The 72089-nt window shown below is 38.9% G+C and overlaps 2 protein-coding genes across 2 annotated transcripts in view; both read left to right on the top strand.

The window, feature by feature from the left end:
* si:dkey-246g23.2 (solute carrier family 66 member 2) overlaps positions 1 to 23454 on the top strand; it is a 53536-nt gene extending 30082 nt beyond the window's left edge. The window contains exons 4-5 of the mRNA XM_059506712.1: positions 9842 to 10058; positions 23184 to 23454. Coding sequence (XP_059362695.1) covers positions 9842 to 10058; positions 23184 to 23358 — 392 coding nt within the window. The 3' untranslated portion in view covers positions 23359 to 23454. The remainder of the gene's footprint in view (positions 1 to 9841; positions 10059 to 23183) is intronic.
* A 20863-nt stretch (positions 23455 to 44317) lies between these two features.
* On the top strand, positions 44318 to 71867 carry LOC132101628 (potassium voltage-gated channel subfamily G member 4-like). Its single transcript, XM_059506710.1, has 3 exons — positions 44318 to 44755; positions 46242 to 47161; positions 70698 to 71867. Exons 2-3 carry the CDS (start codon positions 46412 to 46414, stop codon positions 71562 to 71564), a joined length of 1617 nt encoding a protein of 538 aa, XP_059362693.1. The 5' UTR covers positions 44318 to 44755; positions 46242 to 46411; the 3' UTR covers positions 71565 to 71867.
* The last annotated feature ends 222 nt before the right edge of the window (positions 71868 to 72089 follow it).

Raw genomic sequence — 72089 nt, 5'->3', positions numbered from 1 at the left:
TGCCGGTCAAAAAAGCCCACTCCCTAGAATCTATGATCTTCTTGTCCCATAGTTTGGATGACTCGTTCAATGTCAATCAGCTATATTTATTTTCTGCCTGTTTTATCAGCTGTCAGTTCATTTAACAGCAACCCATATGATTTGAGGTATCATTTACAGTGTGGAATGAGCTTGGTGCATTTTTATTATGGTTGCAAAGGGGCAGAAAATTTCCATGGGAGCTTTGTCTGGGAAATTGTGAAAATATTCCAAGTTTGAAATTTACCAGTAATGTATAGAAATTAGGGCTGTGCGATTAATCGAATCGTAATCGCGATTTGAGACGTTGCGATTTGCTAATCGCAAAAGCCTGCGATGTGGACTCGATATCAGTCTTAATAACCAATAGAGTGAGAGCACCTCCGTTCTCCCCAATCAGCTCTGCTCTAGGCAGCTGTGTAAACGCCCACCATAAAAAAAACGGAAAGCAGGAGAGAGACGGAGTGGGATTAAGGCGTCTACAGGGTCAGGTCAATAGTTAGGCAAATTAAAACTAAATAAAAACGTTCGTTAACTTAAGCTTTGAAAAGACAGACAACGAACAAAAAATATAATTTACAAGAGCTGCGTCACAATGCATATCAAGAGCATCCCTTATTGCATGTTCACTATTCCCAATTCAGAAGACCTCACACACAGTCTGTGTCTCTGAATGCTTCTCATACTCGCCCCTCTCTTACCTACGCAGCGCGAATCCCATGTCACGGATGAGCCATTCACACTCGCCGCACTCACGCAGTCAGTTTTGTAACGCTCGGTTATATTCTCGCACGGCCCTGCACCGCAAATCTCCACGAGTGTATCTGGCAGTATGAATGAGGCTCGACGCAGGTTTGCGCCTGGCTCTCGTTTAAAACGAATGTAAATTCAGTCTAACTGCTTGCTAATTTATCTTGAATGAAATGAAACATTCAGCACATTATTGACAATATTAAGCTGAAGCTTGACTTTGCAAATTTTAAAATTGCAAATCAAATCGCAATATCTGTCAAAAAAAAATCGCAATTAGATATTTTCCCCATAGCGCACAGCCCTAATAGGAATTTACTATAGGAATTTATGGGAATTATTTTATTCTTTTTTTTTACTCTTTATTCATTAAATAATCCTGAAAAAAGAATCATGGTTAATAATAATAAATAAAAACGGTTTCCAAAATTTATTATAAATAAGACCTGAAGTCTAGTTATGTTACATATAAACATAACTAGTCTTCAGGTCTTATTTATAATAAATCACGGAAAAACAAGTTTAAAGTATATTAAAAAGAAAATCATTATTTTAAATTGTAATACCAGTAATACTGTGCAATATTACCAGTTATGTTCTGTATTTTTGATCAAATAAATGAAGGCTTGATTAGCAAAATATATGCAATGTTTAAAAAATTAAAATGGTAATGTTTCCAAACTTTTAACCAGTACTGTACAGTGCTGAATGATCACAGAAAACTGGCTAGCAGAAAGAGCATCACAGCTTGAGCTAGTTTATACCTCGTAAATTGTCAATGAAATAGTGGTAACTTGTTAATTTTTATATCTTGATTTTACTTGCTAGCTAGCTACTGTAAAAACACTTTTTGGTATTTACTAGTTAAACTTGAATCCCATAGATTAATTAAATTTAGAATATCAAAACTTAGATGTAGTCTTCGGGCTCAAATGCAGCAAGTATGGCTCAACAGAAGACGGAGGGACACCCCCTTAGGTGACTAGAGGGGAGTGTGTGTGGGGGAGGGTCATTTTTTTTATACTTCTGTTTTATTGTCTCATCTAAATGTTTGTTCCAGTCTATGGTTTGATCAGTTAGTGTATTTGTTTTTTTACAGTTTTATAGCCTTATACTGTGCAACTAAATATTACACACATTACAAGGAAGTTTTAAACATTTGTTTGTAATATTCATGTAATTTACATAAATACCAAGATGGAAATTTTTATATTTTGTGTGCATGATTTAAAAAATGATCTGTTCATGTTATGGAGGAAAGTACAGTGCATGTAGGGGTGTGGCCTCAACAGCCCTGCAGTAAGCTGTGTGCATGTGATTGAGCAGTGTGTAGGGAAAAAATTTTATGAAAAAATGTTATCATGCATGGGTGGAGCAAGAGAGAGACTCTTTGTTCTCGTCATAGCAGAACTATTTGGTGTATTAAACCGCGCATGTGTGCGAAAGAGAGAGAGCCTAAACTCACCAATAATCGAAAAAATATACTTTCAAACATACTGATAAACTAATGTTAAATATAAAATATTGTATTTAAAACAGCTAACTGTCATATCGCGCGTCCTGTGACAAATTTGCCGAATCTGCGCATAGAAGTATAAATGTTCTGCGAAATCAGTCAACGGTGAAAAATCAATAGTAAATTTAATTTAAAGTCCAACAGTTTAACACTAATATTGGACATAAACGAACACGTTAAATATAAAGTATTCAAAACAGGTAAGTTCATATATTTGGAGTAAAGTTCAAATGAACTGATGCATCAGTCATAGGCTACGTTCACACTGAAAGGCTTAATGCTCAATTCCGATTTTTTTTTTAAATTTGATTTTTTTGCAAGGCCGTTCACATTTCCAATTAAATGCGACCTTTTGTGATCTCCTGTGTGAACGTGAAATGACCCAGAAGTGACCCGCATGCGCAGAAGAGTACTCAACTCTCAACGACATCACTCCTTGTTTGCGGAAGTAGCTAACGTTAAACATGGATGTCAACAACAGTGTAGTCAACAGCGGAGCTCATTTTGCAATATTAAAGTTATTTTCCCAATGGAGCCAGCACAATTATAATCTTCTCGTTTTAAGAAGAAAATTAAAAAGGAGGAGGAGAGCAAGGTTTTTGGCCATGGCGTTTTGTGGAGCAGTGTTAGCAACGTCAGTACAGAGAAACGTGTGGGTGCGGAGTCGCAGCCAGGAGTGGTGGGATACTGATGTGAGTGGCTTCACTAATACAGAATTCATCAGTTTATCTTCTCGTTCCCGCCTACTTCAACGCAGAAGTATGACGTTTGTAGCGTATCAGTGACATACAGGTCGGATACATGTGGCCTGGCCGTTCAGACGGCGGTCGCATTTCAAAAGATCGGATACGTATCGGATTCAGGACCACATACCCAAGTGGCCTGGGTCACATTTGAAAAGATCGGATCTGTGTCGTTCAGACTGTCATGAAAAGATCAGATACAGGTCGCATAGGGGCAAAAAAATCGGAATTGGGTCATTTCAGCCTGCAGTGTGAACATAGCCATACAGTGCTCATTACGAGCCCGACGCACTGCCATAGAAAAAAGAATGAGATGCATTCTTACATAACTGTGGCAATAAACTCAGTTAGTGAGGGCTCGTTTAAAATATTACACATATATAGGCCGTTTGGATTGTTAAAGTACAATGAAATGCCTTATATCTGCAGACGATGTACGTCTGTTTGTGAATGGAAACTCCTTCACCAGCTACAGGCTCTAATCCTCATTTGCGCGCGTGTTTGTGTGTGTGAAATGCGGTGCTGAAGTGAAATAGCTGGGCAGTTTGATAGCTGAATTATAATAGGCCGCCTAATACTAAATAATAATTATTATTATTATAATTTAATAAATTAAAAGGAGAATGATCCTAATATCGTCTTGACTATCGACAGAGACATCTGCTATCGTCGATATCTCGGACTATCGTCGATTCACGATACTATCGTCTATCTGCACAACCCTACTGTAAGATTACATTTAAGTGTCCAGTTCCTGCAGTTTTGCAAATTTCCAGTTTATTCCCATTAAAGGGGTTATATAATGCGATTTCAATTTTTCCTTACTCTTTGGAGTGTTACAAGCTCTTGGTGCGTAAAGAAGATCTGTAAAGTTGCAAAGACTAGTCTCAAATCCAAAGAGATATTCTTTATAAAAGTTAAGACTTGTCCACACCCTCCTAAAAAGCCTTGTTTAAACACACCCCCACAAGATTTGCATAATGCAGCCCAAATGTTCACGTAAAGGAAGTAGGCGTAACTTTTATTCTCGCTGTTGCCCCTGTCACCATGTTGTGGATAAGCTGTGTTTCATTGTGAAAGCAAAACTAATTTTTGCTTTCAACCCAAATATTCAGATGTGTGCAGTGAATTTTATGGAGGACGAGGACTGTTTCCTGTGAGAGTAGCCTACAATGCCGGTATCTGTTTCTATAAAGTAGGGCAGTTACAACTTTGCAAGGACAGTCTGGTGCTTCTGACACACAGTCTGTAAGTACAAAGTACTTTTACATATTTAAAGAATTTACCACTGGCTATTCAAAACACAAGTTTTAGGCAGTGTAGAGTAGCGCTTGTTGTTTGTCGTTTCTCCGATCACAAATGCAGACATGGTTTTATGTTTACACAGTGGGATACACAACGCAACATGTAAAAACACAGTATAAGTCATTATAATCAGTAAATAAGTCCCCACTGGATGCAACAAATGCCTCGTTGTTTTTGTCTTGTCACGCTGGGACACCACAGTATGGTAAGACGGCGTTTCCCAAATCCCAGTCCTTATATTACGTACAAATTTTTATTTTCTATTCGAACGTAAGTGCCCTGCGAAGTGGACATCACTGGATATTCTACCATGATTCCAGGTCTAAACTAGAGCGGAAACAACTAATCGATTTAATCGATTAAAATCGATTATTAAAATAGTTGTCAACTAATTTAGTCATCGATTAGTTGCTAAACAAGTTTTATTTGCCGTAAGCGGCTCATTTTGTGAATATTTTAAATCTGCGATGACCAAAGTGTGGCAGTAGTGAGCCACCGCAGGTTTTATTCAGACAGTACAGCAGGAGAAGTAGCGAATAGCCAGTAGTTGGCCTCATTTTATGTCACGTGCTTCCTGAACTGCATCTGCAGCATTCAGCGAGATGGTGGAGACAGACGGCATTGAAGTAAACTTGAGAAAGAAAAAGAAAAAAGCGGAAGATAAAACTAATCGAACAAAGTCATCCAAAGTGTGGGAGAACTTTACTTTGAGCCTTCTAAAAAGAAGAGTAACCTGTAAACTCTGCACTACTGAACTGTTTAAGACTTTTATTTGTGCAGATTCTCCAGTACAATGTTGTTTGCAAATGTTTAGTCGTAAAAGCTAATAACATTGCTTTTTAACAGTTAACATTTAAAGATTTACAAACATGTTCTGTGATCAGTTTGTCGTTAACCAGTTCATAATTCAGTCTTGCAGCCTAATTATGAGGGAATTAGAGCGAGGTAAATGTTTAAATGTATTTGAAATGCACTTTTTTTCTAAGTATTCAATGCTCTTTTTCACACAGCAGTTTTTTTGTGTGTCAATTTTTTTTGTTTTTCTGGACAACCTTCTGATGGATTTTACTTTAAAATGTGAGTTCCATTCAGGTTTCATGCCACTGGCACTTTATTCGAAGGATTGTTTACAATTTCACAGCATAAGCTATAAAGCTGTTTCCCAGGTATAAGTTGTGTGTTTACAGGAAAAAAATAATAAAATGCAATGTACTGCAAATTTATTCTGTTTTATTCTTATTCTTCGTGAAAATATTTTATGAAAGATTCCTTATTGTTCGGGATGTTAAACTACTTTAGGAGCCCTAAGGACTGCCATGGTGAAAACATTACTTGAAATCTCCTTGTGAAATTTGCTAGAGTATGGGTCAGTGTTTTGATTGCAGAAGAGTTTGACAAAGGATTACTAACACATAATAAAACAAAACTCTAGGTATATTTTTGATGAGGATATGACCATGCAAAATGGTTAAAATCTTTAAAAGTCTATGTTGAATCAAAAAGGGCAAAACTAAAATATAAGTACATATTAATCGATTAATCGTAAAAATAATCGACAGATTAATCGATTATCAAAATAATCGTTAGTTGCAGCCCTAGTCTAAACAAATGTAAATCGTTCCATTCAAAGAGTATTAAAGTGTGTGAGACTGTGTGAATTTAAATTGTATTTATTTACTGAGGTATATGATGTCACACTTGTCTGTGTGTGAAGACGTTGCACAGCGCAAATCTGTTGATGAATGTGAAGTAAAACTGTAAAGTAAATTTAAATAGATTTCCCCTGCTCAGGGAGTAGGTAGCAATGAACACGGTGCAGGAATCAATCGGAATGCATTTATGCACGTAGCTCTCTTCTAACGAGCTGGTTATATGAATTAGGTGTGTTAACTAAGAGAGACATGCAAAATATGCAGAACAAGGGTGGGCGCAGGGCTGGTATTGGGAACCGTTAAGGGGTGTAACATTTCCGTCACATGTTTGAGTCATTCAGCCAATCACAAAGCACTGGATAGCCAATCAGCGTACACCTTTCTTTTCAGAACAATAAGCTTTGTAAAAATCGACATGTTTCAGAAAGAGAAATAATAATAAACATTATGTGGAATGTTTTTTTTTTTTTTCACCTTAAACCACAAACACATTGCATTACTCCAAATACACAAAATAATGTTCTTTTCAGCAACGTCATATGACCCCTTTATTTCCCATGAATTCCCATATATTCCCGTTAATTCCCATGGAAAGTTTTCAGTCTTGAAAATTCCCAGAATTTTGCTCATCTAATTTTAATACTTAGCAATTTTGTTCTGAAGGTGTGGATATTATAAACTTTGAATGGAATTTTTCTGCATTCTGCACTAGGGCTGTGCGATATGGGGAAAATATCTAATTGCGATTTTCTTTTGACAGATATTGCGATTTGATTTGCGATTTTTTTTTTTTAAATTTGCAAAGTCAAGCTTCAGCTTAATATTGTCAATAATGTGCTGAATGTTTCATTTAATTTAAGAGAAATTAGCAAGCAGTTAGACTGAATTTACATTCGTTTTAAACGAGAGCCAGGCGCAAACCTGCGTCGAGCCTCATTCATACTGCCAGATACGCTCGTGGAGATTTGCGGTGCAGGGCCGCGCGAGAATATAACCGAGCGTTACAAAACTGACTGCGTGAGTGCGGCGAGTGTGAACGGCTCATCCGTGACACGGGATTCATGCCGCGTAGGGAAGAGAGGGGCGAGTATGAGAAGCATTCAGAGACCCAGACTGTGTGTGCGGTCTTCTGAATTGGGAATAGCGAACATGCAATAAGGGATGCTCTTGATATGCATTGTGACGCAGCTCTTGTAAATTATATTTTTTGTTCGTTGTCTGTCTTTTCAAAGCTTAAGTTAACGAACGTTTTTATTATTTAGTTTTAATTTGCCTAACTATTGACCTGACCCTGACACCCTTAATCCCACTCCCTCTCTCTTGCTTTCGTTTTTTTTTTTTTTTTTTAATGGCTTTTTAATCGCAGGCTTTTCCGATTGGCAAATCGCAACATCTCAAATCGCGATTTTGATTCGATTTCGATTAATCGCACAGCCCTATTCTGCACCCGGATGAATAATTCAATTGTTAGAGCGTTTTATTTAATGCTGTTTATTACAAATAAAGGTTCAGTGTTTGTTTTGTGCGCCAAATGACTGTGCATTTGTGTTTTATTCATAGATAGCTGAATTTGCATAGTGTTTAGTGTCTTATTTTCAAAAATGGTTACCAGAAAGCAAATGGTTTGATCACTGTAAGGAGCTTTCAGTGATCACCGATGTGCCTTAGAGAGAGACATTTAACCTCAGGTTGTTCTAGGATATGAAATGCAGGGTCCCAAATTAATTAGTCAACAGTTAAGCGTGTCACTTTCAGAATGGTCTAATACATATTTACACTACCATTACAATTTTAAGAGTTTGAAAGAAGTTTCTTTTGTTCACTGAGGCAGCATTAATTTGGATTCTGAGTGATACAATGATCTGCTGTTTATCAAAAATTAAAAATGTTAAATAATATTATGTGAATGTTCCAAAATCTATTATTACCCCATATAGTGGTACCACAGCTGATATCACACAAATTCATGGAAATAATACTTTCATATTGTCAGGAAGAGGCCGTTAATATTTTTTTCTTGTCCTTCCTATCTTAGCACTTAACGTTTATATGATTTCTGAGGCTTTTTCATTCCTGATCCTATCTGTTCTCCAAATTCAAGCCGTGAGTTTTCTGATAATATGGTGCATTAATCACACAAACACACATCCAGACGTCTCGCCCCTTGCTGTACCACACAGTCATGCAAACATTTCCCGACAGCGGATGGCACAGCGGCCACACTATAGTGCCGATGCCTGTCAGGTAGATGCATGCAAGAAATCAGAACATAAAACCTACTAAATGACAGCGTGTGGTCTGCGGGTTCTCTGACACTCCACTCACAGCTGTAACAAATAGGGCTATTATTTAGCTATCAATTCTCTGGAGCTGACGTCAGCTCATTTCAGGATCCTGTGCCATCAGTTTGGGTGAGAGACAGGTACTCGTGGATCATGTCAGCAAGTTTTACATGGTTCGTGATCACTAATGTAGAGATGACCAATGTGACAAAAAAGCTGTCTTCACTATCCTGTGTCTTATTTGTCTGTCTCTTTACTGATTCTTAAGAGACCAGTCAAAACATGTATCAAAATTTTATATTAATTTCCATTTTGACATGAATAGTTCTTTATATAAATGTACTAATTTATCTTATTAACAGTTTATTTGATAAAAATTATAGTTATCACTTGGCAATTCATTCAGAAAAATGTAGGTTACACTTTACTTGATGCCCTTTTATATAAAACATTTTTAATGCATTAATTATGCTTTGTAATGCACCTTCGTTGTATGATTTCATTAATAATTAGAAGATATAATACAATATAGTACTTGCCTTATTCATTGTTTCACATTTAGAAAGTAAAAACACATTGCAAACTAATTTCAGATGTAACAAGGAATCTGCTGATATTACATTGCTTTTTAACTTTAGTTACAAATATTTATGAAAAGACAATGCGTTACAGTTTACTTTATGAATACCTTTATAATGCATTATACATAAAGGCTTCATAAAGTGTTACCAAAATATTTTAATGATTTCCATTTTATTTACTAATTTATTTTCTGCTGAAAACTCACATATTATATATACATATAAAAAATATATATACATATTTTATATGAAGTTTTTAAGTAGAAATTGTAGTTTTTAGTTTTTAAAAAGAATAGTCTTATGCTCACCAAGGCTGAATTTATTTGAGCAAAAATACATTTAAAAAATCACTTGTGCATCAAAATGTTTTCTGTGGTAGATCACATGCTTGTGTAGCAGATCACATGGTAGATCACATGTTTGTAACAGTTTAAAGAACTGTTTTCTAATTTAATATATTTCATTTGTTATTTTAATGTTATGGCAAATCTGCATTTTCAGCAGTCTTAAATGTTTCTTTTCCCAAAAAATGTACTGAACCTAAACTTTTTATATATATCAAATGTTTTATGGCTTCTTTTCTGCTGACTGGAGTACAGTCGTGGGTCTGTGTCTTTATTTTATGCAAGTGCTTAATCCTCACTGCTGAATGTTTGGCTGTGTTCCTCTGGAGAGCTTGATCATTTATTTCACGGCTCTCAGGAAAATTGTAAATGAAATGTTGAGTTGTCGTAAATGGGTTTCTTTATGAAATGGAGATTTGCAGAAACAGGCACACAGGTTTCAAAGCTCATTTAACATTTCAAATAGCGTGAGAGAGTTTATGTCAGGTGTTGAGCTCTGTGATATGCATACGAATGATAAAGTGCTTTAAAGTTTTCCTTTCTTATTTTCTTGGGTAGTATTATAGAGAGATGCCTGGAGATATTGCATTGTCTGTATTTTAAATATTTTTACGATCCTTTTTATCTTTCTTTCTTTGTTTCTCCTACAGATTTAGACCTTCGGTATTTTTGGAGCTGGAGTTCTTTTGAGGACTATCTGATGTTCTGCTTTGCCTTCACGCTGCTGTGTGCTTTCGTAACGTTCCTCTTTCTGGACTGGGTTCTATTTGTGGAGGCCCTAGGCTCTTTGGCTGTAATGTTTGAAGCCATGTTGGGACTGCCTCAGCTGCTGCAGAACTACAACAACCGCTCCACCCGAGGAATGAGGTAAACAAGACCCAAACTGTTTTCGATCTTTTAATATGTTTAATTGGGGCCTTACATTACATTAAAATGTTACATTCAAAATTTACCAAGCAGAAAATACAATCCCAGAATTCATTGTAACTGGTTTAGTGTAAAAATTTAGTGTAATGTTGACTCTAAAGATGCACAATATATCCGTACCAGGTAATTTATCAATATTGTTCATGCTCATTTCCCCTCTTTTTACATTTGCATTTAGAGTAAGTGAGCATTAGATTAGTAGCAAAGGTGAATTTGTTCTTTGAAAATACTTCATCTAAAAACAGCTCTGTCCCAAATGAATCTGAAAATCATTTAAATTATAAAAAATTTTCAATACTTGCATTATAAAGTTATGATGCTGAAAGAAATATTTCACCCAAAAATGAACATCAGGCCATCAAAGATGTAGATTAGTTTGTTTCTTCATCAGAACAGATTTGAAAAACAAATTTATCATTACATCACAATCTCACCACTGGATCCTCTGCAGTGAATGGGTGCCATCAGAATGAGAGTCCAAAATGGCTAAAAACATCACAATAATCCATAAGGAAGCTTGTGTAAACAATTTATTTAGCAATTTTTCATTTTTGGGTGAACTATTCCTTTAACTGTAATGGTTACATTTAAAACGAATGATTTTAGTTCAGGGTTTTATATTTAGTTTAATTAGACAAAAAAAAAACAGTATGTCCATGTCTATTAATTTCCATGTAGCATTCAAAATATACAGCCTGTGCCTCAGTTTTTCGCAGTTTTTGCTCATTGTTGCCATAATAAGTGTCGCCTGTGCCGTGACCGGTAGATGGTGAGAAGGTTCAATTCTTGCACAGTAATTGTTTTCAAGACATGCTTCACCCAAGACTTAACTCATTAAAGGCACGTAATGATGATAATTAATTTTAGACAGCTAATGAGCTTGTTAATTGATGATTTAGCCCACTCTGCTCAAATCCAAAGACTCCTTGGTGAAATAAAGTTGACCTTACTGGTACTTAAAAAATATATATAGCCCAGAATGAGCACCAGAGAGAATTTAGAGTAAAGCTAATATCTTTAGCCTCAGGCTTCAGTCAGCAAAATAATCACAGCTCAAGATCAGCTCCACTTCAGCTGAAGCCAGCTCCTTTTCCCTCTTTTAATTTTTTTCAGTAGCCCTTCATCTCATGGTCTGCTCCAGAGAACTTGATGTGACGCACTCTCCAGGCTCCCCTTTATGGGTCAAATTAAACACTGTGAGCACCGTTTAGGCCGAGAGAGGGAAAATGGAAGCTAATGTAAATGGCATTTCTCTGGGAATCCATCTTTTTATGAACACAATGAATGTGTCACTGCCATAGCATGTAGTGTGTAATGCCTTTGGCCCTGATGTGATTTCAGAGTGTCTGCAGGCGTTTACGGCCCTCAACCGATCACTGCACTGACATCTGCGTTTCTTTGCGTATGCGAGTGAATTTATTATTATTGCGAAGTCTTTGAAAACGTGGTTCAGAGTGTATATTTAAAGCCATCCTTCAACATCTGTGAGTGAAAAATATCTGTCACCAAGACAGCACTGCAGTGTTTGTGTGTGTATATAGTACATTGTCAGGTTTAAAGGTTTACTAACTATTTATAAACAGATATATGAACACAAAGTTCCACACTAACGTGTTGGGATTTTGTCTAAAATGATTAAATGTGGAGAAACTAGTTCATAGTTCACTCAATTAATTCAGATTTGACATTGTATTTGTGATTTGTCTATAAATAAGTTTTAGTATACAAACTATGTGAATGAGATTTGAGTTTCTGCAGATAATTCATAATTGAGAAATTTTGATTTGTTCCTTATACAAAGTTATTGTTTGAATAGAGAAGACTCAGAAAATAATAAACAGGTTTTATTAACTATTTTATGGCACTTTAGGGAGCTTGACAGCCCCTGGTCACTTTTGGCTCTATTCCAAAACCTAGTATGTTGGTTATATGTGAATATAATTCATTTAGTAACATTTTGTTTTAATTGTTCAGTACCAAAAAGTATTAATTATTAAACATTTAAATTTGGTAAATTTATTTCACAGATTAACTGTTTTATCCAACATTTATGTGTGCTAGGTAATTGTATGCTTATTGAAGCTTAGAATTAGCAGCATGCTAACAACAAACTGTGTTTGCCAAAAAAAAAAAAAAAAAAAAAAGTTGACATGAGAAATGCTATTTCAATGTAGTAGCTAATTGCAATGTAGAGCGTTTCAATTTGATCTCTTCAAGATTCAAGATTTTTGAAGACATGAAGATGTTAAGAGGCTGGTTTTGAGTTTAGGAGCCTGATGACCTGGGAGGAAAAACTCCTAAGTCTCTCGGTTTTAGCCATCAGGCTGCATTACTGTTTTTAATTTATGTTAAAATTTTAACAATATTGTCTTGAAATTCCAACCCAGCCTTATTAGTAAAATGTGCCTGTAGCAACATTTCTGCAATATTATATACGTTTCTTGCAAGTTAATAGTCCAGTAGTGTTCCAGTGTTTCCAAAAGAGATAAATATGAAACTAGCAATGTTTTATTACATTGACTTCTGGATTCTATCAAATTTTAAAATAATGTACCATGCACACTAAACCTAACTGATATCAAAACACATTTGTTGGAATAACCATACCATTTTAGCTTGCTTCTGCAAGTCTTTTGTCTTGATTCTTGTTTCACAGTACCGTTATCCAAGTGTAGTGCTCTACCGGGTGTGCTACCAAGCAAGTTTGCTGTCAGAAAAGCCATATATATGGATCTGGTTATGTTATATAAATGTCATTTTCAAACCATGCACTATGGTAAAAGTGATTAAGGTCATAACATATTGAGCAAGGAACCATACTTAATTATTTGGGGTATTTTTTGCATTTTATATATAAACATTTTACTCTATAAACTTATATTTTGCAAAAATGTCAGTCTAGGCACTTTTTGTAAAATGCTCTCTAGCTTTGCAGCTCACTAGGTTTTGGAGCAGAGCTTGTGTTTGTGTTGCTGTGCCCTTGTAGAGAGAGTTTTACAAGGTATTGTGATAGACTCCACATCAGTACCTCTTCCAATGACACATGCAGTACTGTCTTTAACAAGACCAACCATCCGTACCCTCCTACTGTCTTTAATACGGGCCAGTGAAGCCGGGAGGGTCCAACGCTGTGCCCTTGAGCCAGACATTTATTGAATCTGAAGGATTTAAATGGCCCATCTCCCCTTGCTATTCTCTGAGAGCTCCCATCTCTTGTTGACCTTCTTTCTCTTCATTTGAACTTCTCGTTGATTCTGTGTCCACTTCTGCTGCTGTTTAAATTCATGTTGCTCTAGTGGAAACAAAGATGTAAGAACAGGATGAAGTGAGGAATACCAGGGCAATGTGTGTCTTAGACTGTGACTGACATTAATGGACCGGGTATCCAGCAACATGCTGACTCCCTTCTCCCATGAGGCTTTACCCCATTTTTCAAGTTTTGAAAGGCCCTCAGAATTCTTGACAGGGGCTTTTTTAGTGTGATCACATTTGTATTTTTACAGAAATTGTTTCCTGATCTTTTTCATTTCAGATTTTGTACCCTGGGGGCTCTGTTGACACATGTGAGCAAAAGGAGCTCAATCTATTTTATCTAAGTTTTTCTTCTTTTTATTTTTTTCTCAAGCTATCGTGTGTGCATATCTGACAACCACATTCAGTGTTAATTTTATTCCAAATGGCTATCGTCTTTAGCCTTGGTGTGGACTCTTTGATGATGGTTCTAATTAAAGAGATTTAACGAACCAGCATACATGGACTCTCACCCCGTGAAACCCTTTTTCTCCTACAGCATAGTCTCCAACACACTCACACTCATTATCCTCATTTTAAAACATCTCGTCTGATGCAAGGAAAGACCTTGAGATGCAGGTTGTTGGAGTAAAGGGCCATTCACACCACGACTGATACTGATAACTATAACTTTAAAGTTACAATCTAATTCAGTGACAATAGGTAGTCCTCACCACAATTATAAACTTTAGGGTTAGGTGATTTTCCAATGCTCGCTTAACTGCTCCAGTAATGTTAAAGACATGGTTTTAGACGTTGACTCTTCATGTGCTGTTTTAGCAAAATTTAGTATGCAGATAAAGGTAAAACAGAAGAGCGTCCATAATTCAGTATGTAATTTTTTTCAATAATGGCATCAGTGTTGGTTCAAGTCAATGGCAATATGAGTCTAAGGTAGATTATCAACACAACGGTGTTGAAGTTTTAGGTAAACTGAGATTTTAGATTTTTATTTTGCTTATTAAATGTTGCATCACAGCTCCACTTGTTTTACAAACTGTGTCATTGCAATTCTGAATCCAACAAATAACCTGCGGCATCTTTGCATTGTAAGATTGAAAAAGAAACAGAAATTAGGAGGCATTTCCATGCAGTTCTTTAATTCAAAATCACTTCATATATTTTGTCTACACTCAGATTGTACAGCAAGCATCACTGCATCGTTGCTGTCTTTTCACCCACTCTCTCTCACTTCTCCCAGTTCAGGTGCCTCCACAGGAGCTCTAAAAAGTTAACAAAAAAGTTTGAGCCACTCCGCTCTAATGTCAGCTGAAACCAGTTTCTGGGGTTTAGGCTGCATGCTAAGTCGAGGGCGTAGTTAGCATCAGGACCCTGCTGTGTTGATGAAGCCGAGTGCACTGTAATCGGTCTCCCTAACAAGCAGAGACACACAGCCGGATTCTCCCATGAGACAGAGCTTCGCCATGGGCCTCGCTGCTCACACAGAGCCCTGATCGGCCTTGATTACCCCTGGGAGATTCACGCTCATAGGACACGTTTCCTATATTTATAAAAATAAGGAAGCAGTGGATATAACTTAGCTATACAGGGTATCTGGGGAAAGCAAATTTTCCTTGCTAGCGTAGATGCGGTTCTGATTTGTTGTGGCTGCTGTTATGACAACTGGTGGGAACTATTTGTCTTTCTGTGGTCTGTTTGTGCATGTGATCTACCTTATATTCGCTTCAAATGGTGCTCAGTTATACACCCAGGTGGCAAAAACTCATTTATCATAGCTAGCGAAGCAAAATCCATGAAAATGGACACAAGCAGAGTAAAAGAAATGCTTTATTAACCTAAAACAAGTCAACAAAACTGAGGGATGCCATTTTTTTTTCTTACTTGCCAACAAGCTACTATATATTTAGAATGGAATTCTAGAAAGTATACATTGTATTCTACTTACTGTTGTTACCATTATGCAATAAAAATCTTTTAAAAAATGTAAAAGAATGTTGTCTTAGACTTGTCATTGAATATTAAATTTGCCAGTTACTCAGCATTTTAAATTTCAATATGGTATGTTTAATCCTGTTTTGTGCAAAGTGTTAACTTAGTCCAATAAAATAATTGGACATGTTTAAAAATCATTGTACTGTATTGGTTGTATATTGTAGGTTTAGTCAAATGTAGTACACTAATACTTGTTTTCTTGTGTATATATATTGTAAATATTGTATACATTTTAAATTAAATTATTACATTTCTTACTATTGGGATACTTTTCTCACCCCCCTTTTTTCTTATTTTAAGCATTCAATATATATCTAAAGACAAGTCGTCTTATCTTTGCCTTTGTCCATCATGGCTGATAACCGTTATGTTGTGAATATACTTTGCATCCCTAATATGGCATTGAGAGTTCATGATTCACACTCCAGAAATAGAAGTATTCTGTTCTGAACATAGCCATTGAATTTCTGATACCACCTCAGCACATATTAGCAAGGTATGTCTGGACACATTTCGATGTTTGAGTTGCTATCGCTTAGAGGCACACAAACATACAGGACTTTATCAGTAGAGTTGTTCCCCTCACAGTTGTTGGCTGTCATGTCTGGGTTAATTAGAGAAGAAAAAAACATTGGTGTGGATCCCCACATGACCCAGGGTGAGCTGAGGTATGCTAGCATCCTGCACAGTCCCCGTTGATCAGACTGAGTTGGTGATTGAATTAGAGGAGCCGCTAGCAGCCACGGCTTGCCAGGACCAGTACCACAACAGAATTATTCATATTCCCTCCGGGGCAAGCACAGTGGAGGGGGTGAGGAGCAAGAAAAATACAAAAGAGCAGCGTGCTAGCGTTCTGGAGGGAACGAAAGAGAAAGTCATCATTTTTTCTGGTTGTCATGCCAATTTGTATGACATTAGCATCGCTCTTAATGGGTTTGTGTATACAGAAGTAGAAATATATCAAGGGGGATGTTATAATGTCCAACTCTACTGATTTAAAATGCTGCTTGAACATTCTACTTCCATCTAAAGCATGTCGCAGCTGTGCTGAATGTATTATCAGACTATTTTGATTGGCTAAGCTTTGTTTGTAAGACAGTGATCTGTGTGAGCTTGTTTGGTTGCCATATGGTGGATAAACATAATTTGATTTTAAGGACTTTAATGTCTCCACTTTTTCCTCATAGGTTTTTCTTTGTGTGTGTGTGTGGTGGAGACTGATCTGTTTTAGGAAGTGTGCAAACTCTCTTGTGTTTGAGCTGGATGGATCGATCTACATACATATTTCATATTCTTTCTGTTGAGGATGGCCTGTCTTTTCTCTCACCGACCGTTTGAATTCACCTGTCATCAAATGTGCAAAAGTTTTGAAGAGCTTACTTTACCTTCAGTCCTTCATACAGTTGATTTCCCTGACGGATTGTCAAGGTTTTGTTTTCGCTTGTCTTTGTCTTTCCATAGGTGAAGAGCGACTAGAAGCATGACGAGTTTCTGTTTCTATTCAGTCCCTTAGAGGACATTTGTAGTGAGTGAGGGAGTTCTGCTGCCTCTTTCAGATGCTACTCGCTGGTCACGGTGAAACTAGAGAAACAAAGGTAGATGCCGGTGTGTCGATACATCTGTCTGGAGCAGATCTTGAGAATGTTGCCCCTTCTTAGATGTCTCTGCCAGATTTGTCAAAACTGAAATCTCTTCAAAGGCACTGTAGACTTGTCTTTGTGTCATATATGTCTGGTGTCTCTAGCCTTTTAACTATCGACATGAAGTCTGCTTCACCAGACCAACAGACTCTGTTATACAAGAATCAGTTGTATCATTCTATCTATTGTTATAACTACCATTATGTTTGTCTGCTGGTCTATCGTTCTTTCTATCATTTTATATGTCATTGCAGCTATTATGTCAGCTATCTGTCTGTCAGTCGGTCTGTCTGTCGTTGCATCTGTAAATAACCATTTTAAAGTTCTTAAAAGTTTAATGTTTTGTGTTTGTCTATTTCTCTATTTTTCTGTCATTGTTTTTCCACAATTTTTCTGTTGTTCCATCATTCCATTATTCTATCTATTGTTCTATCACTCTATCATGCTATATATTTGTGTCTCTATCATTCTATATATCATTCTATAAATTCTATATAATCTTTCATTCTAGCTGTTCTTTTATCTGGCATTATATAATTCCACTTATAGTTCTTTCTAGAGATTTATCATTCTGCTGTCATTAATATCATTCTATCATTCTTCCTATATCATTCTATCATTCTTCCTATTGTTCTATTATTGTCTATCACTTTTTGTTCTATCAGTAGTTATAATATTCTTTTAATAATTTTCATTTTATAATAATAATAATTAATTTTGTCTATGGTTCTATTGGTCATACAGTTTATCACCCAATCCTTCTTCTAACACTCTCTCTTTTCCCTTATTCTGTCTGTTCTTAACTTTTTATCCGTCTGTTTATGTTAACTCTGTCTACCACTCTATCATTCCTTCTGTTTATTGATCTGTATTTTTTTTTTTCATTTTGGCTACTATAATCAATCTTTCTTTCTTTCTTTCTTTCTTTCTTTTTCTTTCTTTCTTTCTGTCTTTCTTTCCCTGTCTTTCTTTCTTTCTTGTGTCAGGTTAAAGAGGATCAATTGAAGGCTTGTCAGGGTTGAGTGCAGGGCTGTTCAGTGTGGACTGGGAGTGCTGTAACCGTGGACTCAGTTCTCCTAATCAATGCAATAATCACTTCTAGCTCTCTCGCAGGCCCTGAAGCACTGCTCGCTGTTTGCTGAGCATTTCTTTCATCTGCTGTCAATCGGCATAGGGCTCGAAGGGGAGGAGGGAAAAAGATAGTGGTTTGTTTTAGTGAGCGAGAAAGGGCGTGTTTGTTTGAATGAATGTTTGGGAACAATTGAAAGAGTTTGTGTTCTCTGGGCGGAAGATGGAGAACCATTAAGTGGTTTTTAGTGTGGAGTCACTGTTATCATTGCTCTTGTACAGATGACCCACCCCCCTGTAATTACCTCATTAATGTTTCATGCCCATTAATGATGTTTGAAGATGGTCTCTAGAGTAGACTAATGGCACATTTCCTCTCAAAGCACGAGAAAAAATATGTTTTAATGGAGATTTCTGGCTCTGAAACATTTCCATTTTATAAAAAGTTTTTCAAATGGAAAGTATAACTTTCAGGATCCCTATTGGCCCTTTTTCAGTTCATTGTTATACCTCATTCACCTTTCATTTTTTTAGGTTGCTTGGAGTACCACTATCAGCATTTTGTGGACAAAGTGCTCCAGGACTATGAAGATCTAATCTATTTGATTTAGTAGGGCAGTGTCCATAACAGGACATTTTAGCACTGTAAAGTATCTGAGAGCCAGATAAATTATATTTCACGCTGCTGTTAGCGAATATCGCATCTCCTGCCAGCAGATGTTCCTACATCCTCATTCGCAATCTTCCTGTGACACCAAAAAAGTGCACAGGCATTGATAAGGAAGAATATAATGCACAATAATCGATGTCATGTTGAGATGGGTGGGTTTGCAACATCAAGTAGACAGCTAGCAAGAATGGACCATTTCATTACTGTAGATGTCTGCTTCTGCTGCACCACATTGTGTGAAAGACTAATTTCTCTTGTCTGGCAATTGCCATGAGCACAAAAAGTCCAATGCTCATTCCTCTCTGTCTGTGACAGCTGATGTATAGTCTGTAACTCATCTTTAGACCACCATTTCCCCTTTTTACAATTGAAAGAAATGAATGAACTCATTCAGCATAAATACTGCTGAGAATGCAGTGTTCTAAGAGACAGCACTCCAGGAGGATAGCTCATCAATTCAGCGACAGCAGAGACACTAGGAACCTGGCAGGGGATACAGACCATTACGGACTACGAGCCCCCACCACGGACCTGTGACAGCAACACATATCTACTGAACGAGCTGAACACCTTCTTCGCTCGCTTTGAGCAACAAAACAGCACCACTGCACAGAAGACTCCACCTCCTCCTGGCAACCAGGTGATGACGCTGACCTCAGACAGCGTGAGGAGATCCTTCAGCAGGATCAATGCACGCAAAGCTCCGGGTCCTGACAACATCCCTGGGCGTGTACTGAAAGACTGTGCAGCAGAACTCACTGATGTCTTCACAGACATTTTCAACATCTCACTAAGGCTGTTGTTCCCACATGCTTCAAAACTACAACCATCATTCCAGTTCCGAAGAAGTCATCTCCATCCTGCTTCAATGACTACCGTCCTGTTGCACTTACCCCCATCCTCATGAAATGCTTTGAACAGCTAGTCATGCACAACATCAAGTCTGCCCCCCCCCCCCCCCTGGACCCCTTCCAGTTTGCATATCAGTCCAACCGGTCGACCAATGATGCCATCGCCACTACTCTCCACTCAGCACTCACACATCTTGACAAAAAGGACTCATATGTCAGAATGCTGTTCATAGACTTCAGTTCAGCATTCAACACAATCATCCCTCAACAGCTCATTTACAAACTGATTCAGCTGGGGCTCAACACTTCGCTGTGCAACTGGCTGTTGGACTTTCTGACTGGAAGACCTCAGGCAGTACCGGTCAGCAGCAACACATCCAGCACCATCACACTGAACACTGGGGCCCCCCAAGGATGTGTGCTGAGCCCCCTCCTCTTCACTCTGCTGACCTATGACTGCACACCTTCACACAACTCCAAACTCTTTATTAAGTTTGAGACAACAAAGATGAGACAAACTACAGGAGTGATGTGAGCCGCCTGGCCAAGTGGTGCAGTGACAACAATCTCTCTCTGAACGTGGAGAAGACAAAGGAGATTGCTGTAGACTTCAGGAGAGCACACACTCAGCATGTTCCTCTGACCATCAACGGTGTGACTGTGGAGAGAGTGAGCAGCAACAAGTTCCTGGGTGTGCACATCACAGAGGACCTCTCCTGGACCGAAAACACCGCAGCACTGGCCAAGAAATCACAACAGCGTCTCTACTTCCTCCGCAAACTGAGGAGAGCCAGAGCCCCGGCCCCCATCATGTACACCTTCTACAGAGGCACCATCGAGAGCATCCTGACGAGCTGCATCACTGTGTGGTATGGTGCCTGCAACGCGTCCTGCCGAAAGACTCTGCAACGCATAGTGAGAGCAGCTGAGAAGATCATTGGTGTCTCTCTCCCCTCCCTCCAGGACATTTATGGAACCCGTCTCACCCGCAAAGCCCTCTGCATCACAAGTGATCCCACTCACCCATCACACAGCTTCTTCAGTCTGCTGCCATCAGGGAGGAGACTGCTGAGTCTCCAGGCCAGGACCAGCAGACTGAAGGACAGCCTCATCCACCAGGCTGTCAGGAAGCTAAACACCCTTCCGAACTTGCCCCCCCTCCCCTCTTTTGCCCCAGGCACCACTGAACTATGAACCCCCGACCCCCCCCCCCCCCACACACACACTAATTATATGATGGCATGCACTAGTCACTTTGTGCAGCATTGGTCTGCTCACTACCTCATTCAGCATGGAACTGACGTCATTCCACTACCTCATCGGTCAGTTAAATTAAATAACTGCTCTTGAGCCTTTTGTCACTTTAATCAGACTTAATAAGGAATTTTTAATAAGGGATTTTTTTGCACTAAAAATCTTTTATCTGCACTGTTGTTCACTTCATTGATTTGCAATATATATGTCATTTGCCTTGCGCTGCTTTATTTAACTTTTAATTTTATTATGCCTTTTTTTTTTACATTACCTTATTGTATAGTTGTATCTACATTTTATATTTGATCTAGATTTTTAGGCTTTAATGTTAATTTTAACTGTCTGCACCGGGGTCTGAGAGTAACGCAATTTCGATTCTCTGTATGTATGTACTGTACATGTGGAAATTGACAATAAAGCAGACTTGACTTGACTATCCTTTGCTGCTTCTTTGAAGTTTCTACTGCTAAACCTTTTTAAAAAGTGTGTTTTTTGCTTTGGTTATCCCCCAAGCATCCTGAAGATGGCTCGGTCCGTGTCCCAAGATGCACAAGGTCAAATTGGCATTTAAATGCAAATTTTCTGCATATAATGCATAAATGGATCTGTTTATAGCTTCAGTGAGCCATAATACTGTAAGAATAGTTCTTCCAAAAATGAAAATTACCCCATGATTTACTCCTTCTCAAGCGTCCTAGGTGTATATAACTTTATTCTTTCAGACAAATACAATCGGAGTTATATTAAAAATGTCCTGGCTCCTTCAAGCTTTATAATGGCATTTAATGGGGATCGAGATTTTGAAACCCAAAAAAATGCATCCATCCAGCATAAAACGAAGAGAGAGTGGCGTTCCAATGGATGCCTTAGGATGTAGGTAGGCCTTAGCATAAGTGACAAACACGGAAGCACAGAGGAGAGAGCAAACAAAACACCGGTCAAGAACTAGAAGTACAGAATTAGGATTTGTAAAGAGAAATGGATGATTTCAATATACAGTATGGCCAAAATTATTATTATTAACACTTTAGGCCTGAATGGGGTTTCAGTTGTTTTTGTTGAATTGGCGATTACATTACCCATAAAACAAACTATTGCCGGAACTACCTGTGATTGAAAGAATCTACTGGAACATTGAAAATGATGGATTGGCCCCCTCAAAGTCCGGACCTCAACCCCATCAAGTAAATTTGGGGCGAGTTAGAAAATAAACTGACAGGTGCATTCAAAGGAAGCCTTTGGCTTGAGTTGCAAAAGGCATGGTATAATATTAGTGTTGAAGTTCTAAGGAAATATGCCCTATATTGACACTGTGCCAGAGAGATATGCAGCTGTAATTACTGCAAAAGGTGGACATGCCAAATTTTAAATTTAAAAGTAGATAAAAACAGTAAGACTCACTTCATCTAATAGTTATTTTGCTTCGAGCAACCATCTGCTTGTTTGATTCACATTATGAAATTAAATCATGTTTTAGAATTGAAAAAAGGTCAATATTTTCAGATCTGTATATGTAATGTTGGCTACCACTGTAAGCCAAAAGGAGACTGGTTTTCCTTTGCTTTAAACAAAATGGTTCTTACGAGACCATATTTTCAACAGAGCTTATACTATGACTACTTCATACATCATCCACTGGAACACCACGAACATATGTACTACAGTTAGCAGAAGTTAGAGTTTACTTTTTATTTTATTTTAAATATGGATATTTTTCATACATAAATGCATCACCTGCTGATTTCCTTTATTAACCCCCTGGAGTCGTGTGGAGCACTTTTTATGATGGATTGATGCACTTTTTTTGGGCTTCAAAATCTTGACCCCTATTTACTGCCATTATAAAGCTTGAATTTAAGCTTTTAATATAACTTTGCATTCGTCTGAAGAATATATATAAATATATATATATATATATATATATATATATATATATATATATATATATAAATAATTGCATCCTCCTCTAAATTCAATTAAGTGTAGCTGAAAGCTGCTCCCCACTGCACTCAGTTACACAAGAATTCAGAGACTTGTAAACGTGTGAGATATACAGATGTATGACTTTATCAAGTGGGAGGACAGGATATTGTATAACACATCAGTTTGATGTATTGGTGACGCCTTTAAAAGGTTTTGAATAGGGTGCATTTATCAGAGCTTTATAGCTGAGTGGGATCTTTCTCAATGCTGAGAGTTGGTATATGTACTTTTCATATATATATATATATATATATATATATATATATATATATATATATATATATATATATATATATATAATATAAAAAAAATTCTGAATGTTTCAATATAATGTTCTATTTTTGTCTTTTTTCAGCGTAAAGATGGTGCTTTTATGGACTGCTGGTGACATCTTTAAGACCATGTATTTCGTGATCAATGAAAGCCCCACCCAGTTCGTGGTCTGTGGTGCAGTACAGATCTTAATTGACATTGCCATTCTGCTCCAGGTGGGCTACTACAGCCAGGACACCAGAATCAAACTGGGCTGAGGTCACTACAATAATGATGGTGATCAACACTCCTAAATAAGGACATTCTATTTGCTACTTAACTGCAAAACTACATGCTTTTACGTTTTCCAAAAATATATATATACACAGTGGGGTTCAAAAGTCTAATTGTCAAATTTGACAAAAGGCAAATTGCTGGTGAAAAAAGTTATATTTTGCTTTTCTTTCATTTAATATAACTTCAATTTATATTTAACGGTTTATATTTAATAATATACTTAATAATTATTTTGTCTAAGGTTTTTATTAGAAAGTGCCTTATTTGCATGACAATTTGAGTGAAAGGTTACATTCAAAATGTTAATTTATTTGGAGAGAAAAAAAACAATTAGTTTGATTAGTTGCAAAACTACTTTGTTTTCTTTCTTTTCTTTTCTTTTTTTTAAATCTTAAAATTTCTATAAGTTTTTAATTCAAAGAAGAGTGAACAGTCCTTATATGCACTGGCTAGACATCCTTATACCTAAGATTATACCCTTATACTTTTTTTTTAAGAATTTTTTTTTTTACTCCATCCAACAGATTAATTGACAAATGAATGTCCCTTCACTTTATTTTTAGATTTTGTATTTTTTCTAGCTTTTGAGAGAGCCAGTACTTTAAGTGCTGGGAAATGCATGTGCCAAATGTATCTGTTACAACCTTGGTTTTAAACTGCTAGCTCATTTTTTAAACTATTTTGAGTTCCTTTCATTTTAAAGCAATTAAATCATTGTTACTTCTATAGTTGCACACAAAAATCCATATTTTAAGCAGCAGATTAATGTTATACTTTTAAATCTAAGCCTTTGAGTTAAAAGTAGTTGCTGATGAATGATTACCTAACTTTAATTACCAAACCATATCAGTGGAAATGCATGAGGCTATGCCATAAATATATAATCCCATAAATATATAATGCACAACTGATTTATCATGTACGATTGCAATGCAAATGAGAAAAAAGACAGATTTGTTCTGTTTAATTATCAAAGATCAATTTTACCTTTTCCCATTAATTTCAGGTAACTATTAGTGCCAGTGTTTTGTAAAATAAGTATTTTTATCCAGGGTTTTTGATTTAGAAAAGTGAAATAATAATGTGTAATATTCCAATAAAATAGCAGTCGCAGTTCACAGTAACCACTCAAAGCCAATGATAGACTATGAACCCAATGGCTCCATAGTCTACTATGTCCTTTAAGAATGACAATGAATACCTCAACCAGTCATATATCGTCCATGTTTATCCATGCATGTCACACCAAGATGAAGGGCAGCCTGCCCACAAATATTGACATTTGGATTGTTTTTATATCCAAGTTGATGAGACTGGTGAGAAAAATGCAGTCACTTCAACTCAGATGCCTCTGCGGTTGATCAGATATGAGGAGACCTCATCATGAAATAGTTCCACTCTATTAAGTTACCATTCACACCAGCACTGAGTTATGTGCTATTTATCACTGCAAAGAAAAGGTCACTATAACTTTAAATCCCACTATAGCGCCCGCCAGGCTGCTCAGGGAGGGCTACAGATGTGGCCTTAAAAAAGCACTTTCAGATTCCATCTCAGTTTTGGCTGTCTTTCTACCTCCCTGCTCATGTTTAACCATAGGGGTTACAACATGCCCATGGACTGTTTGAGCCCGTTGGCTCCTTTAGCATTAGTTGATCGTCAAAGTTTAGCCGTTGGTAATTACAGATGCTCACAAAGCCTCAGCTGTTTACTTCTTGCATGGGCAGCTTTATTGGCTTTAGCTCTCATTGTGCTAAGACTTTGTGTGTGCTAAATATTTGTTCTGTTGTGCTGTTAATCAACATATCAACATATCTGACCCCAGCTAAGGTCAAAACCACCAACACATTTAGTCACAGGATGACAATGCGAGAGCCCATTCTCTTCCAAATAAAAGACATTGCATTAATGCTATTCTAGGCAATACATATGTTTGAATATCTTATGGAAAATCTACTTTTGTAGATTTTAAGTTAGTAGTGTAATAATAATATTGTATAATAATATATGTGTACGTTAAAAAGTTCCATTGAAAAATTTGGGGTCCTTTTTTTTTGGTTTATAAGAAAAAAAAATTGAGCACAAAATCAGCTTATTAGAATGATTTCTGATCATGTGACACTGAACACTGGAATAATATTATTTATCCTGCCATCCTCAAACTTTTGAATGGTTGTGTCCATGATTTATTTGTCCTGACTCACACCAAAACACTCCTTAAGAGGAATGGTTTATTGATCAGAGGTTGTGCTTTCATAACTCAGGAGACATTTTGGGAGTAGTAGTTAAGGTTATCATACTTTCAATTTAATTTTCTTAGGAACAGTAAAAACAATGAAACTGATGACCGCAGGTCTAAGGTAGGGCACCAATCCAGTCTGTGCTGAAATGCTATTGTCAATCAAACTATTATGGAAGGGGCCTGTTTTTGTGACGTCAATCAGACAGGCATCTGAAATCGGCTCGATTTGATAAAGGGGAAATTAATAAATAAAAAATACAATGAGTGGATTTTTATTATTATAGGGTGGTTGTGTGCTGTACACACACTGCCAACACATTTCAGTTCAAACAACTTGTTAAAGTGCACGTACTATAGCATCTGATTACCCCTTTACAACCTCACTTTAAAAAAAAAAAAAAAAAAAAAAAAGTTAAATCCAAAGACTTTCTTTTTTTCTTTAATAATCATGGATATGTTTCTATTGTGTGCGTTTAGGTTTCCATTTTTCAGTGTTTTGTTAGTTGCACATGACTGCTACAGTAAATAGCTTTGCCAAGCTTTGTAATTCTCTCATCATCAGTGAGGAAATCGCACTGATGAGCAAGATAACGCTCTATTATGTGTTTAATGTTGTGTGATAATGATCATTTAATGTTGCCTTAATGGTCTGAACATTTTTGTCATTCAGGTCAAAAAGGTGCCTTTAAAAGTGACATGAAAAACAATCTTAACTTGTCATTATTTATAAAGCATTGTGAACATGATTACTTTTTCAGGATGTTATGGCATTTTGTACAGGATATATATATATAATGTGGACACATTAAATGACTGGGATGTTACTGTATAAACAAATCCATGTAAAAACACATAAAATATGATATCCAAACAATACTCTGTACTTTTGTCCTTTATTTTTTCCTCATATACTATTTTCTTGTCAGCGTGTAATGTAAGAATATCTGTATTGCTTGTTGAATGTTTTTCTTTTTAGTTTTTTGCTGGATTTTTTTTTATCTTTGCAGAGCTCCAGCTACATACTTGATTTAATAACATCTGATGCATGATTGCACATTTGAAATTAAATGAAAATTGCTTGTGTGACCAGTGTAGTGGGGTGTAAAATTGAAAAACCAAATTCTGTCGTTTCCAATTTCTGTACTGAGCATGTGTGACAGAAGACAGGGAATGACCATTACTGATAATAAAGACAACTTCAAATGACCAGAATACTGTACTCTGTCCCACAGTCCTGAGCTTGACAGTACTGCACTTTATAAGGCTGCATAATCATTTGGTGTCAGCAGTGAAAGAGACTCGGTATGAAATATTCAAGGTTGTGGGGGAGACTGGATTATAGATGAGAGACTAAGCCTGCAGAATACCTGTATCCCACCATTAATCGAAATCCCATACATTAATGATATGGTACAGGATGTCACATTGATGACTGCGGGAATCCTGGGTGTTCTTGGTCAGAATGGGGACGTCCAGGGGGGCGGTAGAGGAGCCTGACGCAGGGATAGAGAAATGATGGATTGAGTTTATACATTTGCTCATTTTAATTTCCTTTTGTAGACATAGTCCATTACAACAATTAAAGCATGGTGGGCATAGATTAATTTTTTAATCTAGATTAATCTCACTGTAATCTTGGAATTAATCTAGATTAAAATGGCTCTTTTGAATTCTGCCAAAGGCATTCAGAATATGTGTGCTACCCAAATAAAATAATGACTAAAAGTAAGTCTTTTAAAATGGGTTTCTCAAGCCAGGTGGTGCATTAGACCTCCTGTTTCCAAAATGCATCACAAAGTGCTTGAGAAAGCTGTAAACGAATTCCACGTTGCACAAGGTGCAAACAACCTTACGCCTGTTTCACACATACTCCGTCTGCAGTGCAAATGCGTTTCGTATTTTTTACGCACCCATGTTAACGGATTCCAGCGTTCACGCGGTTGAGGTACGTCAGTGCGTTCCAGGAGTGGTGCGTCTGCAGCAGTGCAGCGATAGTTTACGTACCGAGTAGCGGACTGCAAACGTGTCCTGTGTGAAAGCACAATGAGTATCGCCCGTTTCACACATACTCCGCCTGCAGTGCGTATGCGTTGCATATTTTTTTACGCACCCATGTTAATGGATTCAAGCGTTCACACTGCACGCGGTTGCGGTCCGTCAATGCATTCCAGGAGCAGTGCATCTGCAGCAGTGCATGGATAGTTTACGTATAGAGTCTATTTTTGCTGTGCTGCATGCGCTGAATTAAAGTGACAGCGCATTGTTCACTGTAAAAATGAACATGGATTTGCAGTCACGGAAATGCAGTCATTTTACAATAAATGTATACTAATTAAAGCCTACTGTGTTTTACACGCAACACATGGGTTTTGGCTAGATTTAAAACAAGAAAAAGAGCAACTTTAGAGAAACAAGGCAACATTATATATGCACTTTTATAGAGGCAGAAAAACAAAGTTATTTAAGACCCATTGGATTGCGTGTAATAAAGATTTAAATGCAAAAGGCACGAGAGTCGACTGTTTCTGTCAGTGGTGAGTTTTAATTTAAAATGTTTGTGATATCCTAACAAGAAAAGTAGGCTAATGTTGTGTTTAAATGTGTTGCAGCTTGTTTCAGCAACTTATTATAAAAACCTAGCAGTCAAATGCATGAGTAATACGTTGTTTATATTTGAATTTAAATGTCTATGAAAGATTGTTACTGTACTGTTATGAAAGAGTATTACAATGCTGAAAAAGCTTTGAGTTTTTCTTTTTTGTTGTTTGTTTTTGTTTTTTTTTATACATGATTTGATATCAAAATAATGGACAAATGTTGTGTTTTGTGGCTTAAACAAAGCCGCGGATCAAACGCGTCCTATGTGAAAGCATAATGAGTCCATGCTGCTTCTGCACACGGACTGCATACGCACTGCAGATGGATTATGTGTGAAACAGGCGTGCATCTTGTCGAGGTTTCCATTGGGAAGCTTCTTAAAATAAAAAATAAAAAAATCCCTTAAGCAAACCCTGGCGGCTTCAGCTGCATCCATGTTAGCACGTCACGTTTGATGTGGTAATTTCACAGTAGACATACACACAGGTTCGGAGACTCGTTCTCGCCCCTACAGTGCAATTTGGTTAGGCAAATATCTGCGCTAAAATATCAAGGTGAAATTCATAATTTCTCGCCTAGTATAGACCCAGCTATCAACCCAACTTTGAGAATAGATTAACGGTGATTTTTTTTATCGCCCGATAAGAGTCTCCTGTTAATGCAGCACGTTAACTTCCCACCACTAATATGTATGTGTGTGTATATATATATATATATATACATACATATACATATATATATATATGTGGGTGTATGTATATATATACATACATATATATATATATATATATATATATATACACACACATATATATATATATACACACACATATATATATATATATACACATATATATATATATATATATATATATATATATATATATATATATATATATATATATACATATACATATTGTGGACAATTGTTGCCTGAATATGTTTTCATCAAAAGATTTACCACTTTCACTGGTGTTATGTCAAGAATAATATGGGGACAAATGTGTGGTTGATTTTTGATATCTAATGACAAATGATTCTCACTCAACCCTCTTGATGGACATCATTTGTCATGCAGAGAGTCTCTACTACGCTTTAAAGCTGTTCTTGAAAGGTCCTGATAATTGCTAGTTAGGTGACGTGGTCCCACTTTATATTAAGTGGCCTTAACTACTATGTACTTACATCAAAAAAAAAATACATGTACTTATTGTGTTAGTATTTTATTGTTAATTTGTTTTGCTGCTATTGAGGTGGGAAACAGGTAAGGTTAGGGACAGATTTGGTGGTATGGGTAAGTTTAAGGGTGTGTTAAGGTGTGAGGGATGGGTCAACCGTGTAATTATACATGTAATTACAGAAATTAATTACAGATGTAATTACGTGCAGATATTTTTCAAATATAAGTACAATGTAAAAACATGTATGTACACAATAAGTGCATTGTACCAAATTAATGCTTTAAATGTAAGTAAATAGTAATTAAGAACACTTAATATAAAATGGGTCCGACGTAATATGACCTGACCCAAGTTATGGTACATTTCTCCTTTGCCTTAATATCGGTTTTCCATTTATATACAGTTACGTGAGTGAAAAGACATTTGTGTCATCTGTGACACAATTGATGTTTGTATTAACTTCCTTTTATAGACACAAAAACACGTAAAATGTAGCCAAGGGGGCAGTGCTTCAGCATGATGTGTGTGTTACCTAACTATAGTGCAGGTGTTATATTTCACAGGACATAAGCTACTTTGATAAGGTCAGCATGCTAGAAAGTATGTACTGTACAATAATGCAATGCTTTTTAATGTTCTTAAAGCGTGAAGTGTGTGTCTAGATTGAGCTGGCAGTGCTGATGTATTGTGGATGCTTTATGAAGTATGTGGGCAGAGGGTTTTTCCTAATTGCACACCAACCGCTAATGGGGTCAAAGGGTTATGCTGTACTTTAGCTCTTCACTTGAGATACCATTACAGATATCATTACACATGTATGCATGTGACACGCGCCATAGCTCTGTAGGATGTTGCCTCAGACGGTCAGCTAATCGATAATCAATTGTCAGGAATTCACAAAGTTTGAAGTTAAGGAATGCTATTGAGTCTAATCAGCCTTGATGAGCTAAACAAAAAGTGAAGCACTTTCACAAAATCAATGATGATTTGAATGATTTTATATTAGACCAAGATACAGAATGTACTGTTTTTTTGTGGCTTTTTAATAAGGGTTACAAAACATACGTTACATTCTACATACATTTCCCACTAGCATCACTCCACGTTTTTCATCAGTCTAACATGTAAATAATGTACGGAGCATCATTAGTGCTGACTGATCTGTTGTCTGTCTTCCTGTGTGTGTGTGACATTGGGGGTGCTGCTTCACTCTATGATGGAGTGGCTCTGTGAACCTATTTGTTTTAAACGGTCATAAACGCCTCTTTCAGTCTACCCAGGCTAAATTATTCAATCTGTTAGTGTAATGAGAAGGTCTCACACACCAGAAGAGGTTGAAATATCTTCCTTGTCGCTAAGCTACACCTGGCTGTCTGCTGCACTATTCAGCTCAACTGCAGGGAAATGTTGTTTTATTTATTTATTTTCATTTTTCTTACCACAGCATCATACCTTTGTTCACAGGATTTGAAAAGGTGTACCTTAAGTATATAAAAGAAATTAGGGATCTGAGATTCACTGTAAGAAAATATAGTGGCAGCATTTTTCAGATGTTATAGGATGGTATTTTTATATCTGATTTTTTTTTTTTTTTTTACTTTTGAATTTCATAGCCATGTATTTTAAGTTATACCTTTCTTAATTAATAATAATATAGTTATTATAAAATATTAGTTATTTTACGATTCCAGTCAAAAGTTTGGAATCCTTAAGATAATGTTTTTAACAGAGGTGATATTAAAAAAATGCTGATCAATAAATAATATTTCTTATTATTATACAAAAGAACAGCATTAATTTGAAATATAAATATTTCTAAACATTATTAAGGCCTTTGATGTCACTTTTGATAAATTTAATGCATCCTTCCTGAATATGTATATGTATAAATATAATTTTATTGAAATGTAATTATTTTCTTAGCCATGTTCTACTTTAAGTTATTTATTTTTAAGTCAAATGATATTGTAAAAATGTAATTATTAAAAAAATATTATTTATTTTACACTACTAGTCAACAGTTTGGAATCATTAAAATAATGATTTGACAAAAGTGATAAAAAAAACAGTAAAAATAGTGTTCAATAAATTTTGTTACTTTTTACTGAATTTTATGTATAGATTGTTCAAAATAACAGCATTTATTTGAAATATAAATAATTGAAACATTAATGGCAATTCTTATTAATCATTTTGACTATAGGCAATGTAAATGTATTGACCCATTGAATTAAATATTCAGTATATTTTATACATGTTACGATAACTTAAGGTTTTGTGAACTTTTTCCTTTTTCTGTTAAAATTGCTAACATTTTTTATAGTGCTTTATCCATGCTATTTATTATTTTTGCTTCCCTCTGGATTTCTCTTTCTTTCATTCTTCCTTTCTGTGTAAGGTCAGGCTGTCAGCTCACACAGCCTTGCAGACAAACTGCAGCACCAACAAACTGACTCCGTCACTGCGGCTGATACTGTGCACTGCTGCTGCGGTTCCAAACATTAGCAGAGCGGCTGCACTCACAGACTTCCCTGAATGACTTCCTCTGAATGCCCCCGGGCTCCTTTACCCGAGCAATTAGCCCTCAATCTGATTGAGGGCAGTTTCCATCTCAGCCGGAATCACTGTGCAACACCATATTTAAATCAATATCAGTTTCTCTCCCACCAATTACAACTTTTTCTCATTACTGGTGATTCAAATGAAACAATCACTAATCGGGCCGTTTGGCAGTGGAGCTATTTTCTGCTCAAAGTTATTATGAGCCATGTTAAATTACTATGTAAAGTTTATGGTGCGCACAAACTTTCCCATACGTTCCTCCATTTTATAACGGGGAATATCGATTTAGGTTTTTACCATAATAATGAGGCATATATTACTATGACTGATATAGATCATAACTGTCATTGTCTTCTCATGCATGCTATAGGCACACCAGAGCAAATGTTAAGCTGGGGAATTGCAAAAGTCATGAAAAATATTTGGAAATGAAGCTACAGTACTAAGGTATCTGTGAGAGATTATGACAGAGGAATATCACTTTTGTTTATGGCCACACCCCTCCCCTTGCTTTTAAAGGGATAGTTCGCTCAAAATGGAAGGTTCTGTCATCATTCATCCTCATGATAGATATTTTGCAGAATTTCTATACTTCTCTTTCTGTGCTTTAATCGAAACTGAAGTATCAACCATAATTTATTTATTTTCTTTATATATTATATTATATTATATTATATGTCTATTTTTATAGATGTTGGTAATACTTTTAGCTAACATCTTTTTCGGGTAAGCGTGACCTCTCTTAACCTTCCATGAAGAGAGCAGAGGAGACCGTAGGAGTCACACTGACATGGTGTTTCCCAGCTCAGAAATGGCCTGTGTGTCTCCATGTTCTCCCTCACATCACAGAAAATTAGATTTCAGGAACAGAACCAAGCACTCTATTTCCAAACGGCTCCCAGGCAGGCTTATAAAAAAGACATGAACGAGTGCAGGGATTTTATTACACCAATGATATTTCAGTCCAATCAGAGAAGTTGCCAGTGATAACAGTTTCTTGCACCGCTGCAGTAAATAGAGTGTGAAATTAAGATGTAATTAGTCAAGCATGTGAATAATGACTAACCTGTCTGCTATCTATCCATCCATCCTCATTCTATTGTTCTTTCTGTCCATATGTTATCTATCTGTCCGTCCGTCCGTCCCTCCATATCTATCTGTCTGTCTGTCTGTCTGTCTGTCTGTCGTTCTATCATTCCGTCTATCTATCTGTCCGTCTGTCCATTTTTTTTTTTTTTAGTTACAAATTATTATATGAATTTTTTTTGATTTTCAGTTCATTTTAGTTCTACTTCCTTAAATTTATTAGAATTGAACTGCAGCCACACATTTATTGTTGTGACGTTGTGTGTATCCTCTCCATGCGAATGTGAATGTTATAGCATCAATCCAGTGTCCTTGAAGCCCCTTGCATTTGCCTGCATTGACAATGCGCTCATGCTATAGCCACAGCCTCTGGGAAACGCAAATATATTTAGCTCTGAGGCTAATCATTATTTCTATCCACACTTGCTGAGCTGTATCTCCTTCTATCAATCACTGCTACCATCTTTTTCACCTCTACCATGTCTGTTCCTTATGCCCCCTCATTTCAAATCATCTCTTTGGTGAATAGCTGCCTGAATGTGTCCTTGCCATACTTCGCTATACATGGTGTCCCCCAGGGTAGACCCCATTGTTAGGCATGACTCTCATTCCATGTCAAGGGACGTCAAGGGCATCCTGGTCTATTTCATGGCCTGCTCCAACCACCTCCCCCCTGGTGATTATTATTGCCCATACCCTGGCCAGTTATCCCACACAGACTAATTAAACAGTGTCAACACTATTGCAGAACGTAGTATGGGACCCTCCTTGCCACTGCTGAAGGTGACCATGAGCACCTCATGGTGCAGGTAGAGTTTGATGCTAGTAAGCGTTTCAGATAAAAAGTTACTAAATTTATGTTCTTTTTCTAAAATTATATCGTTTATATAGCTCTGCTTGTTCCTGTATATTTAATAATTTATTTATATCTTATGAGGTGCTTTATCTTTTATTCTCTCTATAGCACTGATATTCACTGCTTATCATGTTACAGTCTCAAATAGAAATGGGTTCACATTACATGGTATAGAATTCATCACTTTATTTTCAGTAGGGTTCTTGTGCAACCTCAAACTTCAGGCAAGCTTTGGTGATCTCCAAAATAAAGCATATCCATCATTAAAGGGGTCATATGACAATGCTAAAAATAACATTATTTTGTGTATTTGGATTAAAGCAATGTGTTAACGTTGTTTAAGGTATCAAAAAAAAAACAGTATTTTCCACATACCGTACATTATTGTTGCTCTTCTCTGCCAAGCCTTTCTGAAACACATACATTTTTACAAAGCTCATTGTTCTGAAAAGTGCGGTGTGCTCTGATTGGCTAAAGCTATCCAGTGCATTGTGATTGGAAATGAAATCAAGCATGTGAAATGTTACACCCTTACCATATTTGGAAAAACACTGCATACCCACAATGTGGCAGCAGCAACAATACTACAGCGAGAATAAATGTTACACCCTCTTTCTTTGCGTAACATTTGGGCGGTGTTATTCAAATCTTCCAACAAAGTGACAGACATGTGGGGGCATGTTTAAATGATGTGTTTTAGGAAGGTGTGTCAAGTCTGAACTTTTTTAAAGAATATCTCTTTGGGTTTGAGACTTCAGTCTTCGCAACAAAAATCTTGCCAAGATTAAATGGAAATTTAACCCCTTTTGCCATGTTTTGAAACAGTTTTCAGAGGACTTACATTTGCTCATCAATAGGTCACCTTCTGAAAAATTCACAGACTTGATGCTACATCTAGTTCACTCAGTGGACCTGACTTGCAGAGTGTTCTTTAGGTTCAGTCTTCTGCTTTTGGTGACATTATATGAAATTTTTAGTTGTTTGTTCCCTCTTGCTGCTGCTTCTTTTGTCTTTCTCCCTCCCCTTTTTATTTTAAATAATGAATGTCCTGTGTAAGAGTATCTGAGCTTGGGAAAGACTGAGATCATTGAAAAGGATCCTAAGAATTGTGGGTTAAGTTTCCGTGCAGTTTTAAGCACTGGTTAGGTCTGCAGACGAAAAGTAAAACATTTTGGAGAGAGAGCATTTAGATGTCATCCCACTCTGTAATATTATGCTGAGATATTCAAAAGCCTCATGTACAATATGCTCACCAAAGCTGCATTTATTTGATCAAAAATACAGTAAAAACAGTAGTGTTGTCAAATAATATTAACATTTAAAATGTAAAAAAATCTATTTTAATACATCGTAATGTATTCCTCTGACAAAAAGCTAAATTTTCAGCAGCTCTTACTCAGTGTCTTTTTTAATGCATCTTTGCTCAATAAAAGTATTATTTATTAAAACTTACTGACCCCAAACTTTAAATTGTAGTGTATATGCTTTACATTATATACTGTTTGTACCTTTGTCTATCTGTCATTTCTCTCTTCCTCCCTCATAGACAGTGTGATGGCACCAGAGCGGGTTTTATTGCCCCTGGTTTTATTGGGTTTTATTTTAAAAACTGTTCTGTCAGGAACTTACAGAGTTATTTAGTACTTTGTAATGATGGAGAGAACAGTGCCCTCAACAATGGCAAACTTTTTGTATAAATGCTCAGAGATGATCATAAAAAACTATAGGAGCATTCTCCTCGCTTTCTGAAATTGATCACAGGATGGGCGGCTTCTGTGTTAGCACCTCTCTTTTCCACTTCCTTTCACCTGTCCCTGACCCTCTTCACAGTGCAGCGTGAACACTGAAAACGCATTAAACAAACCCGGTGATTTATCACAGGCTGACCTATGGTGACACTCAGGCTCTCCCACACCTAAGGGTAGATTGATGGGACCAACAACATAAAGCCTTTGAAGTTGTGACCTTTCAAATTCCTATCTCAGATTTTTCCTCTTTCTTTGTTTTTATTAGCAGTGGGATGTGAGAAAGCATTTGTACCCTCCATTCTGCACCTGAACAGTGCTGCGGTCGCTGTTGGTGACTGCTGAAAGATCAAGTGAGTCCAACAGGTGGTCACTTAACCAAAGTAAATGTATATTCTAAATACTCCTACATGAATTGCATTCCATTTTGAACATGCAGAATCATGATGTGTGTTTGTAAATAAGGTATAATACTCAGTCAGACAGTCATTATCACAAAATAAGCTCCAATAGAGTCTGGTATCATCCTCAAAGGATCTATTTTGTTGTATGAATGTACATTGTATGGATTATTCCATGGCCACTTATCAAATAATAAATGCACATTATTTATTGATTTAAGCTGAAATCACACTATTGTTTGAGAGGAAAGAAGCTATGGATTAAGATGAAGTCAGAAGATTTTACAAATACATATTTGTGCAAAACAATATAGAGGTCATTGTGACTGCTGAAACCAGTCTCATGTAATAAAGATTATAGAGTTGTTCTATCATTATTATTTATACAACACTACATAGAGGTGTAAAGGAATATACTGTAGAGTATAAACAACTGTTTTCATAAACCTTGTTTCTTTATATTTGTTGGTTTGTTTTGTGAATACCAATGAAGGGATTAATATGAGACCAAAAGGAAGAAAAGAAGAAAATGAGCTTATTAAAGCTCCCCATCTTTCTCTCTTTGTTTACTATTTTTATATTTCCGTTTTTCCGATAGCTCCATGACAGCAGCTGGATATAACGTGGTTTCTGAACATCCATACGTGTCTTTGTTTACACCCTTTATATCTGCAGGCAAATCTACTCTTCTCACCATATGTGTTGCTCTCGTTTTTTTGTCCACTATACATTATGTCTCCCTGCTGTGACGTCAAAGTGGACCATCTTTACATTTGATATTGGTAATTATGTTGAGAGTGGAGGTGAATGCACCATAACCATATCAGCAATGGATTAGGAAAAGCTCTCCAGTTCTGCCCTTTGAGACCCAGAGCAGTGGATTCAAGTTATTTTCCATTTACAGAGTTTACTTCATGCTCCACTACCAGAACGGTTTCCATCCAAAGAAACACAAAGACTACTGTAAACGAGCCAATTAGAAACAAAAAGGACTGCTTTCAGTATCTTTGGTTGTGATGTACAGCTGTAACACATTTGAAATAACTATTGAGTAACGATACTGCAACATCCCACCTAACGGGAAAGCAGCATTTATTTGCTCAGACAGAATTTAATTCAATCATGCGGTAGTGCTTATAGTCTTGGTCTGTGTAGTGTGATTAGTGAAATGGGAGATCAAATGGTACTTTCTTTTTTTCTTAGTCTGCTGCATGGTCAATGAAAAATATTCTTTGTTTTAATTTACTATACATGTCAGATAAAATGTAAAATTGCTATAAAGAGCATTAATAGTCATTTGAGTTACATTTTGCATATTTAAATCGGATGGTGTGAGACTTTTGTTCTTTTTTTATGAGCAAAGATATAATTTCTAGATTTGCATTTTGTAGGAAGTGCTAAATTTAACATATATAATATTAATGAACCTAACTTTGGCCAAAAGGTGACACAAAATTAAAATACGATCCATCCCGAGAGATTTACTGATATTAATGCGCTTAAATTCTGCTTCTTATTTGGAATGTATGTCCAGAGTTTTAAAGGGATAGTTCACCTTTAAAATGTGCACAATTGTGCCATAATTTTCTCATCATTTGATTTTATCACTCGGTCACTGTTAGGTCTGATTACAGAGCAATATAGATTTGAATGAAAAGAGCAGAACAGGTTTCATTGAACAATGTTATCAACAGCAATCAAAGTCAGAGCCATTGAAATAAAACTATGTTCTATGATTTTTTTTCTGGAAAGAAATGTGGGTCTCTGTACAATCAAGAATGAGTAATTTAGTTTCAAATTAATAGATTTTTTTAAATGATTAATGTTTGTAATGTGATTTTTAAATACACATTTTTCAAAGGGCATATTTTAATACACACATTACTCGTGTGTATATTTCTAGATGCATATATTTTATGACAGCACATCCTCATCCACTTTCGTTATATCAAATGACCAAGATATTCTTTAGAAAGTCACACTATGGAAATAAGTTGTGTGCAGTTTGTTTTTGCTAGAGTGTGAGTAAATAATGACAATTTTCTCTCCCAGATGAACTTCTCCTTTAAAAAGTGGGTATGTGGGTGTGCGTAAGATTAAAAGCAAAGGAGGCGAGAGTGGCCCTTGATGAAAGGAGAATAAAGAGGCTGACTTGTATTTAGGAAGAATACTGAGAGCTTGCTGCTGAGTTCTGTATCCTAGAGGTATGTGTGTCTTTCTGTGTCTATCAGCATTTTAATCTTCCCACTACACTCCAGAGTGAACCTCAAATACAAGACATTATCATTTATTGTCATCCTAAACACGTTTCAAAACACAGCTATATTACATCAGCTAATCATAACTGAGATGTTTCAAAATGTTTACCATGTATCCATTTATACTCGCATAAGAGGCTTATTATTATTATTCGGCACTAGTAGCATTTTAGTCAACATTTCTTTGTCCTGAATAAATATTTTTACTTAATGAGAGAATCACCCAATTAGCAATTCTGGAATTGGTACAAATCTCTAAACCCTGTGTAAAAAAAGGTTTAAAAAAATTTAATGATTTGATAACATTATTCATTTGTGTTTAAGTTGTTTAATCTTTATTTCTGCCTCTGAATTTTTTTATTATTATTTATTTATTTTTCCCAGAAGAGAACAGTGGAATCCAGAATGTATACCAAAGTGCTTAACTTTTATGTTAGAGTAATACAACTTCAGTAATGTCTTTTTTCTTGGTTTTTATTAGGTATATGGAACCTTAAACTTACAAAAAATAGCAGTCAGCAGAGCATGAGGATTAAAGATCTTGGTTTATGTTCATATTTTTGTCATAGGTATATTTTGAAATATGCATCACAGGATTCATTTCAGCAGAGTCCATTACGTTTCTAGTCAGAGGCAGCAGCTCCATATTCAGCAGGCAAGACTGGAGGCACTGATCCCTTCTCTCTTTATGATTGGACCAACCATTCCTCTTCCATCCTATTTGATCACTTAGGGCTGTACTGTACACTGCTGCCACAAGAGAACATGACTCAGGCCTAGACAACGGCACATGTTTTTAAAATGAGGTCTGAAGCTTTGTCATGTACTTTAGAGGTCATTTATTAACCTTGCTCTGTTTGTCTTGAACTTGTCTCCTTAGGCTATGGCAGTCCTGTGGCATTCAGAATGGACTGTATATGCCAGTGACAAAGGAACTTTAACATTTCCTCACCATACCTGGTGTTCCAAACCTATTTCTTCTGTGGAAAACAAAGGTTTTGTTATAATAGGGTCTAAAGTAGTTTGATGCATAAATAAATAATCAAATAAATAAATAAATACTCAAAATTTTCTGAAAGGTACTAAATTCAGATATTTTTGCAACGTTATTTTAGTTTTTTAGTTGGTTTTTTTTTTTTTTTTTTTTTGCTTTCATAATTCTATTTAAGTGTTATTATAGTATTTACCGTATATACTTACAAGATTTTTATATTTTCAGTTTTGATTTTAATTTTAGTTTACCTTAGTATTTTTGAATGTTATTCTGTAATTTGTATTAGATTTTCTTTTTCATTTTATTTAGCTTATTTAATTTTATTTCAGTTAGAGCAACATTTCTCTTTCATTTAAGTTCTATTTTGTTTTTATTATTTAATTTTATTTCAATTAATAAAAACTATTTTAAGTTTTATTTTTATTTAGCAATAATGACACTGTGCTTAAAACAGACATTTAAGCTTGTAATCACTAAAAATATTCTTAAGAATCTTGGCAAAATATTTTTTTATTTCTGTCATTTTGATATCATCTTTTCCATGCAATGTTGTTGTTTTTTTTTTTTTTTAAGTTTGATAGATTTACTGTAACTGTTTACATCAAACATTTATTATTATTATTATTATTATATCTTCATGGAAGTACAAATCATACTGGTTTGAAATGGCAAGAGAATGAGTTAACAACACATTTTCGGAGGAAGAAACACTTTAAATATCATTAATCAAAATCATACAAAACCAACTTAAAGCAAAATATAAATCAGCTTACTTATTCTGGCAGAACCAGCATTGCGCCTCGTGTTTGATACCATGGTGTGCTAATGTACTGTCAATATTCCTGTAGTATGCAGTGTATCAGCAAAGAAATGAGAAGGAGCTCTATTAACTCTGTTAGCTAGCAAATACTTCCTGACAAGAATATTGAATTCTGTTGCAGTGTAATGATTAATTGGACCAGGCAATGTAACAACCCAGCATGTGTTTGCTTATCAGAGTTAGTTCTCCCCTGAAATTTAAATAGATCATTCCTGCTGGGTTTTAATTATTGAAAACTTATTTTCCCCCCTTTTTACTTGCCCTTAGGCATGGAGAGGTGTGGAGGAGAGAGGCTGACTGATTCAGTCTATTGGGGGTTTTGTTATGATACATGTCAGTGGCTGCCTGGTGTGTAGAAGGAACTTAATTTTAAATCTGGGATACATTGTAATGAGATAACGTTTCTTTGCAGTAATGCAAATTCAATTTGGATGGCTGTCTATGTGCTGTAGAGAGGCCGGATATAGCAGACTTATCTGTCCCAAGATTGCATGGTCCCTAAGTCCACAGGCACCAATATAGCCTCAGGGTGAGTGAGTTGCAACACAAAAATATGAGACTTTATGTACTGTGTATTTTGCTGGAAGCGGTTGTCTCCATGACTCCGCTCACATCCTGTCTTGGTCTATTCTTTATTCCTTTCTAGCCTGTCGACAGATCAGGGTATTTGGAAAATATAGGCTCTGATTGGTTTCCTCCGGTTTTCAAAGTCAACATGAAATCAATATTTACACTACTTTTCCTAACATATTTTCCATGGCTCATCGTGGACAATTCATAAGAAAGGTTGTTGTTTGTAATTTTTTATTCAAAACATATACATGAATCTGTTGCTGTATTGGGGCAGCTCGGAAATGATATGTCCAGTGAGTTACACTTAAAGTTTAATACTTTATTGCATTTGAAAACCTATACAGTTAACAAAGCAAATGTGGGATAAATACATATTTTCTGAAGCAACCATGCCATTTTTGCCTGCTTGCTTTTGTGCACTTTTATCATGATTTGTGTTTCACAGGACTCATACACGAGAACTCTTTATCATAAGTTCAGTGCTGTACCAGGTGAGCTAATGAGCAAGTTTTCTATATTGGAAAAGCCATACATATGGATCTGATTACTGTATGTGGAAAAAAAAACACAAAAAATATATTAGTTTACAAATCATACACTATGGTGAGAATGTTTTATGATCATAACATAGTATTGCGCAAGGAACCACACAATTTTTTATTAACTATTCATTAGCTGTTAATCAGCCCTTGAGATCATAAATATGTTCATATCAGCTGGAAATTGCAGTGAAAACAGTAAGATTTAGCAGTTTTGCATTTAGAGGTCACTGCTAATAGAAAATGACAAATGATTTGGAAAAAAAGAAACACTGGGATTTTAAGGGTGAACCTAACCTTCAGGCAAAAAAAAAAACAACTATTTTAAAGTAAGTTCTGGTGGTGTTTCAAGAGAGGAGAATTCCTCAGCGTCCAATTTTCTGATAGATAAAATCAAATCCTACTCCATATTTGTTCCTCACCCTGTTTCACTTGTAAATGTATCACATTACAAATGTTAAATTGGTTGGGAAAGCAGTTTTATGTTGACTTTAACAGGAGACGTTGAAATCTTTCATTCTGTCGAAAGAAAGAAACAAACAGACAGACAGACAGAAAGAAAAGTTTTTCCAGTGTTCTGATTTGATTCATGATGGACCAGGAAATGGAGCCACGATATCTGTAAACTGATCAGAGATCAGGGAAGTGAGATGATCGGGTTGAGCTCTCAAGTTCTTATCCAGGTGTGTCATTACAGGTAACCTGAGCAGCAGGGTAAGGGCTGCTGATGTAAATAGACTCAATTAATGTGGAAATAAAACACTGCACGCACAGCAGAGACCACAGAAAGTCCCTCACTGTGAGACGGACGGTCCCCTGTTAGTTTCACTGCAGGCTGCAGTTAAAGCAATGTCATGTGTCCTTGTCTAATATATCATTTGATGTTGTCGACAAGAAGTATAGGCTTCTAGAGTTGCATGTGAGAGTTAATTGATAGGCAGATGGATGTATTCTATAGAACATGAGGTTTGTTCGAAATGCTGACAGGGCACTTTCAGTACAGGAAAGGCTCAAATGTGCTTCACCCTGTGCAGATGATGAAGACCACACTATTTTTGGCCCTACTGTATGGGAATATCAGGTCTGCAGTTTGCTCTCTCACAAGCACACACACATGCACTAGACGCACACAGCAAGGTGGTGTGACTGAGGGAGTTCTACGTTCCTAGCTGTTCTCAAATTCCAATTTAAGCTCAAAGGGAGGTTTGATGTCTGCATAAAGGGATAGGTCCACTCATCCCATCCTCCAGCATTAATGTTTAATACGGAACACCATGGAAGGCCTCAGCCTGCATATCTCTCTCTTCAAAAATCTCCAGCGCTACTACTGCCCCAAATTCCAGATGACTGACATCTGCCATCCCCCAGGAGAAATCTTATTTAACCTGCTTCCCTTGGCTGCCTTCAGGATTTGATTCCAAATTTGAATGTTATGTAAATCATCCTGGATTAGGATTGTTGTCCAAATAACAAAACAGAGCCTAGTTATGTCCAAACCAGCATTTCCTGCTCCGTCACAGTGCTTTACACACAACGAAAATCACGTCTTTGGTTATACTGACTGAATTGGTTGGGGAGGGAATTAATCAAACACCTGTTTTTGGGATTGAGAAAGTCTCACAGCTCTATAGCTCATTCTTCACCATCCTCTTTTTTTTATTTGCAAACCACTGATCTGCAGTAATCTAGCTATTCACACATCTGCTTGAGGAGAAATTAGGTTGATCTGAACATTCACTGGATCAGACAGATGTCAGTGGGACACACCACTGCCCATCAGCTGCTGAAGCTGTTCCCCGTCCCGTCCCCCAGCACGATTCTCTCATCAGTCTGACCCCATCTCGCTGTCCCCGGGGATTACAGTTTAATCCTCCAACTGATTTCTGTGCTTTTTCGCCCTAAATCTCATTCTCAAAACAGTCTCTTTCTCTCTGAAATGTTGTAGGTCCATTGCTTCGACCACTATATAATTGATAAAACCACCTCTTGTGTGTATGAAGAGGGAACACACCACAAAAGGGTGTCATCTGGGAAACATCCAGGAACATTGTCCTATGCCCTTTAACAAGGGGAGTCCAATAAGGAATGATGGGTCTTCAGGACTGTGAATTTTACTAAATTCATAAATTAGCTATTTTATGTTACACTTCATGGATTGAAGGAAATTAGATGGAAGAAACATTTAACAATTTATTTTCAAACACAATATATATTTTTTAAGTAAATAAAGATTATTTGAGTATGCTTTACAAGAAAATAGTATTTCAAAAATGTTAATAAGTTTAATCTTTCTACTTTAAAATGGCATGCTTAATTCAGTGTTACTCGCTATTTCTTTTTAATTATTTATAAAAATTTATTAGCAACTTCTGAGTGAAAATTGTGAAAATCCTACTTTTTTTTACAGTATCTATAGAGAATTTAAAAAAATATCTGTGGGAAAATAAATGTGTATAATTAAAGGGGTATAAATAAAATATGAGACAGTGAGGAGGGGGTTGCATGGCATATTTGTGCAATCATTCATGGGTTTTATGTCTGTGGATCTTTGGCATCCACTGATGAAGAATGAGAGTGCACAATGCCAGCTGTCTCACTTTCCATTCACATTCCACTAGGACCAGTGCAAACTGTTTAGTTATTTTAGCATTTCCCTAGGCATGTGCAACCTTATAAGTACAGTTTGCATACTTTGTACGCGTCTGTTTGTAAGCTTGGGACACAATAATAGTGCTGCCAGGTGAACAGCATGTATGCAAATACTGAATCAAACTAATTGGGCTGTCCCGAGGTTTTTTGCACTGTGTGCAATGCATAAATACGGCATTATTAATTCTACAGTTTGTGCAGCAAACACAGATTCTAGATGCACTTACCTGTAGATTTATGAATTGTCGTAATGGAACTATTGCGGTTGAAACAACCTCACGAGACAAATTTCCTGTTGGGAATGCTGTTTTGCCTTATGCACTTCATACTCACTTAATACATTCTTGAAAACGCCATTGTGACCACAAAAAGGGTTCAAATGGAAATGCAAGTGCCCATTGCGAGTGTAATAATTCATCACGCCTCAGTAGCGTTGACGCACAATGACGTGCACATCTCAAACTCGTTTAAAACACGAGCAGGTAATAAAATAATCTGCTGTTTATACGGTTTATTGTCGAGGTGCGAACGGTACGTGACCAGGATTCGCATGCAGAACATTCCTACTATGATTTAGACTTCGCTTTAAACTTACAGTGCCTCTCTCCATACGCGAGAGGGGCGCGCGACCGACCGGCGTTCACACACACATTCGCTCGGATCTATGCAGTGATAGTGACTCTGAGCGCGCGGGACAGTGATGACACATCAGCGGAGAATATTCGCCTTCTGACCATTTTACCGCTCCTGGCGCAGGCATTCCAGCAAGAACATTTAATGAAATCCTAAAGTGAGTTCGTTTAACCGGTTATGGAGCATTGTGGAGGGAACATGTCTCTGCTGAAGAAAGTGAGGACCGGAGTCGTGTCGAGGGGTGAGTTGGGACTTGGGAGTTTCTACTTTGATGCTCTTGTAGATTTTATTTAATAACTTATATAATTATTAACGTATATATTGTTATATTTATTGCGTGTTTATCAACTTTTAGACTGTCAGTTTCGCTTAGTTTTATTTGATTTCTGTTCTTTCGTGGATTGACTGTACACAGTGTAATAAATGTATTCAGAGTAACCTAATGTTATTTGTACAGTTTTATATAGCCTATATGTATGTTATTTGAATCTATTAGTTAAATTCAGCAGTATTCTAACCTATTCTTATTATATTTTACAGTTTTATGTTATGGTCTGTGAATGAGCCAGCTATTTTAATAAATGTTTAAGTAGCCTACATATTTGTGATACATCATGAAAGTGATGGGATAGGGATAAGGAATATAATTATTCATTTTGTCGATTCTGATTCTTCTTAAACGATTCCGATTCATTAACGGATCCACGAACTTTTTAGCAGTAGCATAAATAATCTACAATCATATAACATTTTTATTAATGTATTGAATAAAAATACTTGCATAACTCCATTACTGAGTGTCAATAGTTAGGTAAATTAATTAACTGCCCCGACTGAAGCGTTTCTGACTAACCAAAATGAACTGGCTCAAATGAACAGGAATAGGCCTAATATACTGTATAATATAATAAACATTTGTGATTTAAAAGTTGCTTGCAAAAGGATTTTCGAAATAAACATTTTAAATGGTTGTCAGGGCTCTAAGCAATCAGATGACAGACATGAACAAAGCAGAAATGCTTTTGAACAGTTTTTTTTTTTTGAGTTAAAGTTACAATACAATGATCTTTTAAATTTACTTAAGTCGTTAAATTACTCAGACATGCAGTGCATTTTAAATAAGCTTTTTAAAGGCAATAGGAGTGGCACCTGACACTTCTTGCATGCTGTCTGTTGTTCGTAAACGTATATTTCACCATTGTTTTGACACATTTGCAATTATCATGCATTGTCTGCTTGGTTCACTTCCTTCCTAATTTCCACCCTATTTTAACACCTGCTTATGTGTGATTATGAAGAATCTTGCTCCCCTCACTTTCTGCTCATCAGCCTGTACTGGAGAGAATGTTCTTGATAGAGTCACTGCCACTGGGCTGCTCAACACACTTCCCTCAATTAACTTTCCACACAGTAAAGCAAGCCTCACTCCCGACGGGAATATGCTTCTATTAATAAATAGTTTATCACTCTAGCTCCCACACCTAGCATAATGGAACACCTTGACAACAGCAAATTATTCAATCTCCATTAGAAGTTGTGGCATGCCTAGAGGTCTCTGCTAATACACCCAGCCACCAGAGAATGTGCCAAAAGACAGTGTCCATCTTTATTGAAATACTAAGAGTTCCATGTCATTTTAACAAAGTTAAAACTATTGCAAACTTTGTGGTTTTATTAAAACAACTGTTTAACCTCTTTGTCTTTTGTTCTCTTTTTGTCTCCAACAGTGTTCAAATGATGTGGGATGTTTGGGTCTTCACTGAACTGTGCATGAGATCCTATGGGATCTACCTTCGATTAAACGCCTCAATGCCCTAAACCCAAGGTATCAGGCTAACGCTGAGACGACCTGAGCTTCACCCAACCCTTATGATTAACTTTCTTCTTCAATGCCATCATGCCAATCATCAGCAACGCCAATCATGACTTCAGCAACCTCTCGGTCAGTGATGACAGCAGTTTGGACCACATTTTTACAGAGATCCCTGAAACTGAGACCATCAAGGGAGTGTATTATCAGCGTGCTCAGTTCATTCACCGACCGGAAGATCTGCTTTCGGTGGACCACGGCCTGCACGCCCTCATCAATGTGGGGGGCAACCGCTATACCTTCCCTTGGAGTACATTGGAGCAGTTCCCCCTGACGCGTTTAGGGCGTCTCAAACCCTGCAGCAGTCCCGAGGAGATCGCATGTGTTTGTGACGATTACGATGAGATACACCGTGAATTTTTTTTTGATCGTAGCCCCAGTGCATTCCGTGTAATTCTTAACTTCCTGGCAGCAGGAAAGCTACGTTTGTTACGGGAGATGTGTGCACTCTCGCTGCATGAGGAGCTCAACTATTGGGGCGTAGAGATGGCCTACATGGAACGCTGTTGCAAGCGCAAGATGTACACTCGCATTGAGGAGGTAGCTGAGCTCGAGCGGCGGGAGGAGGAGCGCCGTCAACACAGTATGCAGCTGCGCCCTCCTGTAGAAGAGACAGGTTACCGAAAGTTCATGAATAGTTTGAGGGACATGGTGGAGAACCCTCAGTCAGGTTTCCCGGGAAAGATGTTCGCCTGTTTTTCTGTGTTGATGGTGGCGTTGACCGTGATCAGCCTGTGCATCAGTACCATGCCGGACCTCAGAGAGGAGGAGAATAGGGTGAGTGCGTACAAAATGTCTCAGCCTAATCAAGCGTATGGTTCACCCAAAAAAATGGAAAGTCATTGTGTCATTCCAAACGAGTATGACTTTTTTATTCCACCGTAGAAGGTAAGTCATACAGCTTTGGAACAACATAAGGATGAGTAATTGGATTTTAAAGGGAAGTGTGTAGTGATGTGTGGCATCCCATAATCAGAATTTGGGCTCTGCATTTAACCTATCCAAGTGCATACACACAGTAGTGAAGACACACACAGAGCAGTGGGCAGCAGTTGGGAGTTAGGTGCCTTGCTCAAGGGTCTCGTGGTTTTGAAGGTGGAGAGAGTGCTGGTTATTCAATCCTCCCCACCTACAATCCCTGTTGGACCTGAGACTCGAACCCGCAACCTTCGGGTTACAAGTCTTACAGTGTTGTAAGACTTGTACTGCGACCCTCTATCCATTAGGCCATGACTGCCCCTTGAAGGGATAGTTCAGGCCAGAAAAGAAAATTATTGTATAGTTTACTCACACTCATGTCATTTCAAACTCATAAGACTTCAGTTAAGCTTTAAAATGCAAACTAAGATGTTTTAATGAAAAAGAAAATCAAGATCAAAGAACCAAAACTTAAAAGAACATGCCATAATGGCATGATAAAATGAATCCTTATAAATTGTGTGGTTTAAATTTTGTGAGGAGATATGATCGCTCTGTATCCCTGTTGAAAAAAAAGCCCCCAGCATATGCTGGTTAGGAATGTTTTGAAGCAAGGCTGCTGGTTTGAGCTGGTTTAAGCTGGTTCTTAGTAGGGCTGTGCGATTAATCAGAATCATCATAAAATCACGTTTTTAATGTTTGCAATTTCTAAATCGCTTTATAGCACAATTTTCTGCGGCCCGACCTCCCGCAGTATGCTATCCGAACCAATCAGAATGCAGCTTAATGGAGCACGAGAACAGAACAGAACAGGCATACAGACGCCAAGTTCACACACTCCGTCTGCGGTGTGTATTTGTTTCACGCCCATGTTAACGGATCCGAGTGTTCACACTGCACACGTTGTACTCCAGTGATGAGTATACAACAGTCATGCAGCGATCGTTTCCGCAGAGTTTATTTCTGCTGTGCTGCACATGCTGAATTAAAGTGACAGCGATTGTTTTGCAGTAAAAATTAACGTGGATTGACACGGAAATGTAGTAGTTACACAATAAATGCATATAATCAATGTCTACTGTTTCACAGTCAACACATGGCTTTTTGGCTAGATTTAAAACAAGGACAAGTGTACTTTTAGATAAACAAGGCAATAACAGATGGCACTCGTAGAGGTAGGACAACAAAGGTATATTTATTAAATTAATATCTATGAAAGAGAATCACAATGCTGAAAAAGCATTTTTGAAATCAAAATAATGGATAAATGTTGTGTTTGTGGTAAACAGCCAAGGATCAGGAGCGGACTGCAAATGTGTCCTATGCGAAAGCAAAATGAGCTGCTTCTGCACTGCATACACATACTGTATACTCACCGCAGACAGGGTATGTGTGAGACCTGAGGCACCCCTACAATGAGCTCTATGACCAATGCAAGACAAAAAAATAATAATAATAAATGAGCTGGTCCTGGAGTTAGGACCAGCTTAGGACCAGCACATGAGCAAGACCAGCTTAAACCAGCAGTCACGCTTCAAAACATACCGAACCAGCATATGCAGTTTTTATTTATTTATTTTTTTTCTACAGGGATGAAACAGATTTAATTTAAATGTTAACCGAATTTTCATTTTATGGCAATCTAACCCTTTTCTTAAATCTTTTCCTAATCTTAAAGGGTTAGTTCACCCGAGAATGAAAATTTGTCCATCTTCTACTCACCCCTCAAAGCATCTTAGATGTGTGTGTGACCTGATCTTCTGATCTGATCTTCTTTTAGAATAATCCAATCAGAGTTATATTGAATATTGTCTTTGCTCTTCCAAGGCTTTCAATGGGAGTAAGCAGGTGTTTGTTGTCAAAAGTTCAGAAGAAGTGAAATAAAGTGTATGCATCTGTAATAAAACATCCCTCACATGGCTCTGGGGGGTAAATAAAGGACCCCTGTAGCGAATCCATGCGTTTTTTATAGGTTATATCCAGATTTTAAAATTAATAAACACTTTTTTTCTCACTTCTGCTGACTGTGGGGAACAAGAAGACATGCAGCCGGATGTTGTAGTTCGTCAGTGCTGTGTGTGGTTAGTGATAAGCACGGAGAGAGAACAAAACAAATGCTGGTCACGAATTAGAAGCACAAAACAAGGATTTGTAAAGAAAAATGTCAGAGGACTTCAAAATAAGCCAAGAGGAGACTGGTTTTCCTTTGCTAAAGTAAGGAAACTTTGTTTCCTTTGCTCCTACATTTCCCAGAGCCGCGCGTGTAATGCATACAGTACGTCTTCCATATGCCTGCACATCTCCCGTGTCCCACAGTCAGCAAATGTTAGAAAAAAAGTGTTTATTAAGTTTGAAATCTGGATATTCATCTTACAAAAACACATTTATTCGCTACAGGGGGCCTTTTTTCACCCCCATAGGGCCGTGTGAGGGACGTTTTATTACAGCATGCACTTTATTTCATGTCTTCTGAACTGTTGACAACAAACACCCACTTACCCCATTGAAAGGTTTGGAAGAGCAAGAGTTTTTAATATAACTCTGATTGGATTATTCTGAAAGAGGAAAGTCACATACACCTAGGATGCTTCAAGGGTGAGTAGAAGATGGACAAATTTTCATTCCTGGGTGAACTAACCCTTTTAAAGATTTCTATGCTCTCAAATGCATTGAACCTCTCACATCGAGCCAGCACACTGAAAATCGAGGGATTCGTATGTAAATTCATGAGTGACAATTCTCTCTTTGTTACATTTGACTTCTTTACCTTTGATTTCATATAAGATGTAAGCCAAAAAAGCCCAGCATGTTCAACTGTTAACATAGACCCCTTTCTCCAGTACTGTAGAATGTGATCATTTCACTGGAGGTGTGTTTCCGGTCTTCAAGCAGACCTGTGCGTGCTGTTCCTAGTGAGAAATAATGAATGCACCTCAGCAGGGCTCCCCAATGTCAGTAAATACCCAGAGAGTAATGAACTGGACCAGCAATGCCTCCACAATTTCAGCGAACACACACACAGAGAATAATGAACCAGCTCCATAGAGACCTCTGGAATGTCAGCAGGCACACAGGGGGGTCCGCTTGAGAAGACTAGACCTTTTTGCTGTTAAATGACTATGCATTTTAATCACCCTTAGGCAGATACCTCACACCACCCAAAGTGGAAGTGGTAGACCACTGGCTATAGCTTAATTTGCCTGAAGTTTCACTCCACAACTTTGTATTGGAATACTGTGTGTGTGCAATTGGATGTGCTTGTGTTTATGTCAAGGTAAGACTCTGGCGGTGTCTAGGCAGTTACGCCAGCATGTACCGTCCAACAGGCAGAGTCCCGCTGGAAGCAGCAGGACTGTCATATTTAATTCACACTGCCGGGCTGTTTGTCAATGTCAGCCGCACGGTAGAAAAGGAATGGCTTGAGCATGGAGTCATTCATCTCTGCTCATAAATGTGTGTGTGTGTGTGTGTGTGTGTGTGTGCACAGATAAGTGTGTGTGCATGTGTACATTGAGTGATAACAAGATGACCTCCTCTATCTTTTGCAACACTTTCAATTCTTTGTGCGTAGTCGAATGTGAAGATGTACAGATTGATGTTCCACAGTTTCGTATGTTTACAAGCATAAAACTTTTCTGTGAAGTTTTATGCCTCTATAAATTATATACAACACGATTTTAGCTTAGAGCTCAATATCAGATGCGGAAAGACAAGGCAGCAAGTTTCTAGTAAACAGGAAACACTAACAAAAGTGAGAGGTGGCTGTGAGAATGAGCTGATAGACAAAAGCAGTGAATAAATTCAACAACCCACAGGCTTATCTCAACGCTTGACATCAATGTGACCTAAACAGATCCCTGTAGCGTTTTAGTTCTAAAGGAATCTATATGAAAATACGGAGGCCTCAGAAAGTGTATGAACACTTGAGCAACCCATAAATATGTATGAATGGTATTCCACTAGATGACAACATATCAAACCAAGTGACATTTATTTTACAGAAAAACTTCAGAAAAGTACACTTTTCTGAATGTTTACCCCCAAAATTTTTATATATTGTATAAAATAAAGACAAAAGAGGTTTAAACACTTTCTAGTAGACAAATGTTAGCTGAAAAATGCCCAGATTTAATGTGATGAACTACACCTGTGTGAACATGAGGTGAACTGACTTCATCCATACACTAAAAATCACATTAAGGTTTAAAAATCATTGGCAAAGTAAATCAAAATTAGTTTTATATCAAGGTCTAGCCTAATTTATACAATGCCATTCAAGCATTATGTATGATTCCTTAACTCCCCGGTTTGGCATTTTAAGTCTGTTATGAATAGATATGATGTAAGAAACATTTATGGAGCACAATCTGAACTCATCAACCTTGGGAATCAATCCAGAGAGGTTAACTATCTTGTGTGTTTGAGAGCAGGCTGTATCATCTTAATCCCAAGCAGCACCTTTTTATTTATAGTTTAGATAACAATAAATACATTCTTGTGAAGTGATAAGATGATTTTTATCTGGATTAATATTCCCTAATACCCGTTATCTTTGCGGAAGCTAGATAAGTTGGAAGCAGTGCTTCTAGAATAGTATTATGGTTTCGCGTGGGTGTACCTTCTGCCGTTTTGTAACAATTAATTATATATTGTATTAACATTTTTGTACTAACCTTTATTCTATTGGTTCTATGGATAAAGCATCAGCCAGTCAAGAGGATCTAAGCATCCATGGGATATGTCCTATGGATCTGTGTTTCACTCCTTCCTATGGATCTTTTCCTTTTTTCTCCTCTTGTCCTTCAGTAGATTCACTCCAGCCCTGCTTTCTTAAATATTAATTTCCACCTTTGCTGTTCTTCTTTTGGTTTTCTTTTTCTCTCTGCCCTCTTATACTTTCTCTGCTTTTTCTCACCTTTACTCTTGTTTACCACTCTCTGCCCCTTCCTTCCCCCATGCTGTCTTCTGTGCTCTCTCCTTTTTTCCTCCCCTGGGCTGCAGGTGTAAATTTTGCTTTGTTTGAACTACAGCAGCAAGGACTCTGGGTTGAAGGTGTTTGTATGCCATGAGCATCCTGCAATCTCTCACTCAAGTGCTGGTGACACACAGACTTAGTCACAGTATCCTGTAAAAGTGAAGCTCTATCACTGATCATATGAAGGATAAAACTACACTTTTTCAAAAAATTAACTTCCATTCAAAAGTATTTCAATGAAAGAAGAAATTCAAACCGGTTTGAAATGACAGGAAGGAAAGTAAATAATGATAATCTGCATTTTGGGTGAACTACCCGTTTAATAAATCCCTGAATATTTAGGTTTGGTTTTGAGTTTAACTGATGTGCATTTATATAATGTTTGTTCTTGCACTAAAAATATTCATGTTAAAATAAATATATAATGAAAAAATCTAATGAACTTCTTTTAGTTGTAAGATTGACTATTGAGATGACTAGTCCATATGACTGATCTGCAAATAGGTGGTGTTGGACTCCAGAAAAATCAAATGGGCCTGTTTTGCCAAGACAATTATACCCTAATGCATGTTTGAATTGGCCTCAATTGAAAAATGTAGAGGAGAATAAGCGATGTCATGGATGTCATGTCATGTTTTTTTTATTTGGCTAAAAGTCTCAAGCCAATCCATCATGCAAGAGTAGATTTGTGTTTGCTACAGAAAAGACAACATAATCAGTTTGATTGGATGGAAACCTTTTAAAAGTACTTATCTCTACAGCAATCAAAAGCTTTTATATTGCAGGTGTATTCACTTGGTTACATGCATTAAGACATAATGAACAGCTTTGATTCTGAGCCACAAAGTTGAGCACATTATCTACATTTGCTAGATGAAAGTGCTGAAAAAATGAACAGGTAAATTAATCATCGGTCCTGACTGAGCTCAAGCACACAGAGTGAGAGAATATTTAAAGCCATTGTACAGCTCTGCATCACTTTCACGTCTGTGACATTCATGAAAAATGCTGCAGTTCAAACCAAAGCTAGTATCATTTTCCTCTTGACCGTTCATAGTCTCCACACACCCATCAATGACAGACTAGCTAATGCTCTACATGTCCTGTTCTGTCCTGTTCATGCTATGTTGGACAGAGTATTACAGAGGGCCAGATGGTGTCGGTACAGGTGCAGGACATGAGTGGTTTTGGTGTTGTGTTGCAGTTTTGCATTTTGGCTCTATTATTTGCCAGAAGGGGAGTTCCTGGAACAGGTGCTGATGAAGGGTTAGCAGTGATCTCAGCTACTATTCCTTGGCCTGGGTCCTTACAATAAGGCAGAAGAAGGTGAACAATCCACAGTGCAATCTGGACAATGTTCTGCCGGTTTCCTCTTGTGTGGGATGATAGCGACCAAAACCAGCATGATGAGGTCAAAGTGACAAAGTGAGAGAATGGAAAGGAAACACTAGATGAAGATTGGGTACACTTATTGTATTTTCCATTAATGCCATGTTTTTTTAACCCATTTAAATTAAGTAATAAAGTTTACAACAAAGCAGTTTCACCAACTAATTGGATCATATATGGTTTTTTATTGATGTTTTATTAACTTAGCATTTATTTGAAAGTTCTAATACAGACCTGCATTATTAACATTGGTTTCCAAATGTGCACATTAGACAGTGATGATTTATTTCAGTGTCTCTTAGTGTTTTTGACTTCATGGTCCCCACCCTGTTCACAACGATATTAAAAGGCCCAATTACTTTTCCAGTTGTGATTTTTCTGGATTTTTATAAATATTTTTAGCTAAAAATTTTAACCCAATAAATATTTTAGAGCTTGGCTTTACAACATATATATAAATATATAAAAATTCCAACAGATTTTTCACACTGCAAGCTTACTTTCAGATAAAAGGTCAATTTGTTTTGCCATTGGGCAGGAAATTCAGCAGTGGAATAATGGTTAAGTGGGTTGGAGGGTCGATTACTAATTCCATAGCTTTGAGTGAGTTGTGTTTTAGTTGTTCAATTTTACAAGAATGCAGACTGCCTTTCTACTGCAAATGGACTGACTTTTTTTGTAGTTTTCTTTTTGGTGTTCCATATTGATGCAGGAGAAACTGGGAGGTGATTGCCCTCACATGCAAGTAACAGAATAGGTTTTTTATATAACACTCAACAGCAGGAGTTTCCAAGTCACAAAGTGCCAGTGTAGGTCAAAAGTGTTATTGCACCAGAATCACCTTTGTTAAAGTTGGACCTGAGGTCCTGAATGAATTGACTTGCTTGAACTCCTGAATTGAGCAGCCTGGCTTGAAAGAAAATGTTCTTATGCCTGCCTGCTGTTTCCATTTCCGAGCACCAACATCTTTTCAGTTCCAAGGTTACAGAGTTCACAAAAAGTTACTCTGGAGTGTCTCAATGGTGTACGTATAAATAAACACACGTGGCTAGTTGTATACAGTGTTTGTCTTTGTTGGTGATATAGTGACATGTTTTCAAGCTCAGGGTAACCAGAAGGTTCCTGGTTTTAATCACCTGAGTCAGATTGGCAAATCACTCAAAAACCCAGATTGTATCATAACACAAAAAAACTTTCATTTAGAAAATTTAGTGTTTCATTTTGCTTTTCTTTTAAATAATTTAATGGACTTTAAATTTAATACAATAGAAGAGAAGCTGCAGGAAATAACAGTGAGAAGATGCATGGGATGCATGGTGTGGTGCTGTAAGGCCATTAATGTTTGTGGGCACGTCTGATCATTTTTCCTCTTGTGCTGCATACTCATTTTTGATTCAGCAGATGCAGAAATAGCAAATGGTGTAAGTAGTGCCATCCATCACAAGATTTGTTCCACAAGTATCTCCATCCCAGAGTTAAAGATGCATTTTTAATGCCCACCCGCTTGTTATCTTCCCCTATAATTTTCTTGAATTATATTTGCAAGATGTACACAACTCATCTTGTGCAGGTCACACTTTGTGGGTTCCTCTCCCTCTCTCTTTTACTAGATTCTTGTGCATAGAGATACAATACACACCTTTATTTATTTATTTTTTTTGGGGCAAAACATTTGTTATGCTATATATTTATATATATATAGTTGTCTATTTGTCTATCAACAAGAAACTGATGCCTCGGCTTCATTAAGTTAAGCCGGAACTGTAAACTGCAGTGTTTAAGCCATTTCACAGATGCTTAATTATACTGACTGGATCTCTCCAAGACATCACTGTTTTAAGTGTGTATTTTGCTGTATGCTTCAGGTATCTGTCGTGTTTGAAGATGAATGACCCTTGAAGTCTCAGGGCTGTGGAAGACTGGAACATGTTTTGTCCTAGGCTTTCTTGTTTTAGCTTTATCCATTGTTCTTTGTGTCTCTCTGAGTTTTCTCCCCTGCTGTGGAGAAGTATAGCATTATGCAGCCATCACTATGCTTTACTCAAAGGCCTGAATCATAGCCCATGCAAGTCTTGTAGACTTGTGCAAGTCCATGAATGCAGACTCTTCTAGCTATGTGTGCACAATTTTGTGTTGATGTATATAAATGCATTCACAGAGTTGCCACAATAGGATTTTTTTCATTTACTGTCAGTTTTCTCTTTCAGGTCATTGCCCCATAATGTACATTTAAATTGCAAGAGGTGGTGAAATCCACCGATTTCCATTGTTGGAAAGCAGCATTTAAGCTACTTGGCAACTATAGTGCTCCAGTGAAATAACTAGAATGTGGATTCGTCATTGTTCATTAGAGTAAAAGCGATTGATTTTTTTAGATACATTCAAGAGTTTTAATGGTCTAATATTGTGGTAGCATTGGTTTCAGATTTGCATGTTCATAATCGACATCTGGGGCTGGTAAATATGATGGTGGTTGGTAATTTTACATTTCAAATTTCCTCTCTGAATAGGTTAACTACAAATGATTTAATATTCAGTTTTTATTTCAGATTAATTCACTTAAATGTCTTGACATTTTCTCGCCTTGACATTAGAAAATACTTTTTCTCTAATTCTCACTAATTCTCAGTTATATACTCAATGTAACTAAATGAAATGAGAATACAAATGAAGATATGTTCAAGAATATTGGTAATAAAACCATGCTGGTGCCTACTGACTGCCATTTTTTGGACAAAAACACAGAACTTTTGGGTGAAATATCCCTTTTAGCATTGATCATTTCCAACAAGCGCCCATTTCCATCCTGTTTCTCTTTAGAGACTAGCAGGATGAAGAAATCTACCCATTGACCACTTGGTTGTTTTTCCACTGAGATGTTTATCGGCTGGCTGTTAGGTATCCATGTCTGTTCAATGTCTCCTGAGTCCTGACTAAAAGCTAGAGATGCTGCTCTGAAAGGGATGGGGAGGTTGTTACAGTGCTATTTACACTTAGGCCAAAAACATACTTGAATGCTTGGCCAACAGCGGAAGCAGACTGTCCTGTTGTACATACTTTCCATGCATGTTACTGTAATAGTAACAAAACAGGTAGCTAGCAATAAGCATGTCACTTTGTTTTGAAAGTCAGTGTTTTATATGTTGCCAGCTGCAGTTTTTTTTTCTGCAGTCAAGCAAAATTAATTGACTATCTTGAGCGAGGGAACAAGCTAAGACATTAATAAGTTAATGGTCGCTACACCTTTGATTTCTGTAGTCTGATGCAGAGAAGCTCTGGCAGATGGAGACCACAAAACTGCTGATGCAGGACTACAGTAGTAAACCTTGCTTGACAGGATTTCCAGTAACCTCTCATAAAGGACAGATCAAATGGACTGAGTGCAGCATCCATGTCTGGGAATGGGGGAAGGAGGACACTGAAGAGATTGAACAGAATGAGAGCAATGCAGTTAGATGAAAGTTGTGGGAGGGTGACCAGTGCCTCCAAAGGTCATGTGGGTTCAGTCGTAGATAGTTGCAAGCGGATCTGTTTTTGTGTCAGATATATGTGGGTGAGGCGTTCTCTAATCTCTTTCAGCCAACCATTCTTCGCACCCTTTTTCAGGACACCCAGCTTATCACAATCAAGTTAAGTGGGAACTGAGACACACTGAGTGCGAAAGACACTCAAACATTTCTCTTCCAATGCAGAATCACAGACTCCAATCATAAAAATGTAGTTTACAGTGTAATGCGGAATGTCATGGAGTTTAAGAAATTTGGATGAATAAATAAAAAAAAGCACTGTACACCTTTTATAACAAATTGTGATATGGACTAGTGACTGGGAATATTAAATAAAAAAAAATAAAAATAAATTATTACATACAAAATATCTACATTGCTCACCACAGTTTTATCTACCACACATGCTCAAGCGTGCATGACTGTCATGATGTTTTCACATGACCTTAATCTCCAACATGTCACAAGCATGTCACCATTACATTTGATAAAAAACTTTAATAAGATACACACAGAAGCGGAATGGTTTTCACTGCTACTCGCTAAAATAAAAGTTTGTTTTTATTTGAAGAAATTATGATGCAAATATATGTGGTTTATTAGAATGTACTTCTCAAAGAATTAATAATAATATATACCGTATTTTCCGGACTATAAGTCACACTTTTTTTCATAGTTTGGCTGGTCCTGCGACTTATAGTCAGGTGCGACTTATTTATCAAAATTAATTTGACATGAACCAAGAGTAATGAACCAAGAGAAATGAACCAATAGAAAACATTACCGTCTACAGCCGCGAGAGGGCGCTCTATGCTGCTCAGTGCTCCTGTAGTCTACACTGAAAGCATAGAGCGCCCTCTCGCGGCTGTAGACGGTAATGTTTCCTCTCGGTTCTTGGTTCTAAATAAATGCGACTTATAGTCCAGTGCGACTTATATATGTTTTTTTCCTCATCATGACGTATTTTTGGACTGATGCGACTTATACTCAGGTGCGACTTATAGTCCGAAAAATACGGTATACAGTTTGAGTTTATTAGAGCATAGTTTCTAATGAATATCACAGTAAACCTCCATTGTACAGCAATTTGTTTGCCAAAAATTATGTAAACATATTATTACATTGTAAAATATTAATAAAAAATTATAATTTGTTTGTTAATCATTCATTTGATTACTAACATTTTGATAATAAATTTGTATTAAAGTATAACACAGAATCCAGAAAAATGGAAACAGACAATAAACCTTCATATGACACTATTATTAAAAAAAAGAAGTTATTATTATTATTATTATTATTATTAAATTAATTGATTAGACATAATTTTTCATTATTAAAGTTTAGTTAAGCTATTAAAACGGAATCCAGAATTTTTTTTAAATGAAAAACACAGAATTTGGGAAAAATATAACAGATTTCATAGTCCATACCAATTCGCTCTCTCTTCTTCCATCCCTTCATTACTCTACATTATAGGAGCTTAAGGTGAGGAAAAGAGAACGAGTGTGTCTAGGTTAAAAATATGGAGTGCTTAGCAAGATGGAGATGGAGAGGCAGGTGTTTAAGATTCTGAGACCGTCTCGCTGTGTACTTTAGCTAGTGCAGAGCTGAGCTGTACCATCCCATTCAGCACTTTATATTTCAGGTTTCTGGGCTGAGATGGATAGAGACAGAGAAAGAGGGAGAAATGTCTTGCTGTTTGACAAATTATTTTGCAGGAGGAAAAATTGAGTGGAGTGCATTTTGGAGGATTACACAGATTAAAGCATCAGGCTAAAACTTGATGTGCGTGCGCTGTTAGAAAGACTTGATGAGAAAAAGAAAGACGTTAAAAAATAAGTTAAGATGGCGTAAGCCTGGAAAGCCAAGTTGTTTCAGACACAGAGCAAGTTTTGCGTTTTGATTAAAGATTATGAAGACAAACATTTTTCTTTGAAATAACGTACTTATGCACAATAAGATCAGAACAATGTATTAAGAAAACAGGTTTAGTTTTTAACTTCATATTGACTTCATTATCTCAGCCTTTTCTCCCAGACAGCAGTGTGATTAAATGAAGAGCAAACTTTTTTTTTTATATTTGTTTACTATTTGATTATTAATTTTCTGTAGTATTACTTTTTGATTTCTACTGTTAGATATGCTGTACTTGAAAACCTTTTATTTTCAGCTGAGCACTGTTTATTACATTTATATCCTTTTTATATTTTAATTGTCCTTATTGTTTGTTTTTGTATCTTTGTTCCCGTTTTTAATAAAGATCAAATAACAAATATATATGACAATCACGATATTTATTGAACATTTTTGTGTAATATCATATCGCACAAAACGTACTCTGTTACTAAACGTAACCTCGGTTCTCTCTAGAAGAGCGAACGAGTACTGCGTCTTAGCTAAGACGCTACGGGAAAAGTCTCTTTTCACGAAATACTGAAGCAAAAAATTATCCTTAATTTTGTATTTTTGTAAAGCGCATTTGCAGCAGTACACAGCCATAGGCGAGACGGCTCGTTCGCTCATTGGCTTGTTCTGCGGCAACTGCACAGCCTATCGAGCGCGGGCTGATGCAACATCAGACCAATAAGGGCGCTTCGCGCCCTTCTTGCCACTTCCCGCCGAAACGGGTGTGGCCCAACCTATAAAAGGAGCTCGAAAAGGCTGACTCACCTGATTTATTTCATCGCCGAAGCGAACCAGAGTGAATCGTGCGCACGGCAGAGAACGCAGTACTCGTTCGCTCTTCTAGAGAGAACCGAGGTTACGTTTAGTAACCGAGTATGTTCTCTTATGAGAGCTCTCTCGTACTGCGTCTTAGCTAAGACGCTACGGGAACCCAATGTAAAACGCCGTGCGCGCAGGGATCACACACCAATAAACCTGAAGCAACGCCCAGGATTTACAGTGCACAGTCACCTGAGGGACTCACAGAGAGTCCAGGACAGAAAAGGGAAAAAGCCCTCCGTCCCATATCTAGCAGCATCCGTAGATGCGGCAATATGACATCACACAGCCGAGGCAAGGCCTGACCAATGTGGCAATGCGGGTCTTACGCAATACTGCCCATATAACAGTCGGCAGCGCATAGCGCTCGTGAACTCAGAATTCCCCTCAGGGCCCTGATTCGCCTATACCGACAGCAGCCTTGCTTGCAAGGCGGGAACCTCCAGGTTATAGAACCTGATAAATGTAGACGGCGAGGCCCAACCCGCCGCCATACATATATCCTGCAAGGAGATCCCAGTAGACCACGCCCACGACGAGGCGACGCCTCTTGTGGAGTGTGCTCTGACGCCTAACGGGCACTGAAGGCCCCTGGAAGCGTAAGCTAACGCTATGGCGTCAACTATCCATCTGGATAGCGTCTGTCTCGAAACAGCCATTCCCTTGGAATGCCCACCGAACAAGACAAATAGCTGCTCCGTCTGCCGAAAGGCAGCAGAGCGAGACACATAAGCTCTTAAAACCCTGACAGGGCAAAGAAGACTCGAGTCTCCATCCTCCCCTGACACCGGCAGGGCAGACAGGGCAATAACCTGAGCCCGAAACGGTGTGTTGAGGGATTTCGGCACATAACCGTGCCTAGGTTTGAGTATGACTCTTGAGTCATTGGGCCCAAACTCCAAGCACGACTGGCTCACCGAGAGCGCGTGCAAATCACCCACACGCTTCACAGAAGCGAGAGCCATCAAGAATACTGTCTTGAACGACAGATGCTGAAGGCTAATTGATTGGATAGGCTTGAAAGGGGGACCCTTCAAGGCCTCCAAAAACCGCCGAGAGGTCCCACATAGGGACTGACGGAGGTCTGGGAGGATTCAGCCTCCTAGCTCCTCTGAGGAACCGGATGACTAAATCATTCCTTCCTATTGACTGACCGGACGCCGTTTCAGAAAACGCCGCGATGGCAGCCACATAAACTTTGAGCGTGGATGGGGCTCTGCCCTTATCCAACAGCTCCTGAAGGAAGAAGAGGACCTCCGTCACCTCACAACTAAGGGGTGAATAACCTCGAGCTGTGCACCAGCTGGAGAACACCGACCACTTCGAGGCATACAGACGCCGTGTCGACGGAGCTCTAGCCTGAGTGATGGTATTTAGCACTCCCACTGCGAGATCAGCGGGTAACCGTTGAGTGCCCATACATAGAGGGACCACAACTCCGGTTGAGGGTGCCAAATCGAGCCCCTGGCCTGCGAGAGGAGGTCTCTCCTCAACGGTACCGGCCACGGGGCGACATCTGCTAACTGCATCAGATCTGGGAACCATGGTTGGTTCTTCCAAAGAGCTGCTACAAGCAGTATTGAACATCTCGTTTCTCTCACCCATTCTATCACCTGCGGAAGGAGGGAGACGGGAGGGAACGCATAAAGCGGGCAGCACGGCCATCTCCGTGACAGCGCGCTTTCGTTCTTGGAAAGAACGCGGGGCAGTGAGCGTTTTCGTGGGACGCAAAGAGGTCCACCTCCGCCATGCCAGATCTCTCCCACAACAGCCGGACTGTTTGCGGGTGTAGAGACCATTCGCCCGTAGGAACATTGCCTCTGGACAGCCTGTCTGGACCCAGATTCTGCAGTCCAGGCACATGCACTGCTCTCAGCGAGCGCATGTTGCGCTGAGCCCAAATCAGGAGGCGTTCCGTCAGCCTGCACAGGTTTCGGGACCCGAGACCGCCCTGGCGATTTATGTAGGACACCACGGACATGTTGTCCGAACGGACTACGACGTGGTGATCCTTGATATGGGGACAAAAACGCGTCAGCGCGTTCTCCACTGCCAGCATTTCCAGGCAGTTGATATGATGGAGCTTTTCCCGTTCTGACCATATGCCAAAGGACGGTCTGCCTTCGAGCAGCGCTCCCCATCCCGAAGTGGAGGCGTCCGTCGACACCACTTTCACACTCGGGGAAGTCCCCAGGCTTACACCTGATCGGTACCAGCCGTTCGCTGTCCAAGGTTCTAGAGCCGCAACACAGCTCTGATCGACCTTGAAATGCAGCCGGCCAGACGCCCACGCTCTGCACGGCACCTGAGCCTTCAGCCAGAACTGCAGGGGGCGCATGCGGAGCAGGCCCAGCCGCAGAACCGGAGATGCTGAGGCCATGAGACCCAGCATCTTTTGACAGTGTTTGAGTGACACAGTCGCGCCACAGCGGAAAGAACTCGCTGCACGCTGAATGCCCATTGCGCGCTGTGGTGACAGCTGCGCCGTCATGGAACACGAGTTCAGAACTATACCCAGAAACAGGATCGTCTGACTGGGGTTCAGCGAACTCTTCGCCCAATTGACATTGAGGCCGAGCTTCTCGAGGTGATCGAGTAAAACGGCTCTGTGGTCCACGAGCTCCGCTCATGATCGGGCCAGAACCAGCCAGTCGTCCAAATAATTCAGCACTCGTATGCCTCTGTCTGAGAGGAGCGAGCGCTGCATCCATGCACCTCGTAAACGTACGAGGAGCTACGGACAAGCCGAATGGCAGGACTGCAAACTGGTATGCCTGGCCCTCGAAGGCGAATATTAAATATCGCCTGTGGTTTGACGCTATCTGTATTTGAAAATACGCGTCCTTCAGATCTATTGACATGAACCAGTCCCCTCTGCGAATCTGCACGAGGAGCTTCCTGGTCGTGAGCATTTTGAAACTGCGTTTCATCAATGCCTTGTTCAGCTGTCTTAGATCCAGTATGGGCCTGAGACCCCCGTCTCTCTTGGGCACCAGAAAGTATCTGCTGTACAGCCCCCCCTCGCTTTGAGACACAGGCTCTACAGCCCCTTTGCTCAACAGTTTTGATATTTCGGCCCGAAGTATGTGTGCTACTTCTGTTTTGACCGTAGTTTCGACGCGCGCTGAAAAGCGCGGTGGGCGTTGAGAAAACTGTAGCGAGTAGCCTCTCTTTATAATGCCTAGCACCCAATCCGAAACCCCTGGAAGCACTGACCATGCATCTGCATGAATGGCTAAGGGCTGGATGCGAAACGCGCTATGTTGACTGGGCAACGGCGGCGCTCAAATGTGTGCTGCGCATCTGAGGCGGGGAGCGCGCTGATCACAGCGGGCAGATCGCTCTTCCTCGACCCCGTTCCGGCGCTTAACCGACTGGAGGGAGGCTGAGCGGGTCCCGTGGGACTCGATATATCTGCGAGTAACCGTGGGCTGCATGTGTGCACTTTTACCACTTTCAACTCGCTGTCTGCCTGTGCAGAATGTACGTGCACGGGCCTCATTTTTACAGAAGCCCCGCGCCGTATGTGACATAGTGTATGTGGGCACTGGGAAGTGGGCACGTTTACTATGCGGCGCGCTCGACCGATCTGTGTCGATCTTATGTGCGCTAGCCCTGTGTGCAGGGCTGTGCTTACATGTGGAGATGGGCACTGGGTAGTGGGCATCGTCACTGCATTTATAGCACCATCGGCCGTGGCCGGACGAGCATGCACGGGTTTCGTTTTTACAGAAACCACATGACGCGTGTGACATAGTAATTGTGGGCACTGAGGGGTGGGCACGTTTACTATGCAGTGTGCGCGACCGACTTGAGTCGACATTATGGGCGCAGGCCCTGTGTGCAGGGCTGTGCTTACATGTGGAGATGGGCACTGAGGAGTGGGCATCGTCACTACATTTATAGCACCATCGGCCGTGGCCGGACGAACGTGCACGGGTTTCGTTTTTACAGAAACCACATGACGCGTGTGACATAGTGATTGTGGGCACTGAGGAGTGGGCACGTCTACTATGTAGTGCGCGTGATCGACTTGAGTCGCTTTTATGGGCGCGAGCCCTGTGTGAAGGGCTGTGCTTATATGTGGAGATGGGCACTGAGCAGTGGGCATCGTCACTACATTTATAGCACCATCGGCCGTGGCCGGGACCCCAGAAATTACACATTTTACGGGAAATATCTGGGTAGCCGTGATAACGGTTTTCGTGTGCAGGCAAGCGGGCAACCGTACAGGCTTGCGCATTGCAACAAACGCTGAAACAGTCACAATCTCTGGAAACTGAAACAGCGGCGCGCTTAGGTGAGAGCCTGGCCACAGCGGAACTCGTACACCGGCGCTTCGATGACGCAGCCATCGTGTGTTGTGCCGACACAGCGTCATGCAGCATGCGTAGATGGCTTTCCTAGGATGGCTTCGGGGCTCCCGGCCTCACCGTAATCCTCTGCCGCGGTCCCCGCGGCGCGGGGCGACGGCCAGTAGAGCGAGAACGGGGGTCTCGAGCTGCGTTGCTGAAGCTGTTGTGATAACGGCTTTTGTGTGCAGGCAAGTGGGCAACTGTGCAGGCTTGCGCATTGCAGAAAACGCTGAGACAGTCACAATTCCTGACACTGAAACAGCGGCGCGCTTGGGTGAGAGCTCGGCCACAGCGGAACTCGTACACCTGTGCTTCGATGAAGCAGCCATCGTTAGTAGTGCCGACGCAGCGTCACACAGCAGGCTTTAGATGGCAACACCGCTTTTGCCGCCGTCCAGCAGAGGGCGGACAAAGGTGCGTCGCTATCGCCTGTTCCACCGGCGGAAGTGAGTGGTAGTTCCTGTTTTTAGCATCATCAGTGTGGAGAATGCTAGTGAGACAGACGAACGAGTTCGTGCCGAATATGGAGCGTTCCAAGCCTTCGCCACCTCTTCGTGAAGCTCAGGAAGAAAAGAGGCAGGCTTTGAGAAGTACGCTCATCCGAAAGGGAAATACCATCCAGCCGGGAACGAGAGGGGGGGCGCTGGTGCAAACCACTCGCGGCCGAGACTCATCGCGGCCAACACGAGCATTCGCCCCGGCTCCTTCTCGATGTCAGCTCGTCTGCTGGGCTTCTGAGCAGAAGGCGCGAGATCCTCGGAGCTCGCCCAGCCCTCACTGCCCGAAGCTAGCAGAGAGCGCGTGTCCTCTTCCCCCGACGCGGCCCTGAGATCGACTTCCTCGGACGACGCGCCGGCAAACAGCGGGCGCTGCCCACCGGGAAGTGATGCAGGGGGGGCCGGTGAAGCAGGGCGAACCGGCGAGCTCAGTTGAGCTGAAGACGGTTCCGGAATCCGCTGGAAGCGATGCTTTTACGGCGCCTCAGCGCAGCGGAGAATGCAGGCTCAGAGAAAAAGGCCAGGCGAGTCCTCAGAGTCACCATGGCAACAGCTCGCAGTGGGGGCATCCGCCGTCAGCGAGCGAGCGCTGCATGATCTTCACCCAGGCAGGAGACACAGATGACGTACCGGTCTCCCTCGCTGAGTGGGGCTCTGACGAGCCGCAGGAAGCATCTTAAAAAAGACGCGAGCTCTTTTACGAGTGTGTGTCGCAGGGCGAACACACACACACACATAAAGAACAGCTTGGATATAACAGGATTGAAAAGATATAGGCGCCGGATAGCGCAGCAGGAACGGCAGTGGAAGGCGGCGATGCCAGCAGCTTCAGAATGGCTCGTCCTGCTGATGTGCTTTCTCAGACGGCGCTTGCTTCCTCCGTGATCCAGCGATGCGTGAGCTTCGCTGAAGAGATGAAAAATCAGGTGAGTCAGCCTTTTCGAGCTCCTTTTATAGGTTGGGCCACACCCGTTTCGGCGGGAAGTGGCAAGAAGGGCGCGAAGCGCCCTTATTGGTCTGATGTTGCATCAGCCCGCGCTCGATAGGCTGTGCAGTTGCCGCAGAACAAGCCAATGAGCGAACGAGCCGTCTCGCCTATGGCTGTGTACTGCTGCAAATGCGCTTTACAAAAATACAAAATTAAGGATAATTTTTTGCTTCAGTATTTCGTGAAAAGAGACTTTTCCCGTAGCGTCTTAGCTAAGACGCAGTACGAGAGAGCTCTCGTAAGAGAACCAAGAACTCTGTTCTGGGTTCCCACTGTCCTACCTAGAAATAACAAGAAATTTCAAAAAGCATGAAATCTTGAAAGGTCACTGAAAAGTCATAGACATTTCTCCAGTGACTATATTTTTTCCTAGTTACGAACTCACAAAAGACTGAGCTAGGAGAAAGTATTTTCAATCTCAAACTTGAAAAAAATCTCTTGACCTATAATTTTATTTTCTCGAGGTGTGTATATGTGTGTGTGTGTGTGTGTGTGTGTGTGTGTGTGTGTGTGTATGTATGTGTGTTTGTATTTTCCAGGGAGTAAAATAGAGGTTGGTTGCCAGAAAGACCCAGACGCGAGTATATCTGATCATCTGTCATGTTCCTGTCTGTCTCTGCTCTGTGACTGTATTAGTGCGCAGCAGACGGGTGAGAGTTTCTGGGCTACCGCGATGTAGCACAGAGGTCTTCCAATTTCCCAATCACTCCATCTCTGTCTCTGCATCTCTCTCAATCCCTGGCTATGACCTCAAGGTCATTTTGACATACGCCTTCATCAGCACACACAACCTGATAAATACCCAACATGACAGATTGAGCACGCTGTTACAGATATTTTGCTTACTTTATCCTTTATGTCTTTGAAACAACGTTCAATCAGAATATTGAATTGAGAGCAGCCGGGGGATGGGAGAGTACAGCGATTTAAATAAAAGCAATATGCTGACCTCAACAATTTCCTGCCTGTGGTCTTTTTCAAGAGGCACAGAATGACGTGGCATTATTGACTGCGCCAGGAAATGTTTGACAACAAATATTTTGATAAGAGAAAGTGAAAAAGAATGAGACAGGATGAATAATGGACTTAGATGATGGAAGAGAGGTATGGAAAGAGAGACTGGTCTGCTCTCATGTCTGATGAGTTAGAGCAGGAAGAAGCGATGAGCAGCAGCGCATAAATAACTCATACATATCAAACAATCTGTAAGAAGAGACAAAGCAATAATGACCACATAATAAAAACAGTTACTCATAGTTGTGTTGTGACATCACTGTCAGATCTAATATAGTCAAGCACAGCATCATCTTTTAGTTTCAATCTTTTTGAAAATCCTGTGTCGAATTGTGCCTCCGTGGTAAAATGAAGTGAACAAATGGTCCGAATTCTTACTAACGCAGTCTGGATCTTCATTAAAAATAAAGTTAATTCACACTTTTTTTCCTATCTTTGGGATCAGAAGGCAATGCAAACACTGCTTTTCCACAACTTGGCAGCACACAGCATCTTGTTGTCTTCAGAGCCATCTTTATCGTTTGGTTTCTACGAAAACGTGTGCGTTCACCTCTCTCAATAACAATACATGGGCAAATTGGTGGGCGGGGCTAAACAGGCAGTGATGTCCAAGCTGGCGTTGTTCTTCTACGGAGGCGGCGCTTATCTACACTATTACATCATAGAGTAGAACATTCCAAACGCTGTGGTTTTGGCAGACTGCCTTCAACAAAAGCTGTTTTTAGACAGAGTTTTTGAGGTTTGAAACTTAAGTTTTTATAGTAAAAATGACGTATTAAATAACGTTTTTTGTTTTGTTAGTCTAAAAAGTGGACAAACACTATAAAGACTTTTGGAAAAGAATCCCATGATGCACGTCATGGTTTGAAATTTGATGACTTTGATTTGATTTAGCCTATTCGATTTAAAAAATGTAACATATTCTGACAATCCGTTTTCAGTTCCTTCTCTATACCATATTCAATCATTCAGTTGCCCTGAGTAATACAGGACTTTGCCCAAGGCCTATTAGGGCTTTAAAATCTGAAAGTGTAGTAACCTAGTTGCAAGTGTTTTCCACAACTTAATTTGAGGCTTTCTATAAAAGCTTGAATATTATATGTTGAATGTAATATACTTTGTGGTTTTCCAGTATGCCTTCTGCTATATGGTGCTAGATTCCTGCTGCAGTTTCATTCCTCATGAATAATATTTTTTGATAAATATCTGATGCATTTCCATGAAAATATAAAATGTAAAAATGTTTGCAGGACCGAGATCAAATTGGAAATTTAGAAAACAGATGACCCCATGGATTTGTTTACTGTGCGTTTAGCAGGATGCACACTATTATAAGCTTTGAGCTTTGTACATGCCTGTAATCTATTTGGTGTTGTTTATCAGATCCTCTAGTAGTGTACAGTCAGATGAAAGAATCTGTGTGTAGCACTTTCAATTATTCAACTCTCTGTCCAACCCCTCGTCTCTTCCTGACATCCCCTTTCCTGGGACCCCATATCTCATTCACTAAGCAGCTCACAGATCGGATTATCCCAACTGCATTTCATTTTCAATACATCCATTTATGCATTCTCGGACCCTCCCTCTAGATTCAAACAGCCAGCCAGACCACCTAACATTCAATCAGAGACTCATACTGGAAAGATGACTGTCAGTTTGTATAACCTGTTTAGTTCTAACAAAGACTGCGATAAACCGGCAAGACTAGGACAGTAGTTCTGTGTTTGGTTGTTTTATGTCTCTGTTTTGCTCTGGGACTGTGGCAATTGAGTTGAGCCAAACCTATTCCAACCATCCTATTGATTTTAATTTGTCATTATACTCTGCTATTCACACAGAATGCATCTAAATCCCCTATGTAATTGCTGCTACTCAAGGCTGAATGGTTTGGTCACAAAATCATGCTCTGATTGTGCTTTGAATTGGTAAGGCAAATCACTTTAGTTGAATACTTAAAAAACTTCACAAAACATTCCCCTAACTATTTAACTTATCATCCTTCTGTTGCTTAGATTTTAAGGCTAAAAGCACACAAAATTCCATCCATTTTATTTTGATTATTTGTGGAGTCCTATTGCTATGTATGCTGATCTCAGAAGCTCGGGTGGAAGTTTTCATGGTAAGCTGCTCATCAGCTCTGTAGGTGATTTCTAAATGTTTACTGGCTGTATTGATGCTGGGGCTATGGTTGATTGGTTTTGAGCACAAAGGAAGGGGGGGATGTCATTGACATTTCTAGTGGCAGTGCAGAGATAAGGTCACCCTAAGTGCATTAGCACTGAGAAATTGACAATCAGCCTGACGAGTTGCAAATTGTTATCCTTCTTTAACATGCATAATTTCTGCAGCTGCAGTCACAAGCACTTCACCCCGCCGCAGGGAGATGAGGAGCAAAAGTCAGAGAAATGAGATAAAAAAAGGGTGTTGGAGTAGAAGTAGGGAATGAGAATGACTGAGAACTGGGGAAAGTGACAGAGTGGGAGTGAGAGGGAATGGGGACAATGTACGTGCTGAACGGAGAAGGACAAATTGTGTGCTGAGCATTTAAAATTGCTGAATTTACAGCAATGAATCACCTCAGAGCTGCTGCAGTTTGATAATAGGTCCTCTCTAACTACGAGTCTGTTGCTCCTGTGAAAGCTTGAGAATTAACAAAGGCTTATCAGACTTTTTAGGCAAGAAAAAGCATGAATGAGTTTTGAAAGTTTTTTGAAAAATGTAAGTGTGGCAGAGCCTTCTTATGGGAAGCCATTGTGTTTGTAGAGTGACTGTGTGCACTATTTTAGTTTAATTCTTGATTCTGATTGTTTCAAGGCCACGAGTTTCTACTGCATTGCTATTTAGTAGTTCTAAATTTGTACTTGTTACTTTTACAATAAGATAAAGACATATACAGTGCTACACACAAAGTCCACCTTTAATTATCCCTTACATTTGTTCTCTGAGGCTGTTTCATAGATTATAGATCTTACCATACTGTTCCGAGCATTTGCTGAAATGTAATATTTTTTCTTTGACTGCTCACATTTGTGTTTATAAATGTGTTTACCTGCATCACTGTGAACAGTCAGCTCACCTTAAAATACCTGTGTGTGAGCATGTACAAGAACAATAACGTCACACGTTTTACCAGCATATATGCACATAACAACAAAACCGTTACATCTGCAAGGGCCTTCAAGTAGCTGCAACTTGAACAGCTAATTTGCTTACATGGAATGACTGTGATACATTCCCTCGAGTTTCTCTTGAATAATGCATCTCACCAAATATTAATTAAATCTGCTATCTCAGCATCTTTCCACAGATTCTGCTTGCTCCTCCTTTGGTTTTCAAGATCTTAGCAAGGCGCTTACTGACGCTGAATGATAACGACATTACAAAACGGTGTGACGATACTGTATGCACATGTTAACAGAATGTGTGATTTCATATCTGGATGCATCAGACGTGTGTAGTTTCAAGGATCACATCTACAGGCATGCCACATGAAGAGAAAATCAAATTTGGGTCACTTCCAGCATGATGCTTGTATAGGGGGGTTTAATTCAGACATTTCAAGGTCAAAGTGGTCTGGTTTGTCTTTTCTGTTAGCCCTCCTTTCACCACCGCCTCAATTTGACCTCTGAATCTGGCTAATTAACTGATAAAGCTTGACGTATTGGTTAGTGTGACTTGAATACTAAAAGTATTCTGGAGTTTTTCTGGAAAATGCCTATCTGCTCTCTCCTTATCTTATTTATTTTCCTTCCCCTTTTTGTGTATTACTGACCAACCTTTTTCTCTCTGACGTATTTTAAACCTCCCCTTCGCAAACATTTTTCTACTTTAACTTCTAATATGCCAAGCCTAATGCATTGATTTTAAAATTAGATGCAAAGCGTTTTACTGAAAATAATTGAATTGAGAATTAAATTAGTTTCTCACTCTCTCTCCCTCCGCAGGGTGTGTGCTCCCAGAAATGTTACCACATGTTCATCGTCGAGACGGTTTGTGTGGCCTGGTTCTCACTGGAGTTTCTGCTACGGTTCGTGCAGGCGCGCAGCAAGCTGGAGTTCCTCCGTGGACCCTTGAACATCATCGATGCCTTGGCCATCCTTCCCTACTATGTGTCTCTGGTAGTGGATGAGAGCCCTACCAATGAACATGAGCGACCCTCTGGAGGTAAGGGCTACCTGGACAAGCTTGGGTTGGTACTGCGGATCCTGCGTGCCCTTCGGATCCTGTATGTAATGCGGCTGGCCCGCCACTCTCTGGGCTTGCAGACGCTGGGGATGACGGTGCGGCGGAGTACACGTGAGTTCGGCCTGCTGCTGCTCTTTCTTTGCGTAGCCGTGACGCTCTTTTCGCCTTTGGTGCACCTGGCGGAAAGCGAGCTGACCGGAGTGCAGGATTTCAGCAGCATTCCTGCCTCTTACTGGTGGGCGATTATCTCCATGACTACAGTGGGTTATGGGGATATGGTCCCTAGAAGCATACCTGGTCAGGTGGTGGCACTCAGCAGCATCCTGAGTGGGATCCTAATCATGGCCTTCCCCGCCACTTCCATCTTCCATATGTTTTCCCGCTCCTACCAAGAGTTGAAACAGGAGCATGACAGGCTCTTTAAAGAGGAGTGTGCGGCAGCCGCAGCAGCTACCGCAGGACCCGATGGTGAGCAGGATGGAGGATGGGTGGCCTTTCCTCCTCCCAGACTAGTTCTTACTCCAGACACAGAGACACCTTGCTCCCTTGAAGACCTTTCTCTTCTCGGAAATGGTGGGGAAACCTCCATGAATAACAAACACCAATTACCAGCTGGAGCCTTTTAAGCCATGCACATGCATTGTACTCTTCTCTAGATCAAACCTGTTCTTCCATGGCCTCATAATGAACCCTCTTGCTGTAGACATGGTGAAGTTTCAAGGGCCTTGAAGCTATTTTGTCTTCCATCAGCCACAAGCTGATCATGTCTCATTAAAATACTAATTCCTTCATATTAACACTGTGGACATTTAAGATTTAGCACTCCTTGAAAAACCATGCAAAAGAAGTAAAAAAAAAAATAAAGATAGATAGTTTAACTTTAAAGACTTGTTCCGCACAGTTAGACATACAGCAGAGAAATTTTGGTTCCTCAACGTGCTTTTTTTTCTTTCTTTTCTTTTTGGATTGTTTTAGGTTCAAGAATTGCTCTTCCAGAGATCGTGCGCTTGAAATGCCCTGCACCGGTTTGGGACAGACATGCTCTTGTACAGCTCCAAATAAAAACAGCAGTAATCTCAATGTCCTGTCCTGTCCTGTTTTTTAGTGTTCATAGAAGGATTTTCTAATCCTCTTCTTTGGAACGCTCAATC

This window comes from Carassius carassius, chromosome 23 (assembly GCF_963082965.1).
Source record: "Carassius carassius chromosome 23, fCarCar2.1, whole genome shotgun sequence".
Taxonomy (NCBI): Eukaryota; Metazoa; Chordata; class Actinopteri; order Cypriniformes; family Cyprinidae; genus Carassius; species Carassius carassius.
This window is presented reverse-complemented; position numbering and strand designations above follow the sequence as displayed.

Bases quoted from the DNA above. Each gene is read 5' to 3' on its own strand.
- LOC132101628 (XM_059506710.1), top strand. From the start codon at position 46,412: ATGCCAATCATCAGCAACGCCAATCATGACTTCAGCAACCTCTCGGTC. The intron at 47,162-70,697 runs GTGAGTGCGTAC...CTCCCTCCGCAG, and splicing joins TCAGAGAGGAGGAGAATAGG to GGTGTGTGCTCCCAGAAATG.